General features: G+C 45.9%; 3 protein-coding genes across 4 annotated transcripts in view; 1 reads left to right on the forward strand and 2 right to left on the reverse strand.

Moving 5' to 3' along the window:
* Positions 1-1,571: 1,571 nt before the first annotated feature.
* On the forward strand, positions 1,572-36,100 carry PSMB2 (proteasome 20S subunit beta 2). The gene is made up of 6 exons (XM_061122418.1): positions 1,572-1,788; positions 6,185-6,307; positions 9,343-9,413; positions 32,195-32,357; positions 33,798-33,847; positions 35,868-36,100. The coding sequence occupies exons 1-6, from the start codon at positions 1,698-1,700 to the stop codon at positions 35,973-35,975; spliced, it is 606 nt and encodes a 201-aa protein (XP_060978401.1). The 5' UTR covers positions 1,572-1,697; the 3' UTR covers positions 35,976-36,100.
* A 5,713-nt stretch (positions 36,101-41,813) lies between these two features.
* TFAP2E (transcription factor AP-2 epsilon) lies at positions 41,814-57,467 on the reverse strand. The gene is made up of 7 exons (XM_061120098.1): positions 57,441-57,467; positions 56,660-57,136; positions 56,039-56,090; positions 46,156-46,378; positions 44,510-44,628; positions 43,854-43,995; positions 41,814-42,096 (listed from the first exon to the last, which is right to left on the reverse strand). Exons 1-7 carry the CDS (start codon positions 57,465-57,467, stop codon positions 41,814-41,816), a joined length of 1,323 nt encoding a protein of 440 aa, XP_060976081.1.
* Positions 57,468-64,580: 7,113 nt separating this feature from the next.
* The window catches only part of NCDN (neurochondrin), an 8,942-nt gene continuing 2,818 nt past the window's right edge, over positions 64,581-70,704 (reverse strand). For both annotated transcript variants that reach the window (XM_061122423.1, XM_061122422.1), the window contains 5 exons: positions 69,945-70,704; positions 68,679-68,920; positions 67,898-68,122; positions 67,376-67,518; positions 64,581-66,098 (listed from right to left, as the gene is read on the reverse strand). The exon at positions 69,945-70,704 is cut by the window's right edge and continues 209 nt beyond it. In XM_061122423.1, the coding sequence (XP_060978406.1) occupies positions 65,662-66,098; positions 67,376-67,518; positions 67,898-68,122; positions 68,679-68,920; positions 69,945-70,704 (1,807 nt within the window). In that variant the 3' untranslated portion in view covers positions 64,581-65,661. The remainder of the gene's footprint in view (positions 66,099-67,375; positions 67,519-67,897; positions 68,123-68,678; positions 68,921-69,944) is intronic.

Genomic DNA, 70,704 nt, shown 5'->3' on the forward strand with positions numbered 1-70,704 from the left:
ATCATGCCATTTCTGGAACCTCTGCAGGCACTTTTTCTAATTCTAACATTCAGTTATTCTAAGACTTTAACTGAAGAAGGGATTCTCCCTAATTCTTAGTGAAATAGAACAAGTTATACCTTGAAAATTAACTTTCTTCTATTATAATGAGAAGTTAGAGAATCTAGTTTGACTTAGGTAGAGGGGATTTCCTGGGGAGGAGGACGAATGGCCAGCTTACAAGATGCTTGGGGAGGTCCTTTCTTTTTAAGGTCCTTTTTAAAAATTGGGTTTTCCAATTCAGAATTCTGCAGCCTTTATGAATGAATGGATGAATAGATAAATATTGGTATATGCAAAGGAAAAAAGTTCTGGAAGGATACAGACATCTGGTAAGTATTACCTCTGGTGAGAGGAGGAGAGAGAGTTAACTTCACTTCTGCGTTATTTGTGTATGTACAGTATAACTATGTAATTTTCGCAATTGTAAAACACAGACAAAATGACAGAAAGGGAGTGAGGCTTAAGAGACTGCCTCCCCAGTGGTGTTTAAGAAAGGATGTTTCTAGGATGATGGATGCATCTGTATTCATAGTGAGACGGTCGACGTAATGACCTCGCTTGCCTCTGGTATAATCCCATGATAGATTGGCTGCCCCAAGCTCCTCAGGCTCTGTGTTCCTGCATGGGCAGAGAGCTGGAAGAAACATTCAGAAGGGAGTAGGGACTACACATTTTTGCCGAAGCAAGAGAATTGCATAGTTGTGTTTATTTATTTATTTTTTTTTTAAATTTTTTATTTTTTTTCCAGTGGGTTTTGTCATACATTGATATGAATCAGCCATGGATTTGTTTAGAGATACAATTGCAACCAGTTTTCCATTTCTGAGTAAGCTATTTAGTATGAAGACTCAATTATGAAACCATTCAAATATCAGAAACTAATCATGGAATATATTAGCTTTCCCAGAATGGCTGAAACATGTAAAGGGATGGCTGTACTTTTTCCTATTAAAATACGAGTGATACCTGAGCACTGTGAAACATTCAAATAATATAGATGTGTATAAAATAAAAAGTAAAGGTGCTCCCTTCAAATCACTGTTATCAGAGGTAGCAACTACATATAATTTGAGGTTGGAACAACATAAACACATCTTTTATTATTTGTCTTCATGTTTAGATCTTTCTAAACTCAGTCATATTTTACAATTATGAAATATGTTAGAAGGGCTCCTTTCAAATTTCAGGTTTATTTTTCTCTAATCTAGCTTGCAGAAAAGGGGTTTCAAGAGATATTTTACCGAGAACCGAAGGGAAATTGCCAGCTAAAGACGCACACCTTTGGGCAGACGCATGTGCTCGGCACTTTATATACAGCGCGTGATTTCCTCCTCAAGCGAGTTTTAAACTCCCAATTATAAATAAAGTAACTAGGTATCACGTAACACTACGTGAGGCAAGTGCCCAGTACTGCCGGGATCGCAAGGAACCAGAACAGGTCAAAAGCCAAGAGCAGCGTTTTACGCACCAAACGCCACGCCCACTTTCCAAACTCTCGCGACAGTTGTACGTCATCCGTGAGCGCCGGTGGCCAGAACTGTCGCGGGGCCTGCGACGCGCGGACCTCTGCTCGGAGGTGCTGTCTCACCCGTGAGGCGGAGAAGCCGGCCAGCCCCGCGCTCGATTAAGCCTGCAGTCCCCGGCCTCCTGCCACCATGGAGTACCTCATCGGCATCCAGGGTCCCGACTATGTCCTTGTCGCCTCCGACCGGGTGGCTGCTAGCAATATTGTCCAGATGAAGGATGGTGAGAGGAAGCAGGGGAGGCCCGGCCGGGCCTGGGTATAGGGACAGCCGGGAGGAGTTCGTGGGAGGTTGGGTGAGTACCGGGGAGGTCTGGGGCATGGAACCTCGACGGCCCTGGTCAGCCCTTGCGTAGTTTTAGAATTAGGAGACAGGCAGACAGGCTTAGGGCCTTGACTTTGGCTCCTCCCAGGGCTCCTGGGTCAGTACTGTGCTCCAGCTTTTGCTGAATGCTTACTAGGCGAGAGTTGCTTAAGGGAACTCAGTTTAAGTGTTTAAGCGCCAGCCCGGCTTCAGGATTCCTAGACCCCCTAGTCTCTGATAGATTTCTTGTTGTCGGTGCTGATGAGGTTAGATTGTGACAGCATAAGGTGGGATCCTGGGGAGAGTGAGAAATTGTGGGACTAGAAACCTGCCGTTTCCCTTCCACTGTCTATAGCTTCCCGAGTCTTAGCTCTGATCCTTCCTTTTCAGGGCACTGGCTACCTAGTTTTCCTTGTATTTAAGTAGCTAGTGGAGTTAGGAAACTGGAACCCCCGTCAGTCATTTGCTTTATGACTTTGTACAAGTTATTTCGCAGTGCCCAAATTTCCTCATCTGCTAAATCAAGATTAGTAACACCAACCTAAAAAGCTTGTTGAGAGGGTTGAGTTGAAAAAGTTTTGTGCAGATGTTTAACACTATGACAGATACTTGGTAGTAAACATACTGAGCACTTGTATACGTGTTATTTTAAGCAGTTTGCAGTAATTCATTGAATCTTTTGAAATGAATGCTGCCACATTGACAGTTCTGAGGCATAGAGGTTAAGAAACTTGCCTAAGGCCTCAGGTGACAGAACCCAGGTTCAGCCCTATGCAATTTGACTCCATATTTTTAAAAGATTTTGGTTGCTTGTTTGCGGAATCTTAAGAATGTGTTTTCATGATTCATAGATATCCTACTTTTGAAAAAGTATTAATCTGTTGGCCCAGATGATTTAATGTTCATTTGACAAATAGGTTTGGAGCACCTATATGTCTGTTACAGTGCTAGGTGCTGAAGGGATGCAAAGAAAAATAAGATGTGGCCCTTATCTTAGAAGTTACAGTTTAATAAGGGATTCAGATATGTGTACAAATAATTATAACACAAGCTAGAAAATGATGCTGCGTATGAAAAGTACATTAAAACTTCTCAGGTAGTGCAGAGAGAGCAGAGATAGTTTTTATCTACTCCAGAGGAAGAAGAGATCTACAACTAGATCTCTAGTTGTAGAGACTAGGGACGGCTTTGAGGGCAGGTAACAGTTCATTCTTGGCTTAAGGAAAGAAAAGTTATTAAACTGTTAAACTTTTATGGTGTGGATTGTGTTCTTTAAGTCAAATTACTTTATGAAATTCCATGATATATTTGTAGAAGTTTTACTTGTAAACCATGTTTTCCAAAGTAGTCAGTTCGTTTTTTAAGGGTATATCTGTCCATTATTTTGAATACTAAGGCCTTTGACATGCAAGTGAGTTTAGCATGAAGTAGTTTCAGTTCAGTTCAGTTGCTCAGTCGTGTCCAACTCTTTGCGACCCCATGAACCGCAGCACACCAGGCCTCCCTGTCCATCACCAACTCCTGGAGTCCACCTAAACCCATGTCCATTGTGTCAGTGATGCCATCCAACCATCTCAACCTCTGTCGTCCCCTTCACCTCGTGCTCTCAATCTTTTCCGGCATCAGGGGCTTTTCAAATGAGTCAGCTCTCCGCATCAGGTGGCCAAAGTTTTGGAGTTTCTTTTTTTTTTTTTAGTATTGGAGTTTCAATGAAGTAGTTTAACAGTAACAAATTCAGTACGTTTATAGGTGTTCTGTTTCTTCATAATAATATATATGAAGCCACTTCAAAAAATAGAATGTGTTTTAAGCCTACTTACATACACAGTACTTTTAGGTGTTATAGGGTATGCAGTGTATTTGGTATAATCCATAAAGGGGTCTAAGACATTAAGAAAACCAGGAAATAAATATCACAAGATGATTTTGTATGATAAAAAGAAGTATCACCAGTGAGTATTAGGTTAGCTTTTAAATTAATGGTTTCAAAAGTAAATCCTTATGTTATTCAGAGAAATCACTGTGGTATAGAAGATGAATTTGAGTTAGTTCTTTAAAAATGCTTGAAAATAATTGTACTTAGCTCTAATTTTCCCTATAGTGTATTCAGATATAAAAATGTTTATGATAGAAGCTTTGGAATTGTATAAGGACTTTTTCTTACCTTTCATTTCATGAAGAAACTATATAGGGTAGGCTGAAAATGAATTAACCTTTTGAGATTCATTATTCTTCTGGTATAAAATGAGAGTGACGCTTCCAGTTTTTTGGTTTGTCATTATAAGGTATTTTGATACTATAGAGAAGATGTTTCCCAGAGATTGCTTGCTTGTTAAAGTGGTGCAATATTTCAGTTTGGCTACATGCCACATTTCATTTCTCTTATCTTCTGGCCTGTATAGAATTGCTTTTAAATTTCTCACAGTATCTCAGCTCACACAGATTGCTCTTTTTCTTTTCCCCTGAATTCCTGTAGCATGTATAATCTGAACTTCATTGTCTCACACTGAGTATGATAATGTTGTACATGTACAGTTTTCCCCACCTATGAGTTAGGCAGAGGTAGGTGACAGTATCTTCATTTTACACACTTGGAAACTGGCTTAGAAAATACAGATAATTTGCTCAAGTTCAGACTTGAGCTCAACTAGACTTGCTCAACCCAGGCTACGAAAATCTCTTGGGTTCCAGTCTAAAGTATTGTATGCTTACATTGCTTATTTTGTTGTCCACTTGTTTCCTGTATGTGGATCTTGTATGTTCTTTTTCAAGGATCAGAAATTGCCTTGAGCTGTTTCCTGCATGATTTAGGGAGTGGTTAGCATCTTCTTTTTTTCTTTTTAATACCCCCTTCACCAATCACTATACAATGCATGTTTAAAAAACACTTTTTTGGTCTTGAATTAAGTTCATTTCAAAATTGAACAGTTGAAGAGATTACAGTTTCAAAATTTAGCATTTCTTCTAAGTATAACATAAATTCTTTGTAAACAGGCTTTCCCCCCCAGATATGAAGCTTTTTTTCTCATTATGACAATAAACATATTAAGTAGTGTTTTCTTACAAAGATGGTGCATATGAAGTATAAACATTATAGGAAATATTCTTAAGCATAATGAAAGAAATAAAAATTGCCCATACTTCTGCAACTACAGGAACTCAGATGCCAGCAGCATCTAATACTCTTTTGGTTCTTTTTCTTTGCATAGATAATTTATCTATAAGTGAATTTTTTCTTTCATAAACAGTCTTTAAATCTTTAAAGTCATAGTCTTTAAATCTCCTGTAGCCTTTAACGAATAAAAGTGTTTGAATCTAGGAGTTTCAAGGCAGCTTGATACTATCTGCAGGCACATTTTCTGTGCACTTCCCCCCTAAAGTCTAGGAAACCTTATTACTGGTATCTCCAGTTCTCAAATACTTGTAAAGTATTTGACTATAGCATTTGTTTTTTAAATCCTGTTAAGAGATTTTGACATTTCAAAAGCTTTCAAACAGGAAGCATGTCTCCCAGCGAAGATTATTCAGCACTATTTGAAAAAGGAAAAGTGAAAGTGAGAGTAAGATAGGGAGATTTAGCTTTTTTCTGAAGCTACGGACTGAATGTGGAGTTTTCTTCCTTGGGCACTAATTTCTATCTGAATATTTATTTATCTGTTTAATCTGAATGTGTCTGGTTCAGCTAGATAAGATTAGAGTGTTGAGATTTTTGAGGTATTTTTAAATAGCTTAGTGCAATATTTATTAGGATTTTTGTTTGGCACTCACTGTAACTTTCTCTTTGCTTTGTAAATGGAGTTGGTGTACTTTTTTAAGGTGATTTATATTCTCAGTTGATTTTTTGTTCTTCCTTGAGATGGTTCCTTAATTGCAGCACTGGTTCTTTTCATATATGCTTTTGTTTATATAATAATTTACATTCTTATTTGTAGAGACATTTCAGGGTTTTGGAATCTTGAGCCGAAGATAATGGCCATTGGCTTGATTCCTTCTGTTTCTTTTTTTTTTTTTTTCCTTCTGTTTCTTTAGTTGTTGTTCATTGCATTTCAAAGTGCCTTAATGTTTTTAAGTGTATTTTCAGTTATCAGCTTTTATATATATTCTCCACCTGAAATTGATGTTAATAAAATATGCAGATGAATTTAACCTGGAGAGTGGAAGAGAGTAATTGATACAGTTGCCCATCAAAGTCTTCATAAAACAGTTATTCATAAAATTCAGTATGGTAATTGATAAGCCTATTTGTAGTTGCTGTGTAATAAGAATAATTTTCTGCTAAGATAATTTCTAACACTGTGTGTTTCTTCTTTGAGCAGATCATGACAAGATGTTTAAGATGAGTGAAAAAATCTTACTCCTGTGTGTTGGAGAGGCTGGAGACACTGTACAGTTTGCAGAATATATTCAGAAAAATGTGCAGCTCTATAAGATGCGAAATGGTGGGTAATACTTAGAATGTGGCTTTGGTGGTCTTGTCTTTAAAGTGTACTGAAAGAGAATATTCTATACTGGCAGTTCTATACATGTGCTCTTATTTTTATTTGAGTCTTACTATTTTTAAAGCCTTAGTTAGATCCTCCTTCTGGTCCTAAGAATTTTCTACAAAAATCCTAGAGCAGAAAAGAGAACTATTACAACACTGATACATTGGGGATAAAAATAACCCCACCTTGGAAAATGAGCATGATGATATGAGATTTTTAAGTGTTAGAGAATGTGACTTGAGCTACAGTATATACGAAATCTCAGAACTAAAAGACCTAAGTTAAACTTGGTTACTGTTTTTTTATGTGACAAATCACTTATCCTCTCTGGACCTTTACTTTCCTTGTCACTAAAATGGCATTATTGGGAATTCCCTGGCAGTCCTGGTTGGGATTCTGTACTTCATTGTAGAGGGGATTGGTTCGATCCCTTGTTGGGGAACTAAGATCCCACAAGCTGTGCAGCATAGTCAAACAATAAATAAATGGTATTGTTATAATAATATTAATGAATAGTATGTATGAAAATGCTTTGTAAACTTTAGACTCTGTGTAATTATAAGAGATTTACTGTGTCATAAAAGGGTTCTGCCTTGCCTCTCTGATAGGTTCTTATCTAGGGAGATAATTAGAATTTTTGTGAGATATTTTGTGAACTCTCTGGAGCTAATAAACTCTTATCCACTGGGAAAGCCTTCCTGTGAAATAATACTAGCCACTAGCCCTTGGATCCAGGGAAGTTTATAGTGATGCTTCAGCAGAAAAGAACCTTCCTTCCAGTTACTTACTGCACAGTGTAATAATACTCGTATACATAGAACTAGTATAAATTAAGGAAATTTTAATATAATTGTATGTATAAAATCACTGGATATGATCCATTTGTATAGTTTTCTAGGTGGCAAGCCTAGCATCATGTATTCAGTTCTATAAATATTTTTGAGGGCCTCATCCATGTTAAGCCTTGTGTGTAGTACCATAGAGAATTCAAAGATGAATAAGGCTCAGTTCCTGCCATTAAGGAACCTAAAGTACATGGTATTTAGGCTTAAGCAAGTTTAGAATACTTTTTTTTTAAACTTTTTATTTCCTAATGGGATATAACCAACTAACAATATTGTGGTAGTTTCAGGTGAATGGTGAAGGGCCTCAGCAATACATGTACATGTATCTTTTCTCCCTCAGATTCTCCTCCTATTCAGGCTGCCACATAACACTGAGCAGAGTGCCATGTGTAAAATACTTTAATAATTATTTTTTAATGACTACTTGTTGTCTGCATGGTCCCCAGGAAGGGTCCCAGTGTTTCTGAAGTACAGTTGGTAGAGCAATACTTCCCTGTCCTGGCCCAGGAGAGCGTGGGGTAATAAACAAGAGAGTTTCTGTTATGTAACTCTCAGGGTCTAAAGTCAATGCATAAAACACAAATTGTATGTGGTTAGAATTGCCCTTAAAACTCCTAAGTTATATTTTGTGTATGTAACCCTACACAATATAGCTTGTGCATTTAAAATTCAATCAGTTCAGTTCAGTAGCTCAGTTGTGTCTGACTCTTTGTGACCCCATGGACTGCAGCACGCCAGGCCTCCCTGTCCCATCACCAACTCCTGGAGTTTACTCAAACTCATGTCCATTGAGTCGGTGATGCCATCCAACCATCTCATCCTCTGTCGTCCCCTTCTCCTCTTGCCCTCAATCCTTCCCAGCATCAGGGTCTTTTCAAATGAGTCATCTTTTCGCATCAGGTGGCCAAAGTATTGGAGTTTCAGCTTCAACATCAGTCTTTCCAATGAACATTTGGGACTGATTTCCTTTAGGATGAACTGGTTGGATCTCCTTCAGTCCAAGGGACTCAATAACTGAGCCAAAATAAGGGAAAGAAAGAAAATTTATATGCAGATGATCAGGCATCAGACTTTTCTGCCTTTTAAGATAATTGTGAAATCCTTAGCACTGTTTAGTTAGAGAATTGACAAGTATTCCTGCTTGTTCAGAGTTGTTTTCATTATAGTTTAACATGTACTAATAGACTTGTAAGGGTGAAATTCAGTAATATATGTGAAAGCACCTAGTGTAAGCTCTGAAACATAATAGCTGTTCAATAAATATTTGTTAGAATTTTAATCTTCATCTTACCTGATGTGATACTGGTATTTCAAACATTGTAGGCAATAATCACATGCAGTCTTTCCAAACTGGCATTTTCTTGTGGGTCTGCTGAGTTGTGGGTCATTGTGATTTTTGACACTAGCCCCATTTTATGCTGGAGTGTTAATGTCCAGAGTGTGTTACTAAGGCACATCTGATACCATTCCTCTGGGCTGTACTTTGCTTGGCATTATAACTTTATTTATAGAGGTTTTATGCTGGAGAGCCTCAATTTTTAAAATGTTACAGATAGCGATAGAAACAATTTTTTCCCTGTGGCTTGTGCTTTTGAAAATCATATTACACTTCTTAATAAAATTACTTCACTTAAAAAAAAGAAAACCTTATAAAGTATGACTGAGGCCATTCTAATTTCCAGCCTGTCTTTCCCAGTATCTTTTTTAAATAAACTAAAAACATTATCATCTCAAGACCTCTTTCTTTTTTATATATATATAAAACAGCTGTATATATTTGTACCTCTTTCCTTCTGCAGAGGAAACCACAGTCTGTTGCTGAATAAATAGCTTAATCAGGGCGATGAATTCAATCTCACTGTAGAATAGTTACCTTGGTTCTGTTTTATGCCCAGTAATCACTGCTGGTACTAACTAGCTATTGCCCAGCTGTTGACAAAGGCTACCCACTCCAGTAGTCTTTCCCTTCTCCAGGGGATCTTCCCAATCCAGGGATCAAACCCAGGTCTCCCGCATTGCAGTATCCTGGCCTGGAGAATTCCATGGACTGTATAGTCCATGGGGTCGCAAAGAATTGGACACTATTCAACAACTTCCACTTTCACTTTTCAACTGTTGACAACAAGTATGTATCTCTTGTACCAGGTTATGAACTGTCTCCCACAGCAGCAGCTAATTTCACTCGCCGAAACCTGGCTGACTATCTTCGGAGTCGGGTAAGCAATACAGCAAGCAGCCTTAGGAACAGAGAAATCTATGCTTCTTTTCTATTCCTATTACTCACAAGTAGTATTTTACCCTTATTTGGCCTTCCTGAGCCCTTCCTATTGCTATTTGTTATTTTTCAGTCTTGTGGGATTTGTTTTTTCTTTCTGCATAGTTGCTAATTAAAGCCCAGAGGGTGAACACAACAGTTGGAGAGAATTTGGAGGGGTACACCAACAGGAAGATCTGGCAATGGCCTTTTAATTTTCAGTGTTTTCACAGCAAACCATGTGTCTTAATTCCTTTGGTTGGATTATGTGGTGGTGGAGATGAAACCTTAAAATACTATTATGTACAAATTTTATTTTGAGAGTAACCGCGCCTTTCTGTGACTCTTCTTGCCAGTGCACACAGAATTACTCCTCTTCACTTAGTCTGGCCTTGTTGTTATCTTAGCACTGTCTTTGTTCCATTGACAGCATGTTAAAAGATGCAACATCTTAAAGATTCAATGAAAAAAGAAAGGGGAAAAGAGGATTGAATGTATTAAAGGTTGTGTAGGATGTGCCAAGAAAGTTGGTATGATCGCTGAAGGTGTGTAGTATTCCCTTCCCACAGGGACTCAGTAAATAGAGATCTGCCATGTGACTTTACCCCCTGTGCCTGTTTACTCATCTATGAAATCGTGATAGCTTCCTAACCCCACAGGAGTGCTAGGATAATGAATGCTTGTAAATCATAATATTTAACATTCATATGACTTTTGCCCAAAGCATTTTGCTTAATAATTTAATCTACTCACTAGTCTGCTGAGATATATAGTAGTTAATTCTCTCTCGCTGATAGGAATGAAAAGCATAAAGTGGCAAAGGGATTAGCTGCAGGTCACACAGCAGGTCAGGCAAAAGCTGCACTGATGGTACTGTAATTACTTGCCTGTTCTGCCTTGACAGCTACTTGGTTTTTCAGTAGTGTTTCTAGAACATAATTTTTTTTTTCATCTGTACTTATTTAAGCTGATTTATGACAAATCAAAACAAGTACAGGTTTTGATTTGTTACATATTACAGGTTTTAAAGCAGTTTATTTTCTAGTGTCTAATACTGAATTGAGAACTTCTTAGTAAATAGAATCTTTCTTTGCTAGCTTCGACCAAGGAGTTTGTGCAATATGAAAAATTGTGAGGTTTGAAGAGAAGCTAAAAACAGGATGAATTGGGTAGAGGGGATAAATTTATATACATTGTTTTAATCTGGGTGAAAGATCAGTGGCTTTTCTTATTTACTCTTCCCCAAGAGAGGTAAATGGATCAGATACAACCTTCCCTGCTTCTTAGAAGTTCCTGTGGTATTCAGTAGAGAGTATACTGTGGCTTGCTGTGTAAAATATCCCTCTGACTTGCCAGGCAGAATTGGAATAAGAATTCCAGCTTTCGGCACAATAAACACTTTGTCTTAAATGCTACAGACATTAAGTGAGTTAAGCTCCTTTTAGAATTGAGATAAGAGAGGCAATGTGCTTTATGCAAATGCAGTGAATCCGGTTAATCTCCTAGCAGAAATGTTTGATGTCTTAACAAATAAATATCCCTTGTAGACAGTGACATGGGGCTGTAGTAAACATTGATTACCTCTGCCTTGTGCTTCTAGATCCAATCCCTGCTCTGCCACCTTCCAATCGAATGAGATTGTTCTAAAATACTAATTCATATTTCAGGCATTTTTTTATGAGGAGAAAGGGGATGGTGGTTTTTCAGTCTTCCCATTAAGTACAAAATCACTAAATTTGGCATTTTTATATAGTCACACCATTTGGCACATGATACTTACTTGAGTCAGCCAGTTACCATGCATAATTTCATGTCTGTAGCTCAAATTGTTTGACCTCCAGTTTGCTATGTGCTGTGCTGTTTGCCAATCTTATATAAATTGGTTCTTTAAGATACAGACAGTTTAGTTTGTTGGTTAAACACAGTATCTGGAATTACACTACCTGGGTTTAAATCTTTGCCCACTGACTTGCTAGCTGTGTCTTTGAACAAATTCTAAGCTTAATTTCCCTACTTATAAAATAATGGTACCTACTTCATGGAGTTACTATGAAGATTAAATGAGGTAATCATGCAAAGCTGTTAACACAGTGTATGACACATACCTAATTAATACATTTATTTGATAAATAAATTAATAAACCTGCTTTTATGGTGCTGTTACTGTTTGGTTAAAGAAGCAATTTAATAGTTTCCTATGGGAGATTGTTTCTTGTGCTATTTTAGTTCAACAATCTGCTAGTAAAGAGTGCTATTAATAAGGAAAATAGAATTAAACCAACATTGATCATATATTATGTGCTCAGCTTTTTTCTAGATTGACATAGTCCAGCATGGTAGCTACTAGTCATATATGGCTATTTAAATTTAAAATAATTAAAATTATCTATCAATAGATGAATGGATTAAAAAGATGTGGGGTGTCTATACACACACACGCACACACACGCACACAGTGGAATATTACTCAGCCATAAACAAGAATGGAATCCTGCAATTTGCAGCAATATGGATGGACCTAGAGCATACTATGCTTAATGCAAAAAGTCAGACAAAGACAAATACTCTGGTACCATTTTTATGTGAAATGTAAAAAGCAAAATTAAATGTATATAGCAAAACAGAAGCAGATTTACAGATACAGAGAACAAACTTGCTTACCAGTGAGGATAGGAAAGAGAGGAGAGGCAAGATAGGGGCATGGGATTAAGAAGTACAGACTACTATGTATAAAATAAATAAGCAACAAGGATATATTGTAAAACAGGGAAATGTAGCTATTTTATAACTTTAAATGGAGTATAATTATAAAAATATTGAATCCCTAGACACCTGAAACTGATATAATATTGTAAATCAGCTATGCTTTAATAAAAAAACTTGCTTCAATTTAATTTAAAATTCAGTTCCTATGTGAGAGTCCCTTGAACTTTGAAAGAGAAATAAACTTTTGTTTCTTTAAAGAAAAGACTGTGGTTCCTCAGTCACAGTAGTCACATTTTAAGTGCTCAATAGCCACTTGTGGCTAATGGCTATCATATTGGAAATTATAAAGTTTGAAAACTAGTGTAATTGAATGATTCCTGATACAGGAGCTATAGCACTAACTCTCCCATGAGCTAGATGAAAACCTTGGTAGAAAGAACATATGGGTAATTTTTACAGTTTCTTTCAGCTCCAGATAGCATGATTTAAAGATCTAATGTCAAATACTACAAAACTATAGTAATCAAAACAAGGTGATATTGGCACAGAAACAGACATATAGATCAATGGAATGGAATAAAGAGCCCAGAAATAAATCCACATACTTGCGGTCAGTTAATTTACAACAAAAGAAATGAGAATATACAATGAAGAAAAGACAATCTTTTGCAAGTGATATTGGGAAAGCTGGGCAGTTAAATGTAAATCAGTGAAATTAGAACACTTTCTCACACCACAAAGTAAACTCAAAAATGGTTAAAGACCCAAATATGCAACATGACACCATAAAACTCCTATAAGAGAACATAAGCAAAACATTCTTTGACATAAATTATGGCAATATTTTCTTAGATCAGTCTCCCAAGGCAAAAGAAATAAAAGCAAAAATAAAGAAATGGAACCTAATCAAAATAAAAGCTTTTGCACAGTGAAGGAAACCATCAGCAAAATAAAAGGCAACCTATGGAATGGGAGAAAATATTTGCAAATGATGTTACTGACAAGAGGTTAATATCCAAAATATATTAACAGCTCATAAAACTCAATATTAAAAAAAAAAAAAAACTATTTAAAAAGTGGGAAGAAGATTTAAATACACATTTCTCCAGAGAAGATATACAAGTGACCAACAGACACATGAAAAATGCTCAACATCGTTAATTATTAGAAAGTGAAATTCACTCAGTCATGTCTGACTCTTTGTGACCTCATGGACTGTATAGTCCATGAAATTCTCCAGGCAAGAATACTGGAGTGGGTAGCCATTCTTTGCTCCAAGGGATCTTCCCAGCCCAGAGATTGAACCCAGATCTCCCACATTGCAGGCAGATTGTTTATCAGTTGAGCCATGAGGGAAGCCCAAGAATACTGGAGTGGGTAGCCTATCCCTTCTCCAGTGGGTCTTCCTGATCCAGGAATCTAATGAAAATCTCCGGCATTGCAGGTGGATTCTTTTAATTATTAGAGAAATGAGAAAGGCAAATCAAAACTGCATTGAGATATCACCTCACACCAGTCAGAATGGCTATCATCAAAAACTCTAAAAATAATAGGGATTTCCCTGACGGTCCAGTGTTAGGACTCTGTGCTCCCAATTCAGGGGGCACAGGTTTGGTACCCACTCAGGGAGCTAAGATCCCACATGCTGCACAGCACCATCAAAAAATAAAAATAATAAGTCTACAAATAAAAAATGATGGAGAACATTAGAGAAAAAGGAAATCTTGTACATATTGGTGAGAATGCAAATTGGTGCAGCCACAATGGAAAACAGTATCCCTAAAAAATTACAAGTTGCCATATGATCCAGCAACCCCACTTCTGAGTATACAGCCAGAAAAGACCAAAGCTCTAATTTGAACAGATACATGTACCCCAGTGTTCATAGTAGCACTATTTACAACAGCCAAGACGTGGAAACAGTCCAAGTACCCGTCAACAGATGACTGGTTTAAAAAGATGTGGTATGTATACACACACTGTTGAGTGGAATATTACTCAACAGTAAAAGAGAATGAAATAATACCATTTGCAGCAACAGGGATGGACATAGAGAATATCATATTAAGTGAAATAAGTCAGGTAGAGAAAGACAAATATTCTGTCACTTATATGTGGAATCTAAAAAATAATACAAATGAATCTATATACAAAACAGAAACAGACTCACAGACATGGAAAACAAACACATGGTTACCAGAGAAGGGGAGGCGTGGGGGTTAAACCAGAAGTGTGGGGTGAGCAGAGACAAACTACATAGAAGAGATAAGAAACATGGATTTTGGAAGAAAAGCTACGAAAAGCCTAGACAAAGTATTAAAAAGCAGAGACATCACTTTGCTGACAAAAGTCTGTATAGTCAAAGCTATGGTTTTTCCACTTATGTATGGATGTGAGAACTGGACCATAAAGAAGGTTGAGTGCCAAAGATGGATGCTTTTGATCCGTGGTGCTGGACTGCAAGGAGATCAAACCAGTCAATCCTAAAGAAAATCAATCCTGAATATTCATTGGAAGGACTGATACTGAAGCTGAAGCTCCAGTACTTTGGCCACCTGATGAGAAGCACTGGCTCATTGGAAAATATCCTGATGCTGGGTAAAACTTGGGGCAGGAGGAGAGGGAGGCGATAGAGGATGAGATGGTTGAATGGCATCACCAGCTCAATGGACATGAATTTGAGCAAACTCCGGGAGATAGTGAGGATAGGGAAGCCTGGCATTCTGCAGTCCATGGGGTCGTAAGAGTTGGACACAACTTAGTGACTGAACAACAACAGGAAACTATATTCAATATCTTAAAATAACCTATAATGGAAAATAATCTGAAAAAGTAAATATATATAACTGAAGTCACTTTGCTGTATATCTGAAACAAACCCAAGATTGTAAATTAAAGCTATACTTCAGTTTAAAAGAAATTCTGACATCAAGACCATAACAAGGACTTCCCTGGTGGTCCAGTGGTTAAGAGTCCACCTGCCAGTGCAGGGGACATGGATGTGGTTCCTGGTCCGAGGAGATCTCACATGTTGGGCAGCTAAGCCCACATACCACAACTACTAAGCCCGCACTCTGTAGCCTACGAGCCGCAACCATTGAGCCCAGGTGCCATGACTCCTGAAGCCTGTGAGCCCTAGAGGCTGTGTTCCACGAGAGAAGCCACGGCAGTGAGAAGCCCCTGCACCACAGTGAGAGAGTAGCCCCCGCTCACTACAGCTAGAGAAAGCCTAGCTGCAGCAACCAAGACCCAGTGCAGCCAAAAGCAAATTAATTTTTTAAAAAGACCATAACTAGACTTGAATTTATTTTTTTTAAGTGAAAGGGAAAGAATATATAGGAAAGAATTTCAGGTATCAGTCATTTCTAGAAGTGACTTGTCTCTGCACTCTGGCCTGAATTTGAGTGTGTTTAGTCTGGTTAATAGTAGGCAGGTATTGTGTGCTCCTGTCCTAGAAAGACCCTGTTGCCTTGAGCCTTCTATTCAAAGGACAGTATTGTCCTCGTGCCTTTGGTGGCTGACACAAAGACATCATCTGTTTATTGGTGTCGGTGAGGTCATGTGATCTTGTGAACAGATGGCCCAGGTAAAACCTTGGCTTTGCAGGTCTTGTCCCCTAAACACAACCAACCATTTGTTACTTGTGATTAAAATATCACTAACAAGGGTAATTTCACAAGCTTTTTGGCAAATGTGGTTAGCAGGATGTGACATGACGCAGCACTACTTTCTTCCTCCATGTGCCTTCTCCCTTGAGGCCTCATCTCCCCTGCTCGCCCCCTATCTCACCCATGCCCAGGCTTGCCTTCTAGCTCACCTGCTCCAGATGGGCGACACAGTGGGAGGACACTGGCAAAGGCAGATGTGTTTATTTTCCGGAGACAAAATGTTGTGTTGCTGCAGATGGCAGTGCCTCGGAGCAAATGGCAGCCTTTGACACTGCTGCCATGCAGCCTGGGCATCTTGACAGACAGCGCTGGCTCACTCTTGGTGATGGGGAAATTGAAAAAAAATTACCAAGAAGTTCCTCATGGAACTCGTGGAGTTTCAGTGCAGTCAGTGGTTTTTTAGACCTGGAGAGGTGTTTTCTTCCCTGCCAGACCTCAGTTAGCTAGTCAGCTAGCTGGATTTTCACTATGGGCCAAGAGTTATATCTGTTAATTACTTTTGTCTACCAGCCTTAATAGAACATAGAGTAAAAACTTAAATGGCTACATATAGATGGACATTCAATGGTATTGCAAAACGTGCATTTCAAGTCACATCTCACTGGAATCTCTCAGGGTTGAAAGTGGCTCATGTCTACCCCACTGGAGATAGCACCATTCTATTTTTAGTGGTCATTTTGATTATCCAAAGGCCCAGGGACAGATGTGCCCTGAAGTTCAGATGCCTTAATTAATATGACAACACTTTGTGCTTATAGTGTTTTTCTGCCAAGAAGAATAAGAAATCTGACAGCTGCCCTTTTAACCAGTTTATTTATAGAGTCATTAGGGCTTGACTCAGTCCATTAAAGAGACAAAGACTTGGATGTTGAATCATTGTGCTTGCTAGTTTCCTAGGAAAAAAATGACTTAAGAACATCCTTCTCTGAAAGTTACTAGCTTTATCAAGAAACGTTTTTTCTTTCTTTCTTTTAAAAATATGTGCTGTTTTTCCCAGTCCTGGCGCTGATAGAGTTAGGATGACTTAAGAACATCCTTCTCTGAAAGTTACTAGCTTTATCAGGAAACCTTTTTTCTTTTTTTTGTTTTTAAAAATATGTGCTGTTTTTCCCAGTCCTAGCGCTGATAGAGTTAGGAGTTTGCAGGTGTAAAGTCCTCCCCCCTCCCCTTCCCCATCTCTCTCCAGGGGGTTGTATGTGAGAAGGTGTTGCTTTCTCACTCAGAGAGCATATATGTGCTACCCTGTTGTATGCCTGCTGTGAGCATAGAGAACCCCTATTCTCCGCTGAGTGGAATGAGCCTATTGGGTGGCTGGGATTGTGTAACCTCATAATGCCAACTTTTCACTTAAAACATCTTTCCTGTCCACAGTGGGGGTGAAGCAGTATAAGTAGTTGGCCTTAAATTTGTGTTGTTTTGAAACTTGTATCTTGAAAATTATGTGGTTCCCTGTTAGGATTTGGTTTAAGCCGTAAGCAGTAGAATACTGTTTTACTAAGCAGCAAAGTGTTTACCATTAGAAATACAGATTTACCCCACCTTTTGACATTGCTTTAAACCAGTGCCTTGGCCTGTGTGGGCATGCCCTCACACATATTCACAGATAAAAATACACATGTACCCTGGCATCTTAGTGCTTCTCTGTACCTGCCATGGACCAGGATTGTGCAGAGATAGGAATTCAGGGGCTGATCCAAGCAACTGTGAGATTTTCTTTATTCCCCCCAACAGGGGAATAGGAAGCCTTTGGAGGGAGAAATAGGTGACTCTTCTGTTTCCTGACTTTGGTTGTAGTTAAATGTATGTTCACTTTATTCATTAAACCATATGTGTATATTTTATGTACTTTTATGTGAGTGTATTATTTCACCAAAAAAGTTTAATAGCATAAAAAGGAAGAGTAAAGGAGTAGGAAAGCATAACACATTTTTTTAAAAGCTAAAAATGAAAAAAAAAGTGTTTAGATTTACCATTACTTTTGAGTGTAGACAGTAAAGCAGATAGCATGAAGTAGATTGGAAAGAAAAAGGGAAGGGAGAGGAAGTAATCTGAATCTTTATTAACTGAAATACTTGGCCAGAATTTCACATTTCCTTTTGTGATGCCTCCTAATTTGTACAGTATAATATAGCTAAGAGGTTCTATAGGTGCTGCTAGCCATCCATTCAACAAATCTATAGCCTGCACTGTCCTTGGGAGCTGAAGGAATGTGCAAAGCTTAGTATGTGCCTTCAGATGGGGCGGTGGAGAAATAAACAGCCATGCTGCAGAGTGACAAGTACTACAGTAGCCTCACAGGTAGTTGCTCTATAAGCCGAGCCTAACCTGAGTGTTGAAGGACCAGCTGTCATTAAGGCTAAGATGGAGCAGAAAGGAGCCCTGAAAGTGCAGGCCTGAAGGAGTGTGAGGGAGGGCTAGGCTGGTGGTGGTGGTTTAGTTGCTAAGTCATGTCTGACTCCTGCAACCCCGTGGACTGCAGCCTGCCAGGCTCCCCCGTCCATGGAGTTCTCCAGGCAAGAGTGCTGGAGTGGGGTGCCATTTCCTTCGGCACAGTCACTTTCTAATGACGTTGGGGGCAGGCACAAATGGTTCTCTGAGCCTCCTACTCCAATTTTTTACCTATTTTAACTAGTGGGGTACTGGATACGAATTAGGGCTCTTCGGATGGAAAAACAAATAGAAATACATATCTTCATATAGTTTTTACTCTAAACATGATATATACAAAATCTGCAATCTAAAGTAGTCTGTTAAATACGGCTCGGGGTTTTAGGGGAATGGTAAAAGATTGAAACTAGAGAGTTAGTCCATGTTATGAAGACTGATAAAAAAAGTTCTTGTGCTGAAAGCAGTGGGCCTCTCTGGAAGCTTGTTGGCTAAGAGGGGGTTAGCGTGATCAGATGAGGTTTGGTTAGACCATTGGCTACTCTTTGGTGGATCATTTGGGGAAAGCAGACAGCAGCAGTGGCTCGGTGGTACAGAATCCACCTGCAGTGCAGAAGACAGGAGACGCAGGTTTGACCCCTGGGTTGGGAAGATCTCCTGGAGGATGAAATAGCAACCCACTCAGGGTTGTAATACTTGCCTGATGCCTGAAAAATCCCATGGACAGAGGAGCCTGAGTTAGATATGCTTGAACACAGCACACAGCACAGAAGGAAGCAGGAAGACCAGTGAGGAGCTTTCATGTCCGTTGTGTTGGACCTAGGCTGCTATTGGGGAGCACTGTGTTCTAGTACAAGGGTTCTAAATAGTCTTTTCCCCAGGATTTTCTAGTTGCTGTGGGCATCTGAAAACATACAATTATATGTTGCCCTAAGTAGGTTTTTTCCCAGCGACTTACTTACTAACTCAGGGAGATGAATCAGGTCAGATGCTCAACATTCAAAAATACTCGAGGGTGGGAGTTCCCTGGTGGCCTAGTGGTTAGGATTCTGGGCTTTCACTACCACGCGCCAGGTTCAGTCCCTGGTTGGGAACTGATACACCACAGCTGAGCAGTGTAGCAAACAAAACAACAACCCCAAACAAAGATACTCATGGGCATGTTCAGCATATGCAACTTAATATGTATCTGCCTTGGGGTGTACAGAGCATGACTTCGGCCCTGGAATTTTTTGAGAACCGATGAAGGTATACGGAGTCTTACATTGGGTTGGCCAAAAAGTTCATTTCAGTTTTTCTGTAAGCTATTATGGAAAAACCCGAACAAACTTTTTGTCCAACCCAGAATTTTCCCTGGAAACTGCCAGCTCATGAAAAAAAAATTCAAGTGACCTTGTTGCAGACATGGTGTTGTTAGTTTTACCATTGCACAGTCAGCAATTTTATTTTGATGTTATTTGGGAGAAAGCAGTATTTTTGATTAGCAAGTAAAATTAATGTAGAAAACAAATACTGTGTTAACTAGTTGGTATAATAAGGCAGCTGTGCCGTGTTGCATTTCAACTCATTAAATTTCTAAACTTCTAATTACGATGAGATCACAACAGAAGAACCACTCAAACTTGGAGTTAGTGATGGTTTTAGAGAGGTAAAATTTACAGAAATTTCATAATTATTGAGTATAATTTTGCTAAAAATTGAAGTATACACAGTATGTAATTTTTTGCTTGTAAAATTCAGATTCAGTTGACATTTATTAGGCCCCTGTTACTTACTGGGCCTTCTTCTAGAAACTTTAACACAGATGAGTACTTTTCATTCCTTGCAGCTATCAGGCAAGCAGGACTGTCCCCATATACAGATGGCACACTTGAAACTTCAAGGCCAAGTGGACTGTCTTTTATAACACAACTGTAAAGCACTAAAGCCACATTTGATCTCGAGTCCTTATTTTTCACAAAGACACATGCCTAACTTTTGGTGTATGTCATTTTAAAAATATAATTTTCCAGGGAAACTCTGTGTTTCCCCATATTTGTTTGTTACTCACGAGAGCTTCTTTGTGCTCTCCTGACAACCTAGGAAGACTGTCTCTGCCACGGTGTGTCCTGTAGTAATTGTTTCCTCTGTTGTCGTCCACATGTGAACATAGGAATGTGTGTTTGTGTAAATAAAACCTTCCAGTTGGCTGACTCCTCATTCAGTCTTCCCTCATAGCTCAGTCAGTAAAGAATCTGCCTGCAATGCAGGAGACCTGGGTTTGATTGCTGGGTCGGGAAGATCCCCTGGAGAAGGAAATGGCAACCCACTCCACTATTCTTGCCTGGAGAATTCCATGGACAGACCATGGGGTTGTGAAGAGTCAGACACAGCTGAGCATCAGCTAACACTTCACTTTGATTCAGTCTCATGATCTCAGCTGCCCGTTGTTTTTCTTTCCAGTTGCCTCTGAACAGCTCAGTTTAAGCCTCACTGGGTCTGAAGTGAGTTTTTCACATTTGCTCTACCGCCTTTCCCTTTTTTGAGCATCCTCTTAACTCCTCTTTCTCTCTCACCTCTATTTCACTATTCATTACATACATAGGAATATGTATTCTACCTTCTAAATATATCTTATATTCCACAGGTCTCCCTCCATCCCTACTGCTTCTGCAGTGTTCTAAGACATGAAAAAGGCTTATATTGGCATGGGAATGGGGATGGTTTTCACTGGTTCCTCCATAGTTTATGTACAGAAGCTCTTTTTTGGGGGGTGTGGGGGGCTGCTCAGCTGCAGGGTTTGTAGGATCTCAGTTCCCCAAGACAGGGATTGGACCTAGGCCATGGCAATGCAAGCCTGGAGTCCTACCTAACTACTAGGCCCCCAGGGAACTCCCCATAAGTTCATACTTTATAGTCTAGGAAGTCAATGACAGTATCATTCCAATTCCTGTTATCTCAGTTCCTCTCTGCTTTCTACTGAAATCACCTAATTCACTAAGTATACATGTCCCATATTTCCCAGTACCCAAATATTCCCTGTTCCATTGTGTCTTTTTTTTTTTTTTTTTTTCCGTTGTGTCTTTACCTTCACAAATGCTGTTTCCTCCATCTGAAATCTTTCCTACTCCAGTCTGTCTTGTCAGCTCCTTCCAGATCCAGGTTTCCATCTTCATCACCTGGAATAATTCTTCTCACATAATAAGTGCTCAATAATATTTATTGAATTTATAATGTATTCACATTCCACATGCAAAAGTGAAGTTGGTTGGGGCATTCACTCCTTTCATAATTATTCTGTGCAGCCTCAGAGAACTCTTCTCAGGATTTGATTGAAGCCTTTTATAAACTTTGTATGGTTTTACTTAAAGCGTAGTCACCTCTGTTATTAGAAAGAAAAGATTGACGGTTTTCCTTAAAAGAGATTCTGTCAAAGAGGATTAAAGTCAAGGTGCAAGTAATTCTGTATTGCTTAGGCATTAGGGGTAAGGAGTTCTTCCTCAGCTCCAGTACTATCCCCATCCATAATCTTTTAGAGCTGGGAAAGGTACTTGGTCACAAGGACCGTTGGAAGCTGCTAAAATCTTTTAGATTTTCTAGAAGTGTTTGAAGTAGTGAACATTGCAATTCCAGTATAGGTACAAAGTCTCTCTTTAATTAAAGTGGCAAAATTAACATTGAAATTTTAAAAAGTTATACCACCTAATCTAGCCAAAGCAGAGAACTGATAAATTCTGTTGGTTATTGGAAACAAGCTCCTGATTCAGAGTTCAGAGCACCAGTGTAAGAAAATAACAATGGATCCTTTTTATTTATTAACAAAGTTGAAAAATTGAGCATTGGCAAAGCAGTTAAGGTGTTAGCATCTGTTTATATTTATTTAGTATATCTTGCATAGTTGTAGACCCTTTAGAGAAGTCATAATGGTCTGACATTAAACCTGTCCTTTTAAAGCTTAAAATATTATTGGTCATATAAGAGCCAATACACGAAATAGAGAACAATAGATGCTGATATGCAAAACAGTACATTCTGAACTATTTGAGTGTGAAACTGACATTTACATATTGAATCATATTTTCACACTAATTTCCATTTCGTGGAGGCAGCATCGTTTCCTAGAAAAGCACACAAGACTTGAGATTAGAAAAGCTGAATTCTGGCCCTGACTCTAATTAGCTGTGTAATTTAGAGGAAGTCACTGTCCGCTCTTTGAACCCGAGTCCCCACATTTATGAGAAGGACATCGGATAAACTAGATGAGCTCTTAGATCCCTTCTAACTCTGTAAACTGCACTTTTGTGAAATATTCTTGGTGCCAAAGATGGAATTGTAGGCAGCTTTGACAATCAACTGGACTAAATGAGATAGCCGACACTGTTCCGTTCAAAGCCCAGTCTCTGTTTAGAAGCTGCTTTATTGAAACACTGTTATCATTAGCCAAATCCTTTGTCCCCTTGGTGGATCTACCTCTCCTACCAAATTACTGGCCCACAAGGAATGGAAGTATACTTCACATGCTACTTAATGTTCAAAGGTGTGCCGCACATTGCAAAGGAAACTGCCTCTGCCTCGTTCTCCAAGGCACCTCACTTGTAGCGACGTCGTCCTATTCAATTAGAGGTGGGAAAGGCTGGCCTGGCTCCAAAGGAAAGCTGCCAGTTCCTCTCCTTCTCTGTGTCCACGCTCGGCAGGATGCTTCCTCACGCCCACCTCTCTCCCCCTTGCTGTGACTTTGGCTTCCGCCAGATGTCACACCGCTGCTTGTCACCGCCCAGACTCTCGTCGCTGATTTTGTTGTTTCAGTGTATTTATCACAACTGTTCTCTTTAGCTGTAAAATTTATGGAATTTCACACTCTTCTTAATCACTACCGTGTTTCTTTTTCATGAGAGAGGGAATATACAAGGAGTTGTATGCACAGGAGTTAGAAGGAAATGCTCCAAGAGTTAGAAGGAAAGTTTGCATATGTGTGTGCCATGTATACCTCCCACTTTCAAATGTACAAGGGAATTGAGCTCAGAGGTGCAAAGTGAAACTGAACTCAGTTCTGCAGGGCTCACAGGTACTTAGGAAGTCCATTTCAATCCCAGGGAGAGGGACATAAGAGATGTGCTTATTGGCTAATTCCCCTGGCTTTAATTGTATTCCTTTTAGCAACAGAAAAAGGTGGATAATTTTATTAGCTTTCTGTGGTACTTGTTTTCTTGAGCGGCGCTGTGTCACTTGTGGGATCTTAAGTACCCTGACCAAGGATTGAACCCAAGTCCTCAGCAGTGAAAGCTTGGAGTCTTAACCACTAGACCACCAGGGAATTCCCTGGAACATCTTCTTGATCTTACTATTATCTAGTTAGATCTGTTAATAATGTGATCAAATCCTAAAACCAGTGGTGGTGGTGGTGGTGATGGTGATAGTAGATCATCTGTGTTATTACTATGTAACAGGCGTTTCACTGAGCACACTTGTTGTTTCAGTCACTCAGTAGGGTTTGACTGTTTGTGGCTTTATGGACTGCACCACACCAGGCTTCCCTGTCCTTCACAGTCTCCCAAAGCTTGCTCAAACTCATGTCTATTGAGTCAGTGATGCGATCCAACCATCTCATCCTCTGTTGTCTCCTTGTCCTTCTGCCTTCAGTCTTTCCCAGCATCAGGGTCTTTTCTAAATAGTTAGCACTTTGCATCAGATGGCCAAAGTATTGGAGCGTCAGCTTCAGCATCAGTCCTTCCAGTGAATATTCAGGCTTGATTACCTTTAGGACTGACTGCTTTGATCTCCTTGCAGTCCAAGGGACTCTCGAGAGTCTTCTCCAGCACCACAGTTCAAAATCGCAAGATGGGCCTTTGTAGGCAGAGTTATGTCTGCTTTTTTAGTACACTGTCTAGGTTGGTCATAGCTTTTATTCCAAGGAGCAAGTGTCTTTTAATTTCATGGCTGTAGTCACCATTTGCAGTGATTTTGGAGCCCCCAAAAATAAAGTCTGTCACCATTTCCATTGTTTCCCCATCTATTTGCCATGAAGTCATGGGACCAGATGTCATGTTCTTAGTTTTTTGAATATTGAGTTTTAAGTCAACTTTTTCACTCTCCTCTTTCATCTTCATCAAGAGACTCTTTAATTCCTCTAGTTAAAGCACATTACATTTATTTACTTAAACCTTGCCATAACCTTATAATGATGGATACTGTTATTATCCCTGTTGTATAGATGAGGAAATCTCAAAATGACTTAAAAGATCTCCACTTTAAAAATAAGCTTATATGATGTATTTTTTTAAGGTAGGAAAAGAAATCAATTTATCTGTTTTGTTTTTTTCTTTCCTTATAAAAAGTGGCAAAATTTTGGTTGTACTTTATTTTAGAAACTAAAGTTCATTTTGAGTTCCCAGGGTGGTTCATTTAAATTTATGTGTGTCAGTTAGATACAAATTAATTTTTTAATTTTTAAAAAATATTTGTTTATTTATTTAGCTGCATCGGGCCTTAGCTGGGGCGCGCGGAATCTTCATTGTGGCACGTGGGCTCGATAGTTCCGTTGTGTGAGCCTAGTTGCTCCACAGCATGTGGGACCTTAGTTCCCTGACTAGGGATCAAACTTGTGTCCCCTGCACTGCAAGGCAGATTCTTAACTGCTGGGCCACCAAAGAAGTCCCTGAGTACAACTTTAAACCTAAACATGTTGGCATTTGCCCTGCAGACCGCTGATGGTGATCCTCGTGGCCATTGGACAGTGTCTCAGCGAAATGTTTAGATTAATTTATTGGTCACTTGGATGTTTAGGTTAGTTAAGAATTGTGTGTATTATTTAGTGCTTGCCTTTGCTATGGAAGATGCCTAGACATAAAAAATAGTGTTCCTTCCTTTGGGGACCTCATAACTTTGCTTTATTACTTAGACTTGCTATCTAAATAATTAGAATAGTGGAGACAACCAAAGACTTAGATTATATCATGTACAGGATAAGGATTACCTTGTTAAAGATAGAGGATCCCTGGCAGTTTTATCATGATTGATTGGTGTTCCCATTTCTTCAGGATAATTGGCAAATTCTCACATGTAATACTGATCGTGGGAAAGAAGGGAACTGATGAAAAGGTAGATAGAAAGTGAGGCTTACCACTCAGAATGGACATATCTGTAAAGGTAGAAATAGTATGAAGGTACCTATAAGTGGTAATTTGTTCTGTCTCCAAATCTGGATGTAGGGTTTGTTGTTTTTGTTTTTTCAGGCTTCCAGAAAAATGTTTCTATGCCTGTATCAATTTCAAGATAGATTAGGCTGTGTGTACTGTGAAGCAGATATGCTTGAAGTGTCAATGCTTGTGAATGTCTGTGACAGTGAGTGCTCTCACCTTAGGGCTCCTGCCGAGAGTCCAGGAGGGAGAGAGGAGGAGGCTCTCATACATTCTACCACGTGTCAGGCGGTGTGCTGGGCACTGTTACAAAAAGCCCCCAGATCCCTTTAGGAAGGTGTGTATGGGGTATTTATTTCTTTTCCTTTAAATTTTTGTTTATTTTCCTTTAAAAATTAAAAAAAATTACTAAGGTATAGTTCATTTATAGTGTTTCAGGTGTATGGCAGAGTGAATCAGTTATACATATATATATATATTCTTTTTCAGACTCTTTTCCACTGTAGGTTACTGTAAGATACTGAATATAGTTTCCTGTGCTGTACAGTAGGTCTTTGTTGTTATCTGTTTTACATACAATGGTCCATATCTGTTAATCCCAAATCCCAAATATATCCTCCCCCCCTTACTTTTTGGTAACCAAAAGTTTCTTTTATATGTCTGTGACTCTGTTTCAGTTTTGTAAGTAAGTTCATTTGCATTTTTTTTTAGAGTCCACATATATGTGATACTTGTCATTTTCTGTCTGACTGACTTCACTTAGTATGATAATCTCTGGGTCCATCCTTGTTGCTGCAAATGGCATTACTTCATTCTTTTTTTATGACTTATTAATGGTGTGTGTGTATATATATGTGCCACATCTTCTTTATCCATTCATTTTTTGATGGACATTTCGTTTGCTTCCATATTTAGCTATTGTAAACAGGCCTGCCATGGTCTTTGGGTTGCATGTATCTTTTCAAGTTAGAGCTTTCTTCTACTGTATGCCCAGGAGTGGGGTTGCTGGATCATATGGAAGCTCTGTTTTAGTTTTTTAAAGAACCTTCATACTGTTCTTCATAATCACCACACCACTTTACATTCCTACCAATAGTGTGGGAGGATTCCTTTTCCTTTTATTTTGATCTTGCAGCACAGCATGTGGGGTCTTAGTTCCTTGGCCAGGGATTGAACCCATGCCCCCTGCATTGGAAGAACAGAGAGTCTTAACCACTGGACTGCCAAGGAAGTCCCTAATTATAGGTTTTTAAATGATGGCCATTCAGACTGGTATGAGGTGGTACCTTATTGTAGTTTTGATTTGCATTTCTCTAATAACTAGATGTTGAGCATTTTTTCATGTGCTTTTTGGCCATCTGTATGTCTTTGGAGAAATGTCTAGATCTGCCCATTTTTCCTTGAGTTGTATGAGCTGTTTGTATATTTTGGAAATTAATCCCTTGTTGGTTGCATCTTCTTCTTAAAAATTTTTGTTTGTGTACTCGTTTATTTCTGGCTGTGCTGGGTCTTCGTTGCTGTGTGCGGGCTTTCTCTTGTTGTGGCGCGTGGGCTTCTCATTGCAGTGGCTTCTCCTGTTGTGGAGTGTGGCCTCTAGGTGTGTGGGCTTCAGTGTTTGTGGCTCCCAGGCTCCAGAGCGCAGACTCAGTAGTTGTGGCATATGGGCTTAGTTGCTCCTTAACGTGTGGGATCTCCCTGGACCAGGGGTCAAACCCGTGTCTTCTGCATTGGCAAATGGATTCTTTACCACCGAGCCAGCAGGGAAGCCCCCGGGTTGCATATTCTGCAAATATTTTCTCCCATTCCACAGACTCTCTTCATTTTGTTTATGGTTTCCTTTGCTGTCCAGAAGCTTTTAATTAGGTCCCATTTGTTTATTTCAGTTTTTATTTCCTTTACTCTAGAAGATGGATCCAAAAGGATAGTGCTGCAAGTTATATCAGAATGTCCTGGGTCTTACGTTTAGCTCTGTAATCTATTTTGAGTTTATTTTTGTATATGGTGTTGGAGAATGTTCTAATTTCATTCTTTTACATGTAGCTGTCCAGTTTTCCCAGCACTACTTATTGAAGAGACTGTCTTTTCTCCATTGTATATTCTTGCCTCCTTTGTCATAGGTTAGTTGCCCGTGTGTGCATTGGTTTATTTCTGGGCTTTCTCTTCTGTTCCATTAATTTGTGTCTGTTCTTGGGTCAGTACCCTACTGTTTTGATTACTGTAGCTTTGTAATACAGTCTGAAGTCAGTGTGATTCTTCCAGCTGCATTCTTCTTTGTCAAGATTGTTTTGACTATTTAGGGTGTATTTGACTATATGAGGAATTCATCTTGTATCTCATTTGCTAGGAGTGGATGGTCTTCTCCTGAGTGCTTGCCTTGTTTTTCCATGGACACTGTGAACTTCACAGGTGATTATGTTTCCCTAGTAATTATTTTAGCATTTATTGAGCCTTTACTATGTCTTGGGTACTGTGCTTGTTTTACATGCATTATTTCTTTGAATGTTCATTGCAACCTTTTTGTAGTAGGTATCCCAGGTTTGCAATGAAAACACTTTCAGAGACATTAGGTTACTTACTTTTCTAAAGCCACATGTCTAATAGTAGAGCTGGATTTCAAATTCAGGCCTACCTCTGTAAAGCCCAGTTGTTTCATCCTGACATGAGGTATTTTTTAAGCTATTGTTCTCCCCTTCATTTAATTTTAAATTCCTGTAGTATAATTTTTTTTCTTTACTTAGCAACCTGTGTCTAAAGGAAAGTAGAAAGAGAAGGACAGAACCTAGAAAAAAAACAGCAGCATATGTGTAACTATGGTGATGCTGGCAGTCAACTTAAACTTGAGCCAGTTCTCAGAAGTAGGACCTATCACTTTCTGACATTTGTTTAAAGATTTTCTTAATCTTTCTTGTTATGATACTAGGCATTAGTCACATATGTATGGAAAAATATATAAGGCTTTTTGGTATGATTGTTATTCAGTCAGCAAATCTTATATACTATATGCTTATACATCATTGAACAAGCCAGAGTCCTGCCTTCAGGGAGTTTGTAATCAGTATAAATATTTGAATAGGTGGGTTGTGTCTTACACATACTATGTATTTCCCTAAACATACCATAGTCACACATGTATATGCTGTAAGAATTTCACAAAATTGAATGGCTTGGAATTTGTTTTATTCAAGGAAAACACTGTTGCTTCAGGAATAGGAGAAAATATAAGAATCAAGAAACCCATCAGTATGGCTTTGTCACTTTGAATGCCATGATTCTTAGAGGAGTAAGGGAGTAGCAGTATATAAGACCTTATTTGAAATTAAAAACCAAAAACTGGTGTGAGCCAGAGATCTCTGATGGAGCATTGTCAGAAGAATTTCAGAAACTGCAAGTTGTTACACAGATGTAATGATTTAATTAGTCTAGATAACACCATTTATTTATGCTTAAGCATCTCACACATGCAAAAGTTGGTAATTCAAAGTCACACAATAATTTGTGAGTTATCTTCTGTACCACGTGTTATAGCTTCTGAATACCGACTTTGATGAGTGTGTGTGTCAGATGCTTAAGCATAAATAAATGATACTATATAGACCAATCAAGCAATATGGTTTGTTTCTGGAATTCTCTTGACATCTTCACATAAAAATTTTTTGTGGTGGCTTTTAAAGATCACATTAATTGTTTTAAACACAGTTTGATCTCAGTGTGGGCAATATCCTCATTGGAGAAAGCATATATGGTTTCTGCTGGTTAGGTCTCTTTAGATATCTGGATGGATCCTTAATAAACAACTGGATAAAATAGCCATAAAAGGAATGTCCTCTAGTAAATGGAGATGGTTTGTTATCCTTTTAGCAAAAAGATGAGCTTATTTTGTGATAGGTAAGTAACTATATTATTAAATCTCTTGGGGAAGGAAAACAGTTTGGATATTTCTCTCTTTTTTTGCTTTTTGTTTTAATTTATTTATTTGGCTGCATTGGGTCTTGGTTGTGGCACGTGGGGTCTTCATTGTGGCGTGTGGGCTCCAGAGCGAGTGGGTTCAGTAGTTGCCCTGTGGCATGTGGGATATAGTTCTCTGACGAGGGATCGAACCTTTGTCCCCTGCATTGGAGGGCGCATTCTTAACCACTGGACTACCAGGAAAGCCCCTCTTTTTTGCTTTTCTAATTTTAACTATAAAAACACCATGGTATTCTTTGTCTCCCTGTTACATTACTGTTGTCACAGTTTTTTAAAAATACTGTTATATTTATTTTTTATTTTTAGGTAGTTCAAACAGTTTTGTTGTTGTTGTTTAAAGTGGTAAGCTATCAAAAAAGACACTGGGATATAGCTAATATACTAAGAATTTAGGTCACATTTTTTCTTCCAGAGTTCGGGATGTGTCACCTCTGTTATTTTTTTCTCACCGTATTTCCTAGAAAGTAGAAAGGGGAAGGATTAATTAACCTAGTTTTACATAGAAGGAAATATGTTCATAGAGGTTAAGTGTCTTGCTTAAGGTCAGACTTACTAAGAATGTAGTCACAGAATGTGGCAGAAAATTCTAGAGACTACTGGCAGAGGTTAGCATGCTACTTACTGGGAAATGTAATAGGCAGTTAAATATTTTCTCAAAAGACTTAACTATTACTGCTAATTTCTTACTCCTCTGAGTCTATTGACTGTTTTTTATCCCCAAGGCAGAAAGTTGTCTGCAGGTTAGAGCTACGCTGTAATCTTTGGGAAATACTACTTAGCGCAGCTGGCTTGGAATTCCAAGTAGGTATATAATGTTTTCATGTGTATCTTCTAACATGGGTTAGAGTGTTTCTTCAAGCTGCCAAGTGCCCATGCTGATCAGTGTTCAAAGAATACAAAACATCACTTCTAAGACCATCAGCTGTTATTACTTTATGCCCCATTATATGATGCATAAGTGTATTTAGTTTCATTTAATGTCCTTTGATTGAATTTGTAAGTTTAGGAATGGGCACCTAACTATGGGCAAGGCCTGTTCACTATCCACTGAGGCAAGGGCAAGAGGGAAAACATACTTTGCAGAGAAAAAAGGAAGTCATTTTTTCATGGAAGTTGCAGCACTGATGCCTGGGAACACAGACAGTCTGAATCCAACATGGCAAACAGCCCGCCTGGTGTAGAAAAGGAATCATCCATGTAGAGGTGAAGATCAGGGCAGACTTAGGGTTCTCTGTAGAAATTTGCTCATTACACTTGCAGGTAATACAAAAAAAGGATACCTATAAAATAGGTTATTGTAATTACTTTTGTTTCATTGATAAAAATTACCTTTTAGTTATCTTAGCACAGCCTTGTTTTATTAGAAAAATAATTAGCATTTCACCTAGCAGTTCTTCTAGAGTTACCACATTTCTTTGAACTTAACAACTTCCACTGCTGCTGTCTGCATTAAAAATGTAGTGACTTGGGAGTTCCCTGGTGGTCCAGTGGTTAGGGCTTTGCCCGTGCACTGCCTGGTGTGTGGGCTTCAGTCCCTGGTTAGGGAGCTAATAAGATCCTGCAAGCCGTGTGCCGTGGCCAGAAACAAGGTTAGTGATTTGATTGAAATATGTGAGAACTTCTACACTTTCTACCCTAAGACTTGTTTCTTTCTCTTTTTTAAATCTTTTTTATAGTTGATGCACAGTATTGTATTAATTCCAGATATACAGCAGAATGATTCAGTTATATATGTACTTTTTTCAGATTATTTTCCATCATAGGTTATTACAAGATTTTGGAAAAAAAAAAAAAAAATTTTGAATATGGTTCCCTATGCTATATAGTAAATCTGGTTACTTATCTATTTTATGTATAGTAGTTTGTCACTGTTAATCCCATACTCCTAGTTTATACCCCTCCTCCCTTTCCCTTTTTGTAACCATACATATATTTTCTATGTCTTTGAGTTAGTTTCTGTTTTGTGTGTAGATTCACTTGTATTATTTCTGGATTCCACATATAAGTGATATCATATAATGTTTTTCTCTGACTTATTGCACTACATAGAATATTATCTAGGTCCATCCATGTTACTGCAGATGGCAATAATTCATTCTTTTTATGGCTGAGTAATATTCCCTTGTATATATGTACCACATCTTCTTAAGTCAGGCATCTGTTGATGGGCACTTGGGTTGTTTTTATGTCTTGGCTATTGTAAATAGTGCTGCTGTGAACATTGGGGTGCATGTATTGACTTAGAGTTTTTGTCTTTTCTTGGACATATACCCAGGAGTAGAAATAGTGGGATCATATGGTAGCTCTGTTTTTAATTTTTAAAGGAATTTCCATATTGTTTTCCATAGTGACTGCACCAGTTTACATTCCCAGCAACAATGTAGGCCTTTCCTTCACACCCTCTCCAGGATTTATTAAATGTAACCCAAGACTTAGTTTCTTAATAGTGAGACATACAGTTTGCCATTTGAGATTGTGGTCCAAATGCCCATACTGAGCCTTTTTATTTTGGGTGATGTGGTTGGTGCTGTAGCTTTCTTTAGCCCATGGCCTGACATTCTCAGAATGGTGTGTTTTGGTTTCAGCTATTAGGAACAACACAAGAACACCCATGCTTTGTCTTTGAAAAGCTTTTATAACAGATTTTGGTCCATGGGCTTTAAGAAGCAGCTTTTTCACATACCTTAAAGTGGTCCAAATGGTCTTCTGTTCAGAGAAAACAAGCTGACCTCTCTTTACCTCTCACCACACTTTGGGTCCTTTAGATTTCTCTAAATCTTTTCTTTCATGATCATTTACTCAGCTGCTGCTACTGTTTATCAACAGTTGGAATGTTCCTATTTCCATGAGAGATGTTGGCGTTATTGCTTTGACCGTTACGTTACAGTGTCTTTCCTTGGCAGACCCCATATCATGTCAACCTCCTCCTGGCTGGCTATGATGAGCATGAGGGTCCAGCGCTCTACTACATGGACTACCTGGCAGCCTTGGCAAAAGCCCCTTTCGCAGCCCACGGCTATGGTGCCTTCCTGACTCTCAGTATCCTGGACCGATATTACACGCCAAGTAAGTTTCAGCTCTCTAAGCTGGGAACAGTAGCAAAGCCCTGTCCTCAGCTGTTTCCCGGCTTTGTGTACAACCCCTTGGAGTAGGGTGGCCAAGGAAAGTGCCCTCGGGAAGCTTTTTTCTGTAGGTCATTAGGGTTATGGAAAAGCTGGTCCAAGTCCCTCTTCCACCAGGTAATATGAGGTATTGCATATGTCCAGAGCTGGGTTTTATTTTAAAGGGGGGTTGGAATAATGACTAAAACTATAATTCTTCAGTTATAAAAGTTCAGGTTTTGCATTCATTTTGCCGCTACTTAGGGGCTCATTAGCTTCTCAGGTGTAGAGTAAACCAAGTGGTTTGGGTATGTTTGTTTGGAGCTTGTGATGATGAACAGGTCTCCAGGATGACAACTGAGGGTTTCTTTCCTTAAATATCAAAGCTTTTTAAGGCCACACCCTGTATTCTTATCACATAATAGCTGCCCTGTGCTATATGAGAAAGCTGGCTCTCTACTTGTCCATGAACTGTCCACTTGGCAAACCTCTAGACACAGGGTTGCTTCTGTGTTAAGTTCTATTTTCTGACCCCAACCCCAACCTCAGCTTCAGCCATCGTGAGCAATAGGCACTTGGGATTCACTTTTACACGCTGTAGATGCAGCACAGATAACCAGTTTTGGCCTTACATTCCGCTCTTCCCTATTAGTGTAGTGAGAATCTGGCTGGTTCTTTTTATGGCGCTGCCCTCTCACTCCACCTCGGCCATGCCAGAGCTTCAGGCCACATCCTGAAAAGATTAGCCTGGCGTCCTAGTGACCATTGCCTGATTTGGCATCTGTCAGTAATACAGCTGATTTGCCCACCGAAACAGCCGCCAGCCACCCCTGAAGCCAGACTGCATCATATGTCATCCCAGTTTGCCATGCCTGTGGACAGTTCCTTTGGCTCCTGTTTTATGAGCGACTCGGCCCCATCCTATGAATTCTGTTTCTATTGTTAAACCGGGGCCCAGCTGGCAAAGTGAGGCTAACACACTGGCCCTGTCCTCCCTCTCCCTGATTTGCAGCTGGCCAGGGCAGATGGAGCTGATCTAAGCCCTGGTCTAAAGGAGGGCTGGGGGTTGTTGGGAGTTGGGGGATGGGCTATAAAGAAGAGGCAGGCCGCTGGACTTCTCTGGAGGCAAGCACTGGGCATGGGAGGCAGATTCCGTCATGCTTGCCCTTCTCTGTAGCAAATCAATTCGCAATGGCTTGTGGCTGCCTGAGCACTGGGCCTGGGACACTCAACTGCATATAGAGCAAGTTTGTTGTAAATCAGAAGCCTTGGCTTTTTTTTTTTTGCCTTATCTTTTTGTGTGTCATGTTGACCTGAAAAAGTTTGAAACTTGGTTCAGAGTTGTGGCAGAGAGTTGGACTTAGTGTCAGCACCTTGAGGGCCTGACCTCCGTGTTCTCTTTCAGCTATCTCGCGTGAGAAGGCAGTGGAGCTCCTTAGGAAATGTCTGGAGGAGGTGAGTAGCTTTCATGGGATCCTGAAAGGAATGGTTTGTCTCTCTGTTGGCCAGTATTGTTTCCCTTCCTCAGTTGCGTTTTTTATGATCCTTGCCGGAAAGTATAATATCCACTAACCATATGTGAGGTTCCTGTCAGGGATACAGTTTGGTGCATAACAAGCTGACTTTTTTTCTCTCCTGGGTCACCATCTCATCAATGTCAATTTTACAATCTAATTACTTTTATTTTTGGTTCTTCCAGGCTAGTAATTCTCAAATTTTAGCATGGGTAAGAATCATCTGGGGAACTTCTTTCTTTAAAAAAGGCACATTCATGCTTTCCACCTCACCTTAATTCTGAATCACTTGTCCTGGTGTAGCTCTTGAGAGTGTCTTGGCCAGCAGTCCCAGGTGATTTTGCTGCAGATGGTAGCTGGGGGCGTGGGGTGGGGGGCATACTTTAAGAACTATTGTGCTTTTATACCTATTGTGGATTTTATACCTGCTCCATTTTTGTGTTACCTGGGGTTGGCCATAAAGTCTGCTTCCTTAACAGTACATGAGTCTGGGAGGGAAAGCCACTTCTGGGAATTCAGGAAGCCATAGAAGGTAACGAACAGGCTTTGGGCAGACGGAGAGAGTAGCCCTTAGTTTATGAGGCCAGGAACATGGGCCCTTCCCCTTCCAATACTACTGCTAGGAATCTGAGGCTCTGGTATGAAAGGAGGATGAGGAAGAAAAGAAAGCAGCTCCTTTAGGCTTTTTAATTCTTCTGTTGTTCCTATAGCCTAAGGATGAACTTGAATTTGTACTCTAGTGAGAAGAGAGTAGGAGCTTGAGAGCAGCTGGTAGCATCAGTAATGTCAGCTTGCTTCTTACACAAGCCTGTCATTTTCAGTCCACAGGGCCCCTTCTTCCTCTTGTTAATCTCCTTTCCAAAGCAGAAACTGAAAATAAACTCATGTGCTTTTCTTAAAAATTTAGCCAAGAGGCCATATTAGTCCGGCAGCTCCAAGTATTGCAAGGGTTTGCCAGGAAGAAGCTATTGGAATGTGGAATGCTTTGAGACTTTATTCCCCATGGATCCTCCACATTTCCTTATTATTGTCTCCTTTTCTTGGTCTTGGAACTTTCTTCTGGATATAGGAGTCATCAGCCAGGGAGGGCTGTGGAAATGGAAGTGGTGGTTGCTGCCCAGTCCTCATCTGTAAAGGAGATGGAAACATCGAGGGAGGGAGGGCTTGGGCCAGGGGAGGGTACATTTTCAGGATATGCCCCTGAGGGAGCAGGTAGAGCTTTGTGCCTTCTATCCAGAGATGAAGTGAGCTGTCCAGGAAGAGTCGCCCAGAGAAGAGACGATTTCCTCCAGGTCAGCTGTTCTCTTCAGCAGTCTCCAGCCAGGTTAATGGGGCCGTCTGCTTTTTGTACACAGACCACAGGTCCTTTGGAACAGCCTCTCAGACAGACAGTCACATGAGAGTCCAGAGAGGTTTCTTTAATGACAGTTCAGTTTGGATTGAAGAAGGTAGAAGTAGGAGTTGTTCCAAGAGCAGTTCTGAGACCATCCTTGCCACCAGCCTCCAGCTCTGCACACAGACACACTCGCATACACCTGGTCCTTATAATGTGGGTGGGTGGCTGGAGCATACTGTTGGACCTAGGAATACATGGCTTTGGCCCAAAGCTTTTCCTAGGGCAGTAGCTCCTTGGTTGGCTTGTTGCCTTGAAATATTTTGAAAGAGAAGTCTGTGTTTACCAGGCCGATGGGTGGCAGACTGTGAGGAATAGAACATTAGATGGTACCATTCTTCACCAGCTGATTGACCAGAGTCAAGCTCCTGCTCACTGCCTTCCAGTCAGCCTCCAGCTGCAGTTTGGGCTTTCCTCAGTATCTTAGTACCAGCTGTCCCCAGGAGGGTACCAAGCGCCCCCAAAGCAAAAGTCACTATCTGCTTATATGTCCAATGCCTACAACAGAGCCTGGACCACAGTTCTCAATAAAAATTTGTTGACTGATTTCCTTCATGTTTCTCTGCAGCTCCAGAAACGCTTCATCCTGAACCTGCCAACCTTCAGTGTTCGAATCATTGACAGAAATGGCATCCACGACCTGGACAACATCTCCTTCCCTAAACACGGCTCCTAACGTCATGCCCCCTCCCACTTGCCGGGGGACTTTTTTTGATGAGCTCCTCTATTTTTTTCTACTCTTTTGATGTGTGCTCTCCACAGATGGTTAATTCAAAATAAAGCTGACTGTGGGTCGATTGAGCCCTCTGGGTTGAGTCTGAGTTTACCTAACATCGCCTCAGGAAGGAGGTGGAGGAAGGATTACCTGCATTGGACTTCCTGCGAGGATTGTCTTTCCTCCTGCCCCTTTCCTTCACTGATGCTCTAACTGTCCTTCAGTAGCTGACAGTTTGCTTCCTAAGTCTCATTCCCTCTAAAGCAGTGGTTCTTTATTGCCCCTAAGCTTAAACATTTTAAAATTAATTAATTTGAATAGATAATACATACATCTAGAGAAAATGCAAACAGGACAAACACAGTGAAAATGTTTCTTCCATCCCTATAATTTATTCACCTTCTTCCTTTCCCAGAGGAAACTTCAGCTACTAATTTCTTATCTAACCTTTAGAGATATATTGTTCTTGTATAAAATACATGCATGCACATGTCCCTTTTAAAAAATATTTTTAAATGTTCTGCATATTGCTTTTTTCATTTAACACTATTGGAGATGGTTTTTATATCAGTACATAAATAGCTACCTTACTCTTACTGACAGTTGCATAATATTCCATGATTTTGGTGTACTGTAAGTGGTTAACCAGGTATTTCTAATCTAGTTTTTTGGTAATGAGTAATGTATATATTTTTCTATTGGCGCCACTAAAACAGTAGTTCTTAACCAGATGTATGTATCAGAATCACCTGGATGGTTGTCTTTTTTAATCAACTTGATTAGCCTGCATTCACTCCCAGATTCTAACAAGTTTGGAGCCTAGAAATATTTTTTAAAGCTTCTAACCCTTAGTCACAATAGAGAACCACCAATTTGAAGCTTTTTTGGAGCAGTGATCATCAAACTACAGCATGCATCCCAACTTCCTTATAGACACAGCTTGCTGGGTCCTACTCCTGTAGTTTGAGGAGGTGGCCTGAGATTTTACATTTCTGATATTTCTGATCGATGTGATGCTGCTGGTCTGGGAGCCATACTTTGAGCACCATTTGGTCCTAGACTAAGATAAGCCCAACTTTATCCCATTCTGTGCTGCTCTTAATACCACATACAATAGGTTTTTTGTTTACCTGGGGTGAAATATGTCATCTGTCTAAGTTACTCCCTATAGATAGCATATTTGTGTTAACAGTATTGAATTACTATCGGACTTGGTAAATGCTAATTTGCTTGGTAATGCTTACCAAGCAAGCTAATTATTGAATAAATGGGAGAAAGAGATGATTCACATGACCATGCCTAGTTTGTCATTAGTTTACCACCATCACTATGCATCGGTGTGAGCTTTTGGCTAGCTTCCTGACTCTCTTAAGACATCTGTTTTAAAGCTCCACAGGTGATTCTGATGCTTGCCCCAGTTGAGTGCCACTACTAAAGTGTAAGCAGTCCTGCTTCATGGTTTTCCTATCTGTAAAGTAGAATTGTATGAGGATTCCATGTGCTAATGTAAAGCGTTTGGAACAGGGCCTGGCAGATGTTAAGTGCTCTATAAACATATGCATGTGTGCTAAGTCACCTCAGTTGTGTACAACTCTTTGCAACACTATGGACTTCTCCAGACTAGAATACTGGAGTGGGGTGTCTTTTCCTTTTCCAGGGGATCTTCCCAACCCAGGGATCGAACCTGCGTCTCTTACATCTCCTGCATTGGTAGGCAGGTTCTTTACCACTAGTGCCACCTGGGAAGTCCCAGTGAGTATAGGATCATGGGTAAACTTGTTATTCTGCATCCCAGCCTCACTAAGAATGAAATCGTTCTCTGCCTTTGAATATGTGTCCGCAAGGCAATCTCATAGGGAAGGCCACCAGCTCACCCTGAACTCCAGTCTGTTTTCTCCAATCCAGATCTCTTTCTTAAACTCGATATACACTTAATTCTAGGTATCTCACCCTCTAGTCACAGGACATCAAACTCAGCATGTCTAAAGCTGACCCTTACCCCCAGCCCCTGGCTCCCAAGTGCCCAAGCCAGAAACCTATGCATCATTTATCTTTGATAAACTTATTTTGGAATAAATTTAGTTTTATAGAAAAGTTGCAAAGATGATGCAGAGTGTCATACTCCTCGCCTGGTTTCCCCTAGTGTTAACATGTTAGCCAGAATACGTTTGTAAAACTAAGAAACATTGGTTGGCACATTAGTATTGACTAAACTCCAGCCTTTATTCAGATTTCACGTTTTTCCACTATTGTTTTTTTCTATTCTAGGATATGATCCAGCATACCTTAATGAAACTCTCCATCTTCATTATCTCAGTTCCCCAATCAAGGATTGAACCTGGACTATGACAGGGAAAGCCCGAAATCCTAACCCCTAGGCCACCAGGGACTCCCTTTCTCAGACTACTTGAGCTTCCTAGCTTTTCTCTACTGTTAAATCTCCTCCCTCTCCAGTTTTTTCTCTGTACTCTAAAAATTGGATCATCCATTCCTCTCCTCACTTAACACTTTCTGATGGTTTCCATTGCTTATAGAACAAAACAACTTTATTCTCTTCTATTTATATTCCCTGATAGCTCAGTTGGTAAAGAATCTGCCTGCAATGCAGGAGACCCTGGTTCAATTCCTGGGTCAGGAAGATCCCCTGCAAAAGGGATAGGCCATCCACTTCAGTATCCTTGGGCTTCCCTTGGGGTTCAGCTGGTAAAGAATCTGCCTGCAACGTGGGAGACCTGGGTTCGATCGCTGGGTGGGGAAGATCCCCTGGAGAAGGGAAAGGCTACCCACTCCAGTATTCTGGCCTGGAGAATTCCAGGGACTGTATAGTCCATGGGGTTGCAAAGAGTCGGACACGACTGAGCGACTTTGAAAATGTGAAACCCAACTTGGGTTTGACATGCTAAGCATTTCATAATCCTCTCCCAGCCTAGCTTCCCAATTTCCTTTCCTTCTTCAACACCTCATAAAGCCCATGGCCTAACTGAATTGATATAGCCTCAGCATACGTTTTTCACTTGATACCTACTGTATAAACGGTAAGCATTGCTTCCTGAAATCTCTCTTACAGATACGTATATATGTATGATTGGGTTGTGATGCAGTGCACCCTGATATTTTCTAATCTGTTATCTATACTAGATTTTTTTTTTTTTTTTTTTTTAATGCTGGCTTTGTCCTTTTTAATCGATTTTCTGAAGTTGAAAAAAAATGGGAGTGTACTGATGCTTTAACACTTCTGGCCAAACCCTGCTCAGAATGGTCTCCCAGTTGATTCCCATCTGCTTTCAGGTGATTAATACACTGAAAACAATTTATTCCTTCCCATACTTGGGGTGAGAGGGGATAGGTTGGAGAAGAGAGCAGCTGTTTTGCCTCAGGGTAGGGAAGCTTAGCTCCGACTAGTGAAGGTTGAGGAAGCTGACAAGGAACCCCTAAGAAATGGAAGAGGGTGCGGAAATAGTCTGAGTGCCATATGTCTTATCTTCATTTGATTCCCTCAACTTCCTTTAGTCTAAAATAATAGTAGAACGTCTCTTGCCAGGTCCAGGTTTTTCATTAAAGCAGAACATACTTCCAGCCTTTCCTCCCATCCTTTCATATGTGTAGGTTGTGGCAGGGAACCTTCTGGGGAGAAGCAGTCACATCTTTGGACCTTTCCCCTGGGAGATGATTCCTAAACCTTTCATTTCTGCAAAACACCTGACCATCTGTCTTTGACAGCATACCTATAAAGAACTGGGGGAAGAGAATTCCAGGCAAGGAGAACGGTAAATGTAGTGGCCCTGAGGCATAAAAGTGGTAATCTGAGGAACCGAAAGGACACCAGTGTGGCTAGAGCAAAGTAAGTGAAGAGAAGAGTTTAAGATGTGGCTGAAGAAGTAAGCAACGTCTCGATTGCCGGCAGGGCTTTAGTATGGTGTACCAAAGAAAACAGACCAGTTGGAAGACTACTGTAATATTGCCAAGGACCAGGGTGGTAGCCCAGGAGAGTCTTCTATCTGGATGGACTTTGTGATGGATAGGGTATAGGGACAGAATCAAATATAACTTCCTAGTTTCTGGCTTGAGCAACTGGGTTTAGAGGGTGGCATCATTTACTGAGGTCAGGAAGGTGGCCAGGTCAAGATTTGAGTACTTGAGTCAAGTACTCCATTTTGGACATGAGTAGGGCGTGTTTCAGAAGAGAGCAAGTGATCAGCCATGTCAAATGCTGCTAAGTCCAGAAGAGGGGACTTTGGATTTGTGGCCATTGATGACCTTGCTGAGTGGATTTCCATAGGCTGGTAGAAGCCAGAGTAAAATGGGTTGAGGAATGAATTGGGGGTGGGGAAGTGGAAGTAGGGGTGTCATAATCTTTTTAAGAACTCTTTAAAAGGAAAGGATTTATGTTTGGTAAGGTAAGAGACCTAGAATGTGTCCTTGAGGGAATGATCTAGTAGATGACTCAATAGGGACGGAGAGACTGAAGGTGCAGGCAAGAAGAATGGTTTGAAGAACAAAATCCTCAAGAAGACAAAGAAGCTCGACTTGAATGGGCCAGATAGACAGCCATCAGCGTTCATATTGACACACGTTTAGACCCACCACTCATGATCATGGTAACACATCACACAGACCTAACAGCCAGACTGGCACCTTCACACACAGGCTCAGTCACAATAACATACAGCTGCGCACCCACCCAGGGTTCACTTCTCTCTCTCACACACAGAACAGCCACACTGACAAGCCAGACAGACCCACCATCTATCACCTCACACAGTGGTGCCCACAGCCCCCTCCAAGATTTCCCCCTTAGACCCTCCACCACCTTCCCCCAGTTCCCAGGGCCTGTCTCTCCCCTGTGACCTTGCCATCTGGGGAGGCAAATCCAGGCCCGGACTGAGGAAGGACTGGGAGGGCTTCATATCCAGTGAAAGGTTTTATTAAGAGAATGAGAAAGCAGTCTGAGAGTTGGGGGGGTACACTGACTGCAGGGTCAAGAGAAGCAGCCGTGAGTACAGAATCTCAGCCACAACCTCAGAGTCCCTGACATCTTTCTTCCCTCCCGGCCCACCCATAGCCCTTTGAGCAAAAACACCCTCTCCCTCCTAGTGGAGCTGCACATCTTGGTGCATGAGCAGAAGACAGTGAAACAACAGTCCTCAGCTCACTGGGATAAATAAGTTGCACTGGACATTTTAAACTTTAATGATAAATAAATAGGACAGACAGCAACAGGACTGAAGTGCAGCCTGGATTCAAGTTACCCAATTTGTGCTTTATCTTCTCTGTTCCTTGAGGGCCCCTCCCACCCACTTCTTTAGAAGAGTGGCAGAGATCCAAAGAACCCCCTGGGGCCTCCTGCCAGCGCCCCTTTTCTGGGGGTAGGAGACTGCAAGATGAAGCACACCAGCTCAGCAGCACCTCTGGTTTGTTCATTTCCCTCCTGGTCTCAGTAAAAACAGCAAGGCCTTGGCCCCGAGGGGCACCCATCACTGCCCAGGCACCCTAATGGGCAGCACTGGCCCCAAGAACCAGGCTTTTCCATGCCAACCTTCTCTTCAAGCCTGTCTCGGCAGTCAAGGGTCAGAAAATTGCACACAGGAGGCAAACACCTGGGTGCTTAACTTACCAACACAGCACAAGAGGCCACTTCCCCTTACTCCAACCCAGACCCGTAACTCACGGGTTTCTGGAGGAATGTCCTTTTTCTGGTCTGACTCCAGCCCCACCTTTGAATGCTTTCAAGCCCACCCCCAGGAGCAAAGACCTCATTTCAGATCTTGGGAGCCCCTTAGGGATGGGGGGGGCAAGCGGTCACTTCCGATGTTTGGCATCCTTCTCTGACGCCTTGGCGTCACCATGCCCACTGCCCGCACTGCTTAGAAACATCTTGTCCAGCCCCTTGAGTGACTCCAGTAAGTAGTTCTGGAAGGCAGTGAGGGCAGCACAGATGGCAGGCCCGCCAAAACCATGGGTGATGAGGCTGAAGTGTGTCAGACAGCTCTGCACTCCGGGCTCCAGGATGAGCGCTGGGCGAGTGTTGCCCAGCGGTGAACGGTCCTGCGCCATCAAGTCTGCAAACTCCTTACAGATCTGCCTGGTTGGGGAAGGACGGTCAGAGGTTAGAGGACAGAGGTCTGAGTCCAGCTGGATATCATAGATATGATTGCTGACCCAACAGTCTACAAATGATGATCATACCCATGTTACAGAAAAGTAAATGAAGGTTCAGAGATGGTAACTGACTTGCTCAATATCACACAGCTAATAAACAGCACATGCCAATACCCTACAATTTCTTTTCCTGTGGATATTCTGCCCACATTCCAAGTCCAGCTCAACTCCTGCCTTATCCAGGAAACTTTCCTTGATTCTCTCTCCTACTCCCACCTAAACCCAAAACAGCCAATGCTTCAAGAGCGTTGTTTATGAAATTATTGGGGAACAATCCAGAATCTGCCTTAACTAACTGAAATAAAACCAAGCAGTGAATATGAATTGAGGCCTAGATTCTGTGCCAAGCACACTGTATCAGCTCACTTAATCTCACAACAAATCTGTATTGTTATCATCCCTGTCACATGGAAGAGGAAACTCGTTAGTTTCTGACGATTGGATGACCTGTCCAAGTGACTAGGCTGGAAGTTGAATCCAACTCCATTCTGTAGCCATCATTCATTTCTCTATGCATCCTGTGTCCGCCTCAGGCAGGAGAACCACTTGTGTCTTCCCTTTGCATCACCAAGGAACCCAGTCAGCATCTTAGACATGACTGGGACCCAGGAAGGGCTTGGTGAGTTAGCTGATTAATGAGTGAGGTGGGTCCTGCCCTAGATACGTTTCTCCAGCTCCAAGATGAAGTCTCAAATGCCCCATGAGGCATGGCAGTCCCATGAGTCATGGCAGTCCCATGAGTCTGTGAGTCCATTTCTGCCCAGCGCACTTGAGAGAACCGTGAAGAAGGGAGGATGCAGTTGTGATATGAAGAACTGCCTTAGGTGGAAGGACTGAATGTCATTCTAAGTGGAAGAGCAAGCCCAAGAATGGGAGGGCAGGAGAGAGCAAGAGGGTCAGGTGGAGTGGGTGGAGTTCGTGCAGACCACATTGTGGGGGCCCTCAAAGGAGTCTGGATTTTACAGAACAGTGGTTTTCAAACTGCCCTGTGTCTGTCTCTTCTTGCAAGGGAACCCTTTCTAAAAACTAAATCTTATCAAACATCAGTTCATTACTCAGGCCCTACAGCGTCCCAGCAGAACCTAGTTTGAAAATCAATGCAGTAACAGTGGGAGCCATTGAAGGCTCTTGGGTAGACAGCAGTGCATGTGCAGGGCAGGAAGGCTGGGGGAACAGAGGGGCGCTGGGGTAAACGTCCAGGAGTGAGACTGGGAGACCAGCGTTGACGTGGCATGTGGGTGGGCTGAGGGAGGCATCCGTGAGACTTGTAGAGGGGTCAGGTGTGAAGGAAGGACAGAAAAGGGTCAACACAGGGGCCTGGCTGGGTGCCCTGATGGAGGTCAGAGGAGCAGAGGGGCTGACTGGCAAGGCTCAGGCATGGGCGCAAGGCTAGAGACCCTCGGACCCATGATGGGACTGGGGCTGGTGGTGCCGTGGGGGCGTGGTACCCACACATGGGCTTCTGTGTGAGCCTGTCCTGACACTGTGTGTGTGACACAGAACTCAGGTATGCTCACACGTCCACAGGCGCCCTGTCACGTGCAGCATGAGCCTAGGTGTGCGCAGAGCCACACGCACCGTGTGTGCACTGCGAGACACGTGGTGTCCACTGGGCCCATGCTCGGTGCCCGTGTCTGTGTGCGGCACCCATGGGAGCCTGTGCCCGGCGCCCTCACTCACTTGGCAGCCAGCAGCATGCTCTTGCGGCCGTGCAGCTCCCCAGGGTCAGCATGTTGTCGGCCCAGGTACTCGGCAGCTGCCTTGGCTGGGAACTCGGTCTCACAGACGTAGCCAAAGTCTCGGGCCAGGTGGACGGCCTCTCCTGCGGGGAGGGGAGGCAGAGATGAGACGCCACCAGCCAGGTGTACCTCTGAGCCTGGAGCACAGCCTGGACCCTCCAGCCCCGGACCAGGGCTGTCCTCCATTCTTCTATGTATGTATCTCCTTCCTTCCGATTCCCCCTCTCAGCTCTGGTCACAACCCCACTGCCCTCCCTTCTCGGAAGGTCTCTGAGCTCAGGGATGGGAGCTCTGTCCCAGAGCCTGAGCTCAACATGATTGAGCTTAGAGTCGCCAACCTCCCGGGAGCAGACTCTAACCCCATCATCTCTACCACATTCAAACACTGGCCACTCTTCCTCACACACACACACACATTCTACTGCACCAGCACATGCACCTGTGTGCTGTACATACATGTAAAGACTGTACACGTATTTCACACATATCCCTTATATATGGTGCACAGAGAATACACATATGACTAAACACACCCTCCTGCATCCAAGACAGTCACACACAGTCACACTGGGTGGCACGTGGCCCCTCGGGCCTCACCCTCTACTAGCGAAGTCAGCAGGGTCACATTGGCGGCCTTGCGACGGCCAGCGGGCAGGTTGAGCCCAATCTTCTCCAGCCGTTCGCGCAGGCACCGGCCTCCATTCTTGGACTTGGCCCTGGATGTGCACAGAGAGACACACACGCTATGAAGAGAGAATCATGTGTTCTTAGTGAACCAACAGGGCCTTGCTGCCTCCACCAACCCTGCTGAGGCTTGGGTCTGGCCTTGGGGACACACCAGGGCCTCCACCTGCCCGATCCCAATCTCTTCCTAATCTCACTGGGTTTGCAGCCACGATGGGAAAGGGGGCCATACACCCAGCTCCAGGAACCCCTCATTTCTCCCTAATCCTCCCAATAGCAAGGACAACCCAAGGTGGGGCAGGATGGGCCAGCATCTCAGGGTTCTTCCTCCCACCTGTGTACATCAACACAGCTACCCAGGGACATGCAGGCCCAGAGACAAACGGGAAACAGAGAGATAACTGGAGACATTGTTATACACACAGCTGCCCAGGGGCACACATACACACACACAGGTGAAATGCACTGAGGGCCAGGAACAGAGACATGCACACCAATAGAGACAGACACAGAGTCTCAGAGATCCAGGACACAGAAACACATGTCCACACCAAGTCAGGAGCCCAGGGACATTTGCACAGATGCCCACGGACTCATACAAGCCACTCTGGGATGCTCAGAGACCAGGAATAAGGGGATATTCCCACACCTGCACAAATGGAGCCCCTGCCCAAGGGTGCACGCTCAGTCACTCAGTCGTGTCTGACTTTGCGACCCCCATGCACTGTAGCCCACCAGGCTCCTCTGTCCGTGGAATTTTCCAGGCAAGAATACTGGAGTGGGTTGCTATTTCCTACTCCAGGGAATCTTTCTGACCCAGGGACTGAGTCCTCCTGCTTTGCAGGGGGACTCTTCACCACTGCACCACCTGGGAAACCCCAAAGGTAAGCATTTACTCACACAGACATACGGAGTGGAACATACTCTACCCAACACATCCCACTGAAAGTAACACAGGAAACGCACACTCATGGAAACATATACTCCTGTCCACTCCCTAAACCACATACACACACAAACACACATGCAAGCATGCACACAAACACTATCCTCAAATACATCAAAAGCCATAGTCCTGAAGCAGAAATACCTACCCAGGCACAAGGACATACCCAGAGAGAGACAGACCCAATTACGAAGATAAACCATGGACCCCACGCTCCCCGCCCAGAACACACACATCAGAGAGGCCTATACTGACACAGGGAATGGGCCTTAAGTCCTGGGGATCCTTTTTCTGGGTGGGGTGAGGTTGAAAATGGCCCTGTCTCTTCCCCTAACCCAGCCTTGTCTATCATGCTCAAGGTGGGTGAGTCCTGCATCCCTTCTTGGTACCCAGGCTCTTCTCTACCCCCGACCTTCCAGCCTGCAGACCCATGGGAGCTGCCAAGGACGTAGGCCTGTCCAGAGAGCATGCATAATCCTCCTGGGAGACAGAGATGGAGATGACCCTGTGCCCTGGGGTGGGGCCGTCCCCTCTCCAAACCCCTGAGAAAGTCTTCAGGACCCCAGGTTTTAGCCTTGAGCCTGGGCAGGGAGCTGTGGGCTGGCCTTCCTACCTGCGAAGGACACCACCCAGGAGAGAGGCATTGAGGCACTCAGGAGGTGAGAGTCGCCGCTGGACCTCCCCCACCGTCACCTTGTACTTGGACGTCGAGCTGAGCAGAGAGAGCCGGCCGGGCACGGAGCAGAAGACCTCACTGGGGTTCGTGATGCCGCCAACCAAGCTGTCTTTGGCCAGTGAGAGGGCCGAAAGGCTGCTGGCTTTGGAGAGGATGGGGACTGTGGAGCAGAAGCGAGAGCAAGGGAGAGAGACAACATTGAGCAGGGGCCACGGGGCACGGGCACCAGCCAGCTGGGATGCGAGCATGCTGCTGAGGTACCAGCTGCGTGTTGGCACCGTGCTCACATGCTATACGCACACACAGCTGCTTCTGCACGTCCCCGCACCTTCCAGAAGGAGCTTCCACTAACCATGCTTTACAAGGGAAGAGACTGAAGCACCATGAGGTTAACGTGACTCACTCACGTTCACTCAGCCAATGGGTGGTGGAAATGAAACTCTGGCTCTGGAACCCCGACTCCCTTCATTGAGTCAGGCCGGTTCCCTGTTAAAAGTCAAACAGCCTCAGCAGTCTTGGGAGTTTGGGCATGCGCGATCACAGAGGGTGTTGGAAATAAGGAAATGGAATGTGGGCTGGAGACTGGATTCCTGGGTTACTGCAGCAGGGCCGGGCCAGATCTATGCAATCACAAGGAGTCCCCGATTCTCTGCTCCCACTCACCTGTGATCCCCATGTCTCCCCCACCATCTCAGGTCAGTGAAAGGCCTGGGAGCTTTGGACTCCCCTATCCCAGGGACAGGGAGGTTATGGCCGGCCCCATTAGGCCCCCAACCCTGGCCCTCTTCCCGCTAAGTCACTCTGGGATGCTCAAGGAGTCCAGGAATAAAGAGACATCCCTTATTGTTCCCTCCCCCAATACTCTCTAATTTTGTACTAATATCTATGAAGGGCAGGGAAGGGAATCTGAGAAGTTTATTTTTTAACACGCATTTGGACACTCTTGGCTCTAAAAGAAAGTTCCTCCTGCAGTCTAACCTCCATTCTCCTGCTAAGCCTCAGGGGGAAGGGAGAATGACTGAGGCACTTGTTTCCCCTTGGGCTTTTCTTCTTTCAAGGAAGTGAGAGCCTTAGTAGAAAAGGCAGGCCTTCTGTGCTTGGGGAGAGGAATCAAGTGGAGATCCTGAGACCAAGAGTCAATGAGCACTCACTATACTATATACTCTGTGCTTCTACCGATAACCTCACTGAATCCTCAGAATGAGAGGTTACGTTTATTATCCCCATCTTACAGATGAGAGACTGAAGCCCAGAGAGGTAAAATAATGTGTCTGAAATCATGTAGCTGATAGACTTAGTACCAGTAGTAAGCCCTGGACTGTGGTCTCAAAGGCGGCACTTGGCCCTCCAGTCATCTGGCAAAATGTTCGCTGAGCACCGGTGTGCGGGGAACTGTGCTAAGCCTCGGGAAGGCAGAGGTAAGCAAGGCTGGCCCAGTGCCTGGCCTGGCAGAGCCCCTCCAGCTTTCCCCTCTCTGAATGTGCATTGAAACCCTCCCTGCCTTTGCCCAGCCAGAAACCTCAATGAGGCCCTCCACACTGCCCTCTGCCACCCCATCCCACCCATCAGCTAGGGCTTTCTTTTCTCCACGTGCCTGAATGCAGCCGCAGGTATAGAGGGACACTCACTCACTTCCCACCTGAATTTCTGCACAGCCCCTGCTCCAGAGGGATCTTTCTGAAACATCCATCACTCCCCAGCCTAGAACTCATCAGTGCCTGAGAATCAAATTTTAGCTCCATAGCTGAGCAGAATGATGCTGCCTACCCTCCACTGAGTGCCAACCATATGCCAAGGGCTTCACATTAACAGGTCTGTGGAGTAGATTTTCTATCCCCATTTCAAGATAAAAAGACTAAAAGTTCACAGTATAAATAGGTAAGCTGGCTCAGCAATAAGGACCAGAGATGGGTCCTGACCTCTGATGATGACCGTGACTGTCATAGCGCCCTTCTTGGGACTTCCTTGGTGGTCCAGTGGTTAAGAATCTGCCTGCCAATGCAGGGGGCATGGGTCCAGCCCTGGTCAGGAAACTAAGATCCCACATGCTGCACAGTGTGGCAAAATCTTCTTTAAAAAGTGGGACCTAGCTTGTGGTCCAGCCCTCCCTACCTGTCTTGCTTGGTCTTCCATCTGCCCTTTAGGCTCTTGACCACACTGTCCAAGACCAGTACACTCTGAGCCACATACATAAATTTATATTTTCCAGAAGCCCCATTTTTAAAAAGTGAGAAACACATTAAGGCTAATTTTAATATATTTTACTTATCCCAATAAATAAAAATATTATCACTGAGTCATATAATCAATATTTTGAAAATTATGAATAAGGTATTTTACATTATTTTCTTGTACTTGGTCTTCAAAACTCAACACATATTTTATATTACAACCCATCTTAATTTGGACTAGCCACACTTCAAGTGCTCTATAGCCACACGTGGCTGGTGGATCCCACAGTTGTAGACGTCAAAGCGGGGAGTGTAGCAGTTAATAAAAGTAAGTGAGATATGGGAGAGTGTTACCATGTAGGACACACCAACATTGCCAGAACTCTTAATTTGTCCAGGTTTTTGGTTTGTTTTGTTTTTGCTGATAAGACCAGAATTTGAGGTTTCTAGGTGATATCTCTGGATTATTTTTTTTTTTCACTGCACTGTGCGGTTTATGGGAACTCAGTACCCTGACCAGGGATCGAACACACACCTCATGTGATGGAAATATGGAATCCTAACCTCTGGACCGTATGGGAATTCCCTGGATTTTTAAAACATTGGCACCTGATTCAAAAGTTTGGGGACATCCTTGGTGGTCCAGTGGCTAAGAACTAGATTCCATGTGCAATCTCATATGCTGCAACAAAGATCTAAGATTTCATGTCCCACAACTAAGACTCACCACAGTCAAATAAAAACTTAATTTAAAAAAATTCATAGAAACGCACATTTAAAAAGGGTTAACTGTACTATATGTAAATTATACCTCAAGATTAACTTAAAAAAATAAAACTATGAATTAATAAATTAACAAGAAGGGCAAAGAGACTGTCCGGTCGCCCGTGACTCCTAGGCAGAGGGAATGGTCAGAAGAATAGAAAGTTTTTCTCTCCCCCAGCAGCCTCCTCCATCCATCTGGAGACCTCTGAGGCCAGGCTCTGTACCAGGAGAGAAGAGAGACCAAAGCTGGGTGAAGCCATTTGTGCATGTGCAAACAGGGACATATGTGAGCAAACGTGTCACACAAATGTCTATACATAAAAACTACATGCCCTGCCATAGAGCAATGAGGGTGAACCTGTGCATGCGTACACTTAACAACAGTGAGCCCCAGCTCTATACAAACAGGCTCTGCCCTCCTCCAGTGCTGCAGGAATGCAGCAATGTACATAAGGATATCTGCAAGTGCTTTTGCTACTGTTGATATATTTAAACACAGAGTATATGCCAGATTTATGCAGACATAGGTGCAGCTAGTGTAGTGCAGACAGGTGGAGAAGTGTTTCTATATATGAATTAGGGACTTTGCTGCTTCCCCCCACTTGTCTGTATCTTTCCCTTCAGAGCTTCTTCCTTCAAAAATGATGGGTGTGAAGCCAGGGTTAGGCAGGGAAGCAGGTGGCCTGGGGAAAGAGCAGTCACAAAGGTGGGAATTAACTAGCACAGATTGCAAGGCAGGGACACTGGCATCTGTCTCCCACACCACAGTGAGTCCTGAAGCTGAAGTGGTCCACTCATGGTGTCCCCCAGTCATGTACGCAGAAGCATGCACACACATGTGCACACGCCTACAGACAAGACTCACACACACCCCTCAAGTCTACACACTTTCCACAGGTGGGAGATACGTTCTGACCACTGGTTCTGGGCTGTGTGCCATGGATGCTCAGAAAGCTGATTAAAACTGCAATTCTTTCTAGAATAAAATAAAGGCTTTTCTCCTTTGCCCTGACCCTGGATTGGGCAAAGAGTTCCTCATACAACACCAAAACATGATCCATAAAAGAGAATCATGAAACTAGATTTCATCAAAATAAAAGACTTAAGTATGTGAAAAGACACTATTAAGAAAATGAGGGGCTTCCCTGGTGGTCCTGAGGTTGGGAATCTGCCTTGCAACACAGGGGATATGGGTTCGATTCCTGGCTGGGGAACCAGGATCCCCCATGCGGCAGCCCAACCATGCACCACAAGTGAACTTACGTGCCACAGCTAGAGTCCATGTGCCACAACAAAAGACCCCGCATGACCCAGTGAAGACCCCATGTGATGCAACTGAGACCCCCATGCAGCCAAGTAAATAAATAAAAGCAAGAGTCTCTTTTAAAAAATGAATGAAGTACTCTTGAATAAGACATCTGCAAATCCTATATCTTATCAAGGATGTGGATCCAGAATATATGAATTCTTATAATTCAATAGTAAGATAAATAACCCAATTAGAGAATATTCAAAGCATGTGAATAGATGTTTCACTAAAAATGAGATATGAGTGGCTAGTAAGCATATGAGAAAGAGCTCAACATCACTAGTGATTAAGGAAATGCAAATTAAAAGTATACTGAGATACTCACCAGGAAGGCTATAATCAAACAGACAGACATATCAAGTGCAGATGACAATGTGAAGAAACTGGAATCCTCATATCTATTTGGTAGGAATGTAAAATAGTACAGCTGCTTTAGAAAACAGCTTAGGAGTTTCTTTAAAAAATTAAAGACAAACTCATAAAAATCCAGCAATTCCACTCCTAGGAATTCAAAAGCAGTGAAAATATGTCCACACAAAGATGCATTGTGAATGATCACAGCAGCATTATTCATGCTAGCCAAAAAGTGGAAACAAACCCAGAATCCATCAACTGATGAATGAATGAACAAAATGTGTCACATCCATAAAATGGAGTATTACTAAGCAATAAAAAAGGGACACCCTACTGATAAAATCTACAACACAGATGAACCTCAAAAATAAGTACAAGAAGCTAGAGGCAAAAGTTGGCATATTTATATATATGTTTCACTTATATAACATGTCCAGTATATGCAAACATACAGACAGAAAGCAGATCAATGGTTGCCTAAAGCCTGGAGTGGGAATTAATTACAAATAAGAATAGAGGATTTGAGGGGGGAGGGTGTTGGAAACGTCTTAAAACAGACTGTGGTAATGATTACACAACCCTGTAGGTGTACTAAAAATCTTCAAATTGTACTCTTCCAATGGGTGAATTTCAGGTATGTAAATTTTACTTCAATCAATCAGTTTTTTAAAAAATGAAGTCCCAGGGCCATATTTCCAGGGATTCTCATTCAGTAGATGTGAGACGGTGCCCAGGAAACCTTCATTTTCTTAAGCAAGCACCCACTGGGGATTTGATGCATGTGGTTCCTTAGACCACACTTAGGGTACCACCAACCCAAGGCCTGTGGGGAGAGGAACAGCAGGAGAAAAGCAGACAGGAGGGGTCCTGACCCTCCTCCCAGCCCACTTGAGTTCCCTCACCTTCCCCAGTGGGACCTGCTGGTTAAGCTTCCATCTCACCAACTGCTAGAGGGTTTCTTTTTTTAATTTTTAATTTCTTGGCTGAATCATGTGGCTTGTGTGATCTTAGCTCCCCGACCAGGGATCAAATTCACGCCTTCTGCATTGGGAGCTCAAAGTCTTAACCACTGGATCACCAGGAAAGTTCCTAGAGGGTTTCTTTTATTTCAAATTTTAATTTCTTTTAATTGAGATACAGTTGATGTACAATATTACATAATATGCATGGGTACAACATAACAATTCACAATTTTAAAGATATATTCTATTGATAGTTATGATAAAATAATGGCTATGTTCCCTGTGTTGTCTTGTCCTTGTAGCTTATTTTGTATCTAGTAAGTTTGTACCTCTTGATCCCCATGCCTGTCGTTCTCTTCTCCCTTTCTTTTCAATATAACTTCTACCCTTCACTGCCCTGTGTGTGCTATGCTGCCCTCAGGCAGAGTCCACAGTCCATTTGCACTGGTTTTATAGTCTCCTGCTGGGGCTGACGGTAGCCTGGGAGGCAAGTGAGGCAGGGTTGTAGAAGTGAGAGTCAGATTCCGTCTTTGTGTAAAATTCTGGCATCCTGTGTGTGGATATATGTTGCATTTAAAAATTAGAAAAATATTGCACTAAGATACGTTATTTATCTTGATTACTGAGCTCCCAATCCTGCTTCAAGTGAGTTCCTCACTTACTTCACCCCAATCCTGGCCCTCCTTTGAAGCCCAGAAACTCCCCATTCCCCTTTTCCTTCCCCAGAGCCAGGGAGAGCAGAGGAAAGGGTGACTGTTCACATCAGCCCCTGTCCTGGGAGTGGACAACAGAGCCCAGCAAGGGATTTCCACAACTACTCACTCTCCTTGGAGGGAAGGAGGAACATCTCAGTTCTCACCCCCAAACCACTCCCCTCCAGCTGTGACTGTGTAGTCAGAAACCCACAGAGATGTTTAACCTTTTTAAACCTGTTGGCCTTTCCAAAGAGAGGGCATATGCACATGCCATGCCCGGTGGGGTGAATGTAGCTCGGCCATTTGTACACTACCTCTCCGAATGCACTCAGACTTCAAACCCTGTCACTCATTCATTTAACAAACTTCCGGAACACCTACTGAGCCTCATGCTAATGTTTCAACTTCAGGGCTCACCGCTTGTCTTTTGAGCTCCCACTACGACCTGTACAAACCGGCTCACTGCCGGTATTCCTGGCCCTGTCTCTCTCCCTGGCCAGTCCCGCCCACTTTCTGTGCCCCTAGGACAGGTCGCAAAACTGAAAGTGACAAATGTGGGTAGGAGATTGAGGGCTCCCTGCTTCCCTTCGGCTCAGCCTCGCCCCGTTTGCCATCGCTGCCGCTCAGCTGCCCTGGCAGCAAAGGGCTGCCGACCTGTAGGGGTGTGGTGGGCCGGGGCCTTGCCGCCCCTCCCCTGCCTGGCCTCCCCTGACTCTCAGTCAAAGTGGAGGCCGAGGCCTCCTCCAAGCAGGAAGGCTGCTTCTGGGGTAAGGCTGGGGCTGCCTCCCTTTCACATCCAGGACCCCAGCCGCCCCTGACACAGCTGCCCCTACCGCCAGGGCCAGGAGGAGCTGGAGGAATGCAGCTAACCAAGAACGAGTTTCTCTAATTCCAGGGCTTTCCATAATTCTGTAACTCCAGGACTTTCTATAAATCCAGGAGTGGGACGGTCCTCCATCGCCCCTGGCAGATGCCAGAGGACTTCAGGACGGAAACGGGGCTCCCCAAGTCTTCGGAAAGACCCGAGGGCGAAGAAGGAAGCTAATCAACCGCGCCCACGTGCCTGGCGGCTTGGCCGGAGTCCCGCAGTGGCTGCGGCGGGCGCAAACAACAATCACCCGCTGTGTGGGGCGTGGAGGCTCCAGGACGCAGGGCTTCAACTGGGCCACCTGCTTGGCCACGGCTAGGTCGCCCGTGCGAGCGCGCTCCGAGGCCTGACCTTCGCAGATGGGCTCTGCCTGCCTAGTTGCAGAGCTGCAAAGTGCCGCACGAACTCCGTCTCCTCCCCAAAGGCTAGCCGCGCCGGCCGCCAGCCAAAGGCCAAGTTCGCCGCTTGGGAACCAGCTTCTTCCTTCATTTGTGAGATCCAGCTCTCGCCCCTCCCCGTTTGCGGCACTGCCCTGGGCTGTGACTCTCCGCCCAGGTTGGGGCTCCCAGCGTGCAGCCCCTAACTCAGGTCGCTGGGCCACCCACGGGCTGACACTGCAGTCGGGCCGGTGTGGGCGCCCGCGACGGAGACATCCCGCACAGCACGGGCGCCCACGTCCATCCCGCACCCGCCAGAGTCAGCGCGCAACACTCGCGAATCCTGGCCCCACTCCCCGTGTTCTTGGGGCTGCTCTGGGGGATCCTCGCGCACCCCTAGGACCCAGTATTTATGGAAGTTTGGGGCTGGGAGTTTTAGGCAGTTTTAGTTCCTCTTTGTAGCCAGTCTCTTGTCCTGGCTCTGACCAGGGGATTGGGGTTTAAGGTACTCAGAGGCCCAGCTGGTTTTTCTACCCTTCCCCAAAGCAGAAATCCCCAGGTTCCTTGGGCTTCCAAGGTGGCGCTAGTGGTAAAGAACCCGCCTGCCAATGCAGAAGATGTAAGAGACATGGGTTTGATCCCTGGGTCGGGAAGATCCCCTGGAGAAGGGAATGGCTATCCACTCCAGTATTCTTGCCTGGAGAATCCCATGGATAGAGGAGCATGGTGGGCTAGTCCACAGGGTTGCAAAGAGTTGGACACGACTGAGTGACTTGGCACGCACATCTCCCCCAGGGTCAATGAGTCCAGGCCCCTCTAACCCACCGAGTCCTGGCAGGAGTCGGGAACTGGGGACTGAGACCGCGGAGACCATCTCCAGGGGGACGCAGCCCCACAGCAGTCTCTGGTCACTGGAGACGAGTTCTTCCTTCCGTCGGTTTTGGAAAAATTCACTAAAGCAAGGCAGTGGCCGCTAGCAAAGAGCTGGCTCTGACCGCACACCTCTGCTCGGACTCCAGGCAGCCTCCCCAAACCCCTGGCTCCAGGTAACACAGCCCCAGTACCTGGTGCCCCCTTCCCCCAAGTTCTGGGTGGACTATCCCCTCATCTTTCCCCACACATACTCCAGGTGGTCCAGCTAACTCCCAGCCCCAAGTCTTGGAAATTAAAGTCCTGCCCCATGCCCTGTCCCTCCCCGCCCCACACGCTGTCTGGGAGGGCAGACTGAGCCCAGGCTTGAATTCACTGGTTTGAAAAACAAGTTGTGCCTGCCCTGGGCTCTGTGGGCTTGTCTGTGCCTCCATATTCCTCTCTTCACTGCCCCCTCCCCAAATTCAAGGAGCCTGCTAGATGCCTGGGCTTCCGGAGTCTCTGTCTTTCTCACCTTTCTCTGTCACTGTCAGAAGTCACAGGTACTAAGATCCAGTGAAGGGCAGATCTCAAACCCCTGGCTTTTACTAGGGCAGAGAGACACAAACACCCCGAAAATAAACAGGGAGCAACTCTCCACACTTAGAGATCCTCAGTGCCAAAAAACAAGTTCCTGGACACAACAGGGACCCTGACCCCCCAAAGCATGGGAATTACACCAACATGACGGACACACATTACACACTCAACAGCCAAAGACACCAAGAAATACCAGAAAGACACCTAGGAAAGGAATATTTTAGACATGTACAGGACTGCAAACTCACATGGACACCAACACCAGGCCCTGACCCTCCTGCACATGGCCTGACACAATATTCACAGACCAGCTCCCTCATCCTGAACACTGAAAGAGGCTCCCCAGTGGAGAAAAAATTCCCTAGGGAAACCACAAGACTCCGGAGGCCCTGCTGGGAAGGGAGCGGCAGAAAGAACCTGGCAGGCTAGGAAATGGTAAGGCTCCCTAAAGTGGAAATCATTTAAGGACGTCCATGGGAATAGCACCCCTACTACCACCTCTTAGGAAACAGGGAAGTGGTTTAACTTGTTCTGCAAATTAACTCCAGATCTAAAAGAGTGCCCTCCTCCTTGGTAGGGAGAGGCCAGGCCCCTGCACAGGCCTGGCCGCCAGGGTGGCTAAGTGAACGTGGTCGGCCTTCCGGGGCACCCTGGCTGGCAGGCTCTGGGGCCAAGTCACCAACCAACCCCAGCTGCTCGGGCTTGCAGCCTCCGCAGCCCCTCTACTGGGCCGGAAAGAGTGACCGGTGGCCACCGAGCTCGGCGATGCACAGGAGGAACGCGCCGTAGGGAAGACGTTGGGTCTGTGTGCCAGGGCTTGCATCATCTCGCCCAGTTCTGCCCTGGCAGATGCACGCCATTCTTCCTTACCTTTCTTGATCACCGACTGGTCCAGGAGGCTCATTCCCGGCTCGTCCAGGGCCTGCAAATAGGACAGGGTAGTGGTAAGAGCGCTCGTAGACTCTAGTCTCTTGTCGCTTCCCAAGCCCCTGCAGTCCCCGCTCCTCGCACTGTCTGCTCCGCCCAACGCGCACCACCCGTCGCCTGCGGCGGCCTCGGGCGGGACCAGGATTCACCCGCGCTCCAGCTTTTGCGGCCGAGTTGGAGGCCTGGGAACCTCGCCGTGGAGTTCAAAGAGAGAATTTTGAACCTCAGGCAATTCCTCCACCTCTCTTCGCTCCAGGCCCAGGCTGCCCCGGTAGACCAGGAGTGGGCATAGATGCCCTGCATTGCCCCGCGGAGAGGGACAGAGTGGTTCAGCCCCTGTCCATTTACTCAGCGAAGGGTCGCCGCCACCCAGACCCCAGGCTCACGGACTCAGAGCCCGGCCGCCTGAAAGGCCAGGCAGCGTCCAACTCAGGACGTGGGGCGCGTCCTCGGTAGGCTGGGAGAAAAGTCAGGAGGGTTCCTGCATTGGCCGCTCTTTGCCGCCCGCCAGATCCTAAGTCACTGAAGCGGATGCTGGCCCATCCAGGACCGTTCGGGCCTCACCTGCAGGTCCTCCAGGCCCGGCGGGGCCGCCAGCCCGGGGAGGCCGAGGGGTGCGTCGGCCAGGCCGTGCGCGCCCTCGGTCAGGCCTTGCAGGAGCCGCGGCACAGCAGCGGCGGCGTAGTCGCGGCGCGGGTCGAGGCCCAGGGCGCGGGCGGGCGGCGCCAGCAGGCCCGGCGGCTCGTCGTGGGCGCGGGCGGCGGCGCGGGGCGCGGCCCAGGCGGCCTGCGGAGGCTGTGGCTGCGCCAGGGGCGCCAGGCCGCCGTACGGGTCCCCGGCCAGGTGGGGAAAGGCGGCGGCGGCGTCGGGCGCCTGGCCGTAGGGCAGTGGCGGCTGCGGGTAGGGCGGCGGGAAGTAAGGCGGCTGGAAGTCGGCGGCGGTGGGCGTGTGGCACAGCGGCGGCGCCGGCCCGTAGGCCGCCTGGGGCAGCGAGGACAGGCGGGCTCCGCCCGCCGCTGCGCCCAGCCCGTCGGGGCGCTCCTGGGGAAGGAAAGGGGCGCGTCAGGCGATCCAGCGGCAGTTGAAAGGACCCTCCTCAGCTCCCGAGGGGCCGGCTGCCGTCCTGCCCGCTCCCGGGGCCCGAGGTCTATCTCTGAACGACCCGTGGGTGCGGGAACCTTGGGCTGGGGACAGCGATGTCCCGTGCGCACGGTTCTCCGCGGGCGCAGTCGCTGTGGTCCCCTCCCTCCGAGATTTCGTTGGGGTAGGAGGGTCGGAACGGAAGGTCTAGCACCCAGGCTGCCTGATCCCCGGCCGGGCACGCCCCCTGCCCGAGACCACTCACCATGGCGGAGTAAGCGTGCACCAGCATGGGTCGGGCAGCGCGGGGCGCGAGGCGTGGCGGCCGCCGCGCCTTCGCCCGACGGCGAGCGCGGCGGGAAGAGGTGCGCGGAGCCTGCAGGACCCCCGGGCGGTCACTGCGCGGTGGCGGGGTGCAACCCAGCCCGGAGCCCGCCAGGTATCTGGTCCTCAGCAGTGGGTGTCCCCGGGCGGGTCCATGGGGGCGGGATGTGGGTCGGACGGGCGCTGATCGCACTTGGAAAAGTCGGTCAATGGGTGCCCAGCGCCCGCCCTTCTTCCTCTGAAGGCAGCTTGCTCCATGCACACCAGTTATAGTGGCGGGGGCGCGCGGGGCCTCCGGGGGCGCGCATTAAAGAGACAACGCTAGGGCCGCTTTCTCCCCGCTCCCCAGTGACTGCTCAAGAGGAGGCGTGGCTTTGGCGCGACCCCCTGGAGAGGACAGGGTCGTGGTTCCAATCCGCGCCGGTCTGAGAGCCTTCTAGGCTCAAAGCTCCCAGCTACCTTGAAACAGAGACGAATTCAAGGTTGGGACACAAGGGCCTTAGTTTGCTTTGGCTCGGCCCCATCTTTGCCTTTGGAGCAAAGCACTGCCTTCCTCTGCCTTAGGTTGCTAGTCTGTAAGATGGGTATCAGTCCTTTCTCTAACCACCTCACCCCATTATGGGTGAGGTGGGCAGTCCTGAAAGTGGAAGAGGTTTGTGAGCTGCAGACTCAAGTCCACTGGCTCCTGTGAAACATGTGTCAGTGCATGGGTGTTTGTGTGTGTGTGTGTGTGTGTGTGTGTGAGTTGGGGACCATCACAGCCTCTCTGCATGTTTCTGGATAAAAGCCCCTCTGAGGGTGCTTACTTCACTCAGGCTTCCCCCAGCTGGTAACTCCCAATACCTAGCCAGGGTCTGAGGAAGTTGGAGACACAAACTAACTGCAGAGTTGCCTGGCCCTGGGATTGGGCATGAGTTCAGTCTGAGTAGGGCTCGGGGTATTTTTGACGCCTTGAGGTCCTGGGCTGATGGAGCGTGGGTGGGTCATAGGCAGAGGATGTTGAGTGAAGCTGTAACTGACAGCATGTGGACAGTGTGCTGTCATCGCATTTACATGCATGACATGCACAGGCTGTGTGTTTGCATATTACCAGGACAGGCACCGGCTGGCTGGCACGCGTGTTCCAGTCTCTGCAGTCACTTTTGCTTGACTTCAAATCCCAGCCTTTCCTTCCTGAGGAACAGGGACAAGAATTAAAGAAAGGGAAATGAGAGGGGGCAGCAAACAATGAGATGGTTAGATAGCATCACCGACTCCATGGACGTGAGTGTGAGCAAACTCCAGGAGATAACGAAGGGCAGGGAATCTTGGTGTCCATGGGGTCACAGAGTCAGATATGACTTAGTGACTGAACAACAAAATGAGAGAAATGGTAAGGGGAATGAGAATTAAGAAAGCAGATGGAAGGTGTTAAAAAAAAAAAAGTTGGGCTCTTCCCTGGCAATCCAGTGGTTAAGATTTTGTGCTTCCATGGCAGGGGGTGTGGGTTAGATCCCTGGTTGGGGAACTCAAATCCCACATGCCACGTGGCACTGCCAAAAAGATTTTTTTAAAAAGAAAAAAAATGGCAAGAAGATGCTCTAAGCAGGGCAGAGCAGAAATGTTGTTGTTCAGTTGCTAACTCGCGTCCGGCTCCCCAGCCCCATGAACTGGAGCATGCCTGGTTTCCCTGTCCTTCACTGTCTCCTGGAATTTGCTCAAACTCATGTCCATTGTGTGGATGATTCCATCCAACCATCTCATTCTCTATCACCCATTTCTCCCTCCTGCCCTCAGTCTTTTCCAGCATCAGGGTCTTTTTCAATGAGTGGGCTGTTCACATCAGGTGGCCAAAGTATTGGAGCTTCAACTTTAGCATCAGTCCTTCCAACGAATAGTCAGGGTTGATTTCCTTTAGGATTCACTGGTTGGATCTCCTTGCTGTCCAAGGGATTGTCAAGAGTATTCTCCAGCACCACTGTTCGAAAGCATCCATCTTCAGTGCTCAGCCTTCTTTATGGTCTAGCTCTCATGTCTGTACATGACTACTGCAAAAACCATAGCTTTGACTCTACGGCAAAGGGATGTCTCTGCTTTTTAATATGCTGTCTAGGTTTGAATAGAAATGATCACAACTTATTACATACTGTGTCAGACTCTGCACTAAATACTTGATGAATATTGAGTTATTTAATGCTCACAACAACCCTATGAGATAGAAACCCTTATCACCCCTCTTCTCAGGTGAGGTATGTGAGATACATAGAAGCCACATGACTTGCCCAAGGTCGAGGAGCTAGTGAAGTGGCAGAGCTGGAAGAGTCAGCTTCTCGCCTCTTTCTGTGTTCAGAATCATTATTCTGTATTGCCTCAGACTCAGGTGCCTAGAATTAAGTCCTTACTGATGAACTGTGTGATTCCGACCTCAATTTCTGCAACGTCAACAACAGCAATATGGGAGTGAAGAATGGACTAGATGTTTTCTTAGACCCCTTTCTAATGAAGTGGAAGATGAGAAAGTAAAGATTAAAATAGTGAGCTAGATTAGAGGAGAAAGGGAGATAGAGAATGGGAGGTGTCTGGAGGAGACCTGAGGGGTGTTTCACAGAAGGCACACCTCGGGTGCAGAGCTCAGGTCTGAGTCATCTCAGTCTGGGAGGCTTTAGGGGAAGGGGGAGGCTAGAAACAGCCAAAGTTTCATCACTAAGGACTTTCCAGAAGCTGAAACCACCAGCTAAAGTGGTAGAGAAAGCAAAATTGGGCAGCTTTGCAACCTCATGCCCAGGGCAGATAAGAAGTCAGGAGTATGTGTGTGTGTATCTACATGGATGTGGGGGTCTGTAGTGAGACCCCTCTTCCCCACAGGACATTAGCCATCAGGCTCCAGGACAGGTGTACATGTGACAGCACATGCATGCAGGTCAGTGGACGCCTTTGGGAAACGTCCAGGACCAGTGAGACTTGTGATGCCTGTACCAGCCCTGGGCATCTCCTGCTCTCCTCAGGAGCCTTGGGAAGGCCATAGTGACCAGAAATGCTGCCTGCCCAGTGGCTTTCCTCACCTTACTTCCTTGCAGTTTAAGACAACTCTTTCTTGCTTATTTCTCCTCTTTTCTGACCCTTTCTCAATCTTCTCTTCTATCTCCCCTCTTTTCACCCACACCCTTAAGGTCACTTATTCATCCTGAGCTGTAGCTTCTACCTTTTCTTCCTAGCTACACTCTTCACTAGTGAGTTCATACCCTTTCAAGTTCATTGTTATCTCCCAACCTTGTTATCTCCAGTCTGTATCTCTCACTAGAAATCCAGACCCATAGGTGTGATTACCTACTGGATATTCCCTCCGGATGCCTTATTGCAGCCGAGACTGTCCAAACCCAAACTGAAGTCAAACATCTCCTCTACCGCCACCACCAACTCCAACCTGCTTCTCCTCCAATGTTCTAGAGCTCTGTAAATGGCACTGCCATCCTTCAAATTAAAAGAGCCATCCCAGGCTCTGTCCTTTCCTTCACCTCCATAAGCTACTGGAGTCGGTAGCCTTTCCCTTCTCCAGGGGATCTTCCCAACCCAGGGATCGAACCCAGGTCTCCCACATTGCAGGAGGATTCTTTACCAGCTGAGCCACAAGGGAAGCCCCTAATCCTCATAGAGGATCATCATTTCTAATTCTTAAACATCTCTCTTCATCCTCTGTCAGCATCTTAAGCTGCCATACTCTTCCTTTTAGACCAGTTGTTCTCAAAGTGTGGTCTCTGAACCAGCATCACCTACAACTTCTGGAACTTATTAGAAGTGTCAGTTCTTAGACCCCACCCAGACCTACTGAATCAGGAACTCTGGGCAAGGGACCCAGCCATAAGCCTGTGAGGTGACTCAGCAGTACAATAAAACCTGGGAACCACTGCCTGGACTGTTCCAACAACCCCCTACCTCAAACTGATCTCCTGTCTTCTTTCATATCTCTTCTTCAACAACAGTGACTAGACCATGTTACCTCCTGGCTGAAAACTCTCCTGGGGCTGCTCATGGCCCATCTTCAGGGAACAAAAAAATTGAAACACTGTAATTAGCATTTTAGGCTCTTTGCAGCTGCAACTAATTTTCCTTTCCTGCCTCATGAACCAGTTTACAAGAAGAAAGATGAAACAGAAAATATGTCTAGTCTAGCGCTGGGCTTGGTACATAGCAGGTGCTCAGTAAAGGCTTATTAAATAAATGATGAATGAATGAATGAATGAGTCTATGAATTCCTCAGCCTATTCCTAGGATCCTTTAGGAAGCCTTCTAAATGAATATGGCTTCCCAGGTGGCTCAGTGGTAAAGAATCCTCCTGTCAATGCAGGACATGCAAGAGACACGGGTTCGACCCATGGGTCGGGAAGATCCCCTGGAGTAGGAAAGGGCGACCCACTCAGTATTCTTACCTGGAAAATTCCATGGACCGAGGAGCCTGGCGGGCTGCAGTCTGTGGGGTTGCAAAAGAGTCAGACACTACTGAGCATGCACACATGTGAACATGACTCTGGGTAACTAGACATAGAGCCCAGGTAAAATGTGGAGAAGTCACATTATGAGCAGTGAGTGATTTTGCTTATGGCTTATGGCTTCTGAGGAGAGGGATGTTCTTCATGGTTTGCTGTTTGGGGGCTCCTCAAAGTTTCCTGGTTGCAGACTCTATTCCCTTTCTTGTTCAGGACCAAGGGACGCCTCACTTTCTGAGGCATGGAGGTGGGCATTGCCAGCTGCCCACTCTCTGCAACACATGCACACATGTGGGGGCCTGGAATGTGCACAGGGTCCATGTGCAGACACATGGGGCACACGACATGCACAGAGACACTGAAGAGAAACACACAGATATGGGGACACAGGACATATATTGACACACAGGTGTGCATGTTCAAACATACACAGACTCACGTTCGGCGTACTGGCCCTATTGCTGTTCTCCAAGGCTCAAATCTTTCCCTCTCTTTTCAAAAAGTGAGTTTGGAATAGGAGTTTATGTTAAGAAAGGACTCAGGCCTGCCTCCTTTATTGTTAACACAGCCACCCTGCAGCCCGCCTTTGACAGCCTTCTGCTCTCGGCCTGGTGGCGTGCAGCGTAGGGGAAATCAGGCACAAGGAGATACTCAAGCTCCACCTGGTGGTCAGATCTCACAACTGCAGCTCAGGTGCCCCTTTCTCCCTTGCTGCTAAGTTGATTACTAGGAGCAAACTTGATCTTGCTTGGCAGCCTAGCACTCCTTGCATTCCAGAGTCAAGAACTCTCTGACCAACCCTCACCAAAGTACAGACTCCAGTCCGCCTTGCATTTTGAGGCCTTCTGCAGGGTTTGTCTTCTCCACCACACGAGGGAGAGTATTTTGAGAGCAGGGACCAGGGGCAGTTGCCAATGGCTTTGGGGCGCCCTTCCCTTCGCTTTTCACTTCCCCAGATGATCTCAGTCACCTCCATCACTTTAACAACTGCCGAGCCCGACAACTCCTGAATCTGTCACTTGCCCAGGCCTCTCTCCAAGCTCCAGACTGCAGAGAGACACTTGCCCCTGAATATCAGCAGGGCAAATTCACCACTTACCAAGATGAGTTTATATTTTGCACAAACCTATTTTTCTCCCCTTGACAGTGAATGGCCCCGTTAGTCACTCAACTGGCCCAGAACAGGAACCTGGGAGTCATCCTTTCTCTTCATCCCTCTTCACTTCCAATTAATCACCAAGCCAATTAACAAACACCGACTGCACTTACTTTCTCCACCCCCATGCCACTGGCTTAATTCAGACTTACTACCTCCTCTCCAAGTTCTCTGCCTCAGTCGTCCCTCTTGCAGCCAAAGTCATCTTTCTACAACGCAAACAGAACCACACTCAATCTGCTCAAAAATCTACCACCTCAGCATGATCCCACATCTAAGCTCCTTGGCACGGCACACCAGAATTTGTAAGATCTGGTCCTTGCCCACAGGTCCAACCTCATCTTCCACCACTCCCCCCCTCACACTCCCCACTGTAGCAGTAATGACCTACTTGCAGTTCCCAAGCTTCTGTTCTTCTGTTTGTCCATCTGGCAAGCTCCTTCTCCCCTCAGTTCTCGCCACAGATAGCTCCTCTGAATTTTCCTGGACTGATCCAGCCAGGCTGAGGGGATCTCATATTCCAGCCACAGTGTACAGACCCCCTCATAGAAGCAACTGCTTACGTCTTTAGGAGTTGCCCATTGCCTTGTCTGTTTCTCCTCTAGATTTTGAGCTGCTTGGCAGACAGGGTCTGACTTCATACTTTTCAGGGATTTCAGGGACTCCATGCCAAGGACGTTACTTTGAGTACATCCAATAGATAAATCAATTTTGCTGTCTATGCATAGCCAACCACAGGTAGGTGCTTAGAAAATGCTCAGTGCATGCTTGTAGGCTTGAGGCCTCGGTGGAGAAGGGTCTGTAGAATGTGGACCTGGGACTGGTCTGGCTCCAGCCTTACAACTTGGTTCAGGCCTGGTGAGGCAGTGGGAGCTCTAGTCCAGTCCCCAGTGAAGCTCTCCGATCTTTCCCCTTCTCACTTGGCATACAACGGAAATGAACAGCTGGCTGCCTGAAGTCACATTTGGCCTGCAGATGTTCTGTTGGGGTAGTGATGATTTAATTAAAAACATCAACATTCTAAATCAGATTTCACATTAAAAACAGATTTTTGGACTTCTCTTTAAACACTGGAGGAGGTGACGGCTAACTTGGCAGCAGCCTGCTGACCTGGAGGGGCAGCACTTCATTTGTCCAAAAGAGCACAAGTTTCCCCTTGCCCATCCAGGCCTCACCACATCAACATGAGTTTGCCACCTGCTCTGGCATTGAAGGGTGCGGGCTGAGAAGTTGGATGGCCTGCATGGAGTCTTGGCTCTGGGACTTACTGGCTGCAACATTTTGAGCAAATCACCTCCCGGCACCTCAGTTTCTTCAGAATCGGGATGACACTTGCTTCATTGGATTCTTGGGGGGAATGAATGAGAGGACACTTGTGAACTGTGATTAGCAGGGCACGTGTACTGTGAGCTGCTGGGGCCCCGAGGAAAGAAGGTGCAGGACAGACCACACAGGAGCCGTCTTGTCACCAATGAACATTTATTGAGTGTCCACATTGCACAGCTTTGAACTTGGCGATCACAGAACGCTGGGGGAGGGAAGAGGGGAGCAAGGGATCAGGTTGGGGTAGGGGTCCCCTGGGTTTGTAAGAAAGGTAGTCCCTGCTGGAGCCGCCAGTCGCGCCTCTCGGCAGAGAGCAGTCGTCAGCGGGGGTGGGAGTGGACCCAGGCACCACGGTGGTGATGGGGTGCAGTCACTAGGGGAACATGCGGATTCTGGGGAAGCATCCTTCCGGCTCCTGGCTCCAGCCAGGCCAGATGGCACTGAGGGGACAGGGATCAGGTGCTCAGGAGTCCAAGCAGGGATAAGGACAGGCAAAATAAATAACTCCCCAGCCCCGACTGTCACTCTGCTGCAACACGACACAAAAGCTCAGAGACCGGGGCCCGGGAGCTCCCGGGTCCCCTCAAGGAAGCTCGCGTGGAAGGAGGTTTCCTGACCCCCCAACCAGGCCTGTCTGCCCCAGGTTCCCCCGGAAGGTTGAGGCAGTTCAGACCCTGGGTCACTGAAGTTAACAGGAAGAACTGCGATGTCAACGGCCTGAGCCTGCTCTCTGCCCAAGGAGGCCAAGGGCAAGAACCAAATGGCCAATTTAAAGGACGTGGACCTGGGAGGCCAGAGGGGCACCACAGTCTTGGGAGCCCACGCCCTGGCCGGCAGGGCACGTGGGCCGAGGCAGCCGGCTCCTGCCAGCCCTGTCCCATTTGAGGGCCTCTCTCCTGCGAGGGAGCCAGCCATTCGGACAAAATCACACCTGGTGCCCCACCTCTCTGGGGGCTGCGCCAACCTCCCCCGACCTGGCGGGGACAGCCACACTGATTTCCAAGTCAATCCCTGCCCCGGAGTGGGCCCAGGGGGCGTGACGCAGTTCCTTACACTTGAAGGGTGGGCACCATGCCCTCACCCCTCAGAAAAGCCAGAAAGCTGGGGTGTTCGGGGGGGAAGTTTGGGGAGGGGGGTCTAATTGGGGGGCTTCAGGGGAGATGCCTCCTCCCTCCTTCCCTCGCTGCCCACCCCCAGGTCTGTCCCCAGTGGATGCCCCCTCAGGGCTCGGCCAGGCACTGCTCCAGGGCGGCCATGCGGTAGTGGCTGGCGGTCTCCTCGCCGGCCTGCAGCCTCATGGCTTCCCGGCACAGCCGGTTAGCCCGAGCCAGCTCAACCAGGACGCCCTGATAGGCGGCCACCATCTCCGGCTTGACAGAGTTGGGGCTGACACTGCCCAGCAGCTGCAGCAGCTCCTGGGGCCAGCGGGAGCGCAGGGCGGCGGGGGCCAGCCAGGGAAGCAGGGGCACGCAGCCCGTGAAGGCTTGCATGCCCAGGAACCAGAGCTCCTGCAGGTCCGCCCAGACGCCCTCGTAGTCGGGGGACAGGGCCAGCACTGCCTGGTCTGAGCCGGGCGTGGCCCGGGCCACGTGGGATTGCGACAGGAAGAGGATGGCGGCCGCGAAGAAACCTCGGGACGCGGGCGTCCCCTGCAGAGCTGGAAGGCAAGCAGCAAGAGGGGCATGAACCAGAGGGGCTGGTGGCCCCACCGGACCCCCTGCCCTTCCCCCCGTCCAGATGGGCACACTCAGGAACCTCCGAGGCGCAGCTTGGAGTCAGGCCGCCTGGGTTCAAACCCTACCTTCACGGTGGGACCTCAGGTAACTCACTTTCTGGGTCTGGTTTCTTCACTAGTAAAACGGGGCCAATCGTGCTAATCTTAGAACTCTTTGTCATGAGAATGAAAATGTAATAATCTTGGGACTCTACCTCGTGGTCGGACCCTGCTATGGTCTGAGTGGTGATGGGAGCTTCTGCTGGGCCTAGCCCTTCAGCAATGAGGGCAGTGCAGCAATTTGATCCTTAGGCCAGAAGAAGGTGCCAGAGGGGACCACGGGCTTGGCTCACTGACCTGCAGGGCTACTGTGTCCCTTGCACTGCAGACGCTCTCCCGAGGCTGTCAGGCTAACCAGCACTGGGGCTCTACTCAGGAGCTTTGGAAATGCAGCCTGGATCTGAGGGAGCTCAGGGCTAGAGGGTGGGGTGGAGTGGGGTGGGGCTCCTGATCCGCTGGGACATGCATACCCCTCTTCCAGCTGCCGGGTACCCTACTGGGATCCCCCCCCCGCCCCGCCCAAGGAACAGAGGCTGCTGAAGGGACGGGCTCATTACACTCTGTTCCCAGGCATCTGTGCAGCTCCTCCAACCTGACAGATGGGGTACAGGAAAGGCGGGGACAGAGGGACCCAAGCAGACACCCACGGCCAAAGTGGGAGACGCAGAGGGCTGGTAGGGGGCTGGAGCGGATGCCCTCCACCTGCACACAGCCAGAGTGAGGTGCGGGGCGGGGGGTGGGGTGGGGAGGGATGTGCTGAAAGAGCACTGAAGCCTGTCATGAGGGAGGTGAAGCGCTGAGTGGAGAAAAACCTCAATGGAGAGAAGTCGTGTTTCTGACTCAGGGCCTGGGTGGGGGCGGCTCCACCTTGAAACCACAGAATTCAGATTCCTCGGGCTGCTGGGGGGTTCCAGGTGCTTATGCCTGTGCCTGAGAGCAGGCCTGTACTTACACCCACCAGGCCCTGCCTTCAAAGATGTTATTATCTTTCAGAAAGAAGGGTGGGGTGGGGCGGGGGATGGAGATGCACTTCAGAGATTGATTGGAAAATTCTGTAAAACCACTTTCAGAAAAATGATGACTTATGCCCAGAACACAGCCTGGTCTTCTGCTTCCACCCAGGTCTTCCATCTGTTCAGACTGGGTCCCCAGGGGCTTACCTGGAGAGGTGCTCAGGAGCCGGGCCATGAGGAGGCCCAGGGTAGCCACGTTGGCAGCCAGAAGTAGCCTCCCCTGCTGCTGAACTAGAGAAGGCAGCGATGCCATCAGGGTGTTCATCAGAGAAGTGAAGCAGGCATCCCGCCTGGGGAGAAAGGGAGGCAAAGACGGGAGGCAGGGGATGAGTGGACCCAGAACAAGCCCTGGGGCAACCTGGGCTCCCAGTTTCACCAGGCCAGGGTTTGGCAAGGGATTAGGCAGCATGGTGAACAGTTAACTGTGGGCCCCCGTCTGCGGCATCTGGGGAGCAGAGACTAGGTTATAGCCGGAGCAGGCAGACATACACGCCCGGGGGAGTTCCACACATGCCAAATCCCAGTGTGGGGTGGCTCTCTCTAGTCTGAGGCCCTTTCATTCTAACGTTAACAGGAACCCACGGGCCCAGGGGAGCAGAGGAAGGGACCGAGACTGGAGGCAAGTCTGAGCAGGGTCCCTGCTTCCTCCAACCTCCTCTCCGGCCTCACTTGATCAGCCCTGGTGCAGTGACCACGAGGTTGAGGAAAATGTGGCAGCAGGTCTGCAGGCCGATCTCCACGCTGTCGGGCAGCACTGAGGTGTCGTGGCCGGGGGATGTGAGTTCCCACTGCTGTAGGAAGTACTTGCACAGAAGGGAGGGGGCTCCCTCCTTGATCAGGATCTCCCGGGGCCCATCCTCGACAGTCAGGTGGCACCAGCCGGGCAAGAGGAGCCTGGGGGTGCAGAAGGGACAGAAATGTGAGGGGTGAGATGAAGGCACCAGGATTCCCTTTGAGGGGGGGCACCCCATCAAAGAGGAATAGAAGTCGGGGAGAAGGAGAACATATCCTTGCAGGCACTGTAGAAAGAACGCAGACTTCGGAGTTACACAGGCCTGGGCTCAAACCTGGGCTGTGAGTGTGGGCAAGTGACTTTAACCTCTGGGAGTCTGTTTCCTCACCCTGAAGACGCGGATGGGACTCCTGTCCTAAGTGTGCTGGGAGGACCAAGTTTTGGTAAAGGGTGAAATAAAATGCCTGGCAGGCAGTGGATGCTCAATAAGCAGGAGTTCTCTCTCTACAGAACAGTCTGGGCTTGGCAAGTGAGACTAGGAAGCCCACGTGTCCTGTGGGAACAATCCCCCCCTACTCCCTCAAAAAGAAATAATACCAAACCCCATGCCCCAGTCAGGAAGCCCAGCACAGCCGAGTTCGGGGAGAGAGCACGTGTCCCTGTTACAACCCTTCCTTTAGAACATTCTGGCTCAACAGACCGTAAGTACAAACTCACCGGAGCGCGTCCCCGGGCCAGGTGGGCCCAGGGGTGGTGGGGGAGATGGCCAGGGTGGCCACCTGCTGGGAAAGGTCGTTGGCTTCCTCGGCCTCCTCGTAGAGGGTCTTGGCATAGCGGACGAGGAAGGGCAGCAGCTGGCAGACCTCCTTGCGCAGGGACGAGGTCTCCTCGGCCAGCCAGGCACCCAGGATCCGCACGGAGGCAAACACAAAGGGCTCCTTCTGCTTCTCTGGCCCCACCTGTTAGCAAAGGACCCCCCCTGAGATGGAGCAGAACCAGAGACCCTCCCCTGCCTGGCCAGCATGCCGGCCAGCCTAGGAATAACACAACTAGAAGGAAATCCTGGCCTGCGAGCCCTGTGGGCCCAGAACCCAGCACATGGCTGGGACACGCTCACTCAACAGGGGCCTGGCACAGAGCAGGCCCTCCGCGCAGGCCTACTGAGCCAACTGGACTTCAGAGGACACAGCCCTGAACTCGCTGACACTCAACCTCTAAAGCAGCCCAAGGGAAGGACACCCACGGGTCCACGGCTAGATAAACACTCCCTCTTGGGCAACACCCCGCTCTGACCAGGGGTGATCGCACATACCTCGTGGAGGTGGGCGGTATGGGGTGGGAGGCCAGGAAACACCCCCCTGGTGGCAGTGGTGTGAGTGGTGGGAGAGAAGCCCCACTTTGGGCTAAGTCAGAAAGAAGGAGACCATGGGAGAGCTCGGCATGGTAGGTGGGAGGTCGGGGGGCTGAGTTCAGTGGCTGGAACAGGCTACTACAGAGACCAGAGCTCTAAGGGAAGCCCCGTGGGACAAGAGAGCTGGACTCTTGGACAGGAGCGGGGAGGGGTGTTGGGGGAGGTGATCAGATGGGAGTTGGGCAGGGAGGTCAGGAACCAGCAGCCCGGCTCCCGTTTGTATGTGTGCGTGTGTAAGGCAACGCTGCAGCCTGAGCGGGACAGACTGCTTCACTTCAGTGTGTGTGGATCGGGGGGAGGGTTGTGAGTGGGAGGCTTCTGTGTTGTGTGTGCGTGTGTGTACTGTGATGTGAGTGCACATATGGTGTGTGGTGTGGTGCTTGTGTGGAGGCTCAGGGAGGGGAGGGGGGAGGAGGGAGAGGGAGGCTCGCCACACACTACTCCCTGGGGTGCTGCAGGATCAGCCGTACACCCAGGGGCGGGGTTTCGCCTCCCCCTCTGCCTGGCCTCTGGCGCCCCGCTGCACAAGGCCCCCCTCCCCCTCCACGGCCTGCCCCACCCCCCATCCTCACCTGCTGCAGGTAGTGGATGACAGCCCCGATGGCCTCCTTCATGATGCTCACAAGCTGCACCTTCTGAGGCTCCTTAAGCAGCGACTGCTCACAGCGGGTGCATTCCTGGATCCCCAGCTCCATGAGGGCGTAGCAGGCGGTCACCACGTCCTCTTTCACCTCTGTGCCCGTCTCCTCCAGGGCCAGCCGCACCTCCACGCATGCCAGGTTCACCAGCAGGGCCAGGAACTTGCTCCCGGAGCTGCCCGCTGGGATCCAGTCGGAGCCGCAGGCATGTGCCAGGCGGGCGGCCAGCTTCAGGGCAGGGTTGCGCTGCCAGGAGCTCAGCTTGCTGCCCAGGATGCGTGCCAGCCCGGCCTGCAGATCCCGGAGGCACTCGGAGGGCACGGTTGTCGGGGGCAGAAAGAGGGGCAGCAGCTGGCAGAGCTCAAACTTGCTGGCATCCTCCGCTTTCTGGAAATCTTCGCTGAGGCCCCGCAAAACAGCCAGCAGGTCGGGCTCCGCCTCCTTCCAGCACTGTGTCTCAGCAGCAGCCAGGAGCCCCACCAAGAGTGCCAGGGCCTGGTCAAAGCCGTAGCCGTGCCCTAGGTACGCCTGACATAGGGCAGACACGGTGCCTCCAGCAATGAGGTGTCGGGGCCCACGGGGGGTACCCGCCACAGCTGTCAGGCACTGGTAGGTGTCATCGACCATGGAACGGCGGGCAGCATCGTCAGGGTCCCCCCGGGCTGTGAGGAAGGTGGTAAGGATGGGGATCTTG

Source organism: Dama dama, chromosome 20 (genome assembly GCF_033118175.1).
Source record: "Dama dama isolate Ldn47 chromosome 20, ASM3311817v1, whole genome shotgun sequence".
NCBI lineage: Eukaryota > Metazoa > Chordata > Mammalia > Artiodactyla > Cervidae > Dama > Dama dama.

What these genes read in the sequence shown, in the direction of transcription:
- PSMB2 (XM_061122418.1), top strand. Translation starts at nt 1,698, where the DNA reads ATGGAGTACCTCATCGGCATCCAGGGTCCCGACTATGTCCTTGTCGCC. An exon ending in GCTCTATAAGATGCGAAATG is followed by an intron (nt 6,308 to 9,342) that starts GTGGGTAATACT and finishes CTCTTGTACCAG; the next exon opens with GTTATGAACTGTCTCCCACA. An exon ending in GGACCGATATTACACGCCAA is followed by an intron (nt 32,358 to 33,797) that starts GTAAGTTTCAGC and finishes GTTCTCTTTCAG; the next exon opens with CTATCTCGCGTGAGAAGGCA.
- TFAP2E (XM_061120098.1), bottom strand. Translation starts at nt 57,467, where the DNA reads ATGCTGGTGCACGCTTACTCCGCCATG. An exon ending in TGCACGCTTACTCCGCCATG is followed by an intron (nt 57,137 to 57,440) that starts GTGAGTGGTCTC and finishes TTCCTTCCCCAG; the next exon opens with GAGCGCCCCGACGGGCTGGG. An exon ending in AGCATGCTGCTGGCTGCCAA is followed by an intron (nt 42,097 to 43,853) that starts GTGAGTGAGGGC and finishes TTCCCCAACCAG; the next exon opens with GCAGATCTGTAAGGAGTTTG.